Here is a 72,089-nt window from a genome sequence, read left to right as displayed (position 1 = left end):
ATATTTTTTACAATCTAAGGTCTATTGATTGATTCAATCAAACACTTATGATGATACCTTTGAAAAACCATTTCATGTGTTCAAATTGTATTTTGATATGTTTAATACTTCTTTTACAATCTAAGGTCTATTAACTGATTGAAGCACTTATGATATCTTTGAAAAACAATTCCATGTGTTAAAATGATACGTTTAATACTTCTTTCATTTACAACCTAAGGTTTTATAACCTAGGAAACTATAAGAAAGTGAATGTTATGTTCTGTATAATAATAATAGTTTAAAAGCATCTTAACTGCTGAAAACAATTACTTAGCTAAATGTTTGCAACTTGTTCTTTTCGCTATTAATTGATTGAAAAAAAACACTTGTGAATGAATATCTTTGAAAACCAATTTCATGTGTTAAAATTGTGTTTTGATATGTTTAATATCATCTCTTTTACAATCTTAGTCTATTAATTGATTGAAACACTTTTACGAATGAATATCTTTGAAAAACAATTTCAATTGTGTTTTCATATGTTTAACATATTTTTTACAATCTAAGGTCTATTGATTGATTCAATCAAACACTTATGATGATACCTTTGAAAAACCATTTCATGTGTTCAAATTGTATTTTGATATGTTTAATACTTCTTTTACAATCTAAGGTCTATTAACTGATTGAAGCACTTATGATATCTTTGAAAAACAATTCCATGTGTTAAAATGATACGTTTAATACTTCTTTCATTTACAACCTAAGGTTTTATAACCTAGGAAACTATAAGAAAGTGAATGTTATGTTCTGTATAATAATAATAGTTTAAAAGCATCTTAACTGCTGAAAACAATTACTTAGCTAAATGTTTGCAACTTGTTCTTTTCGCTATTAATTGATTGAAAAAAAACACTTGTGAATGAATATCTTTGAAAACCAATTTCATGTGTTAAAATTGTGTTTTGATATGTTTAATATCATCTCTTTTACAATCTTAGTCTATTAATTGATTGAAACACTTTTACGAATGAATATCTTTGAAAAACAATTTCAATTGTGTTTTCATATGTTTAACATATTTTTTACAATCTAAGGTCTATTGATTGATTCAATCAAACACTTATGATGATACCTTTGAAAAACCATTTCATGTGTTCAAATTGTATTTTGATATGTTTAATACTTCTTTTACAATCTAAGGTCTATTAACTGATTGAAGCACTTATGATATCTTTGAAAAACAATTCCATGTGTTAAAATGATACGTTTAATACTTCTTTCATTTACAACCTAAGGTTTTATAACCTAGGAAACTATAAGAAAGTGAATGTTATGTTCTGTATAATAATAATAGTTTAAAAGCATCTTAACTGCTGAAAACAATTACTTAGCTAAATGTTTGCAACTTGTTCTTTTCGCTATTAATTGATTGAAAAAAAACACTTGTGAATGAATATCTTTGAAAACCAATTTCATGTGTTAAAATTGTGTTTTGATATGTTTAATATCATCTCTTTTACAATCTTAGTCTATTAATTGATTGAAACACTTTTACGAATGAATATCTTTGAAAAACAATTTCAATTGTGTTTTCATATGTTTAACATATTTTTTACAATCTAAGGTCTATTGATTGATTCAATCAAACACTTATGATGATACCTTTGAAAAACCATTTCATGTGTTCAAATTGTATTTTGATATGTTTAATACTTCTTTTACAATCTAAGGTCTATTAACTGATTGAAGCACTTATGATATCTTTGAAAAACAATTCCATGTGTTAAAATGATACGTTTAATACTTCTTTCATTTACAACCTAAGGTTTTATAACCTAGGAAACTATAAGAAAGTGAATGTTATGTTCTGTATAATAATAATAGTTTAAAAGCATCTTAACTGCTGAAAACAATTACTTAGCTAAATGTTTGCAACTTGTTCTTTTCGCTATTAATTGATTGAAAAAAAACACTTGTGAATGAATATCTTTGAAAACCAATTTCATGTGTTAAAATTGTGTTTTGATATGTTTAATATCATCTCTTTTACAATCTTAGTCTATTAATTGATTGAAACACTTTTACGAATGAATATCTTTGAAAAACAATTTCAATTGTGTTTTCATATGTTTAACATATTTTTTACAATCTAAGGTCTATTGATTGATTCAATCAAACACTTATGATGATACCTTTGAAAAACCATTTCATGTGTTCAAATTGTATTTTGATATGTTTAATACTTCTTTTACAATCTAAGGTCTATTAACTGATTGAAGCACTTATGATATCTTTGAAAAACAATTCCATGTGTTAAAATGATACGTTTAATACTTCTTTCATTTACAACCTAAGGTTTTATAACCTAGGAAACTATAAGAAAGTGAATGTTATGTTCTGTATAATAATAATAGTTTAAAAGCATCTTAACTGCTGAAAACAATTACTTAGCTAAATGTTTGCAACTTGTTCTTTTCGCTATTAATTGATTGAAAAAAAAACACTTGTGAATGAATATCTTTGAAAACCAATTTCATGTGTTAAAATTGTGTTTTGATATGTTTAATATCATCTCTTTTACAATCTTAGTCTATTAATTGATTGAAACACTTTTACGAATGAATATCTTTGAAAAACAATTTCAATTGTGTTTTCATATGTTTAACATATTTTTTACAATCTAAGGTCTATTGATTGATTCAATCAAACACTTATGATGATACCTTTGAAAAACCATTTCATGTGTTCAAATTGTATTTTGATATGTTTAATACTTCTTTTACAATCTAAGGTCTATTAACTGATTGAAGCACTTATGATATCTTTGAAAAACAATTCCATGTGTTAAAATGATACGTTTAATACTTCTTTCATTTACAACCTAAGGTTTTATAACCTAGGAAACTATAAGAAAGTGAATGTTATGTTCTGTATAATAATAATAGTTTAAAAGCATCTTAACTGCTGAAAACAATTACTTAGCTAAATGTTTGCAACTTGTTCTTTTCGCTATTAATTGATTGAAAAAAAACACTTGTGAATGAATATCTTTGAAAACCAATTTCATGTGTTAAAATTGTGTTTTGATATGTTTAATATCATCTCTTTTACAATCTTAGTCTATTAATTGATTGAAACACTTTTACGAATGAATATCTTTGAAAAACAATTTCAATTGTGTTTTCATATGTTTAACATATTTTTTACAATCTAAGGTCTATTGATTGATTCAATCAAACACTTATGATGATACCTTTGAAAAACCATTTCATGTGTTCAAATTGTATTTTGATATGTTTAATACTTCTTTTACAATCTAAGGTCTATTAACTGATTGAAGCACTTATGATATCTTTGAAAAACAATTCCATGTGTTAAAATGATACGTTTAATACTTCTTTCATTTACAACCTAAGGTTTTATAACCTAGGAAACTATAAGAAAGTGAATGTTATGTTCTGTATAATAATAATAGTTTAAAAGCATCTTAACTGCTGAAAACAATTACTTAGCTAAATGTTTGCAACTTGTTCTTTTCGCTATTAATTGATTGAAAAAAAACACTTGTGAATGAATATCTTTGAAAACCAATTTCATGTGTTAAAATTGTGTTTTGATATGTTTAATATCATCTCTTTTACAATCTTAGTCTATTAATTGATTGAAACACTTTTACGAATGAATATCTTTGAAAAACAATTTCAATTGTGTTTTCATATGTTTAACATATTTTTTACAATCTAAGGTCTATTGATTGATTCAATCAAACACTTATGATGATACCTTTGAAAAACCATTTCATGTGTTCAAATTGTATTTTGATATGTTTAATACTTCTTTTACAATCTAAGGTCTATTAACTGATTGAAGCACTTATGATATCTTTGAAAAACAATTCCATGTGTTAAAATGATACGTTTAATACTTCTTTCATTTACAACCTAAGGTTTTATAACCTAGGAAACTATAAGAAAGTGAATGTTATGTTCTGTATAATAATAATAGTTTAAAAGCATCTTAACTGCTGAAAACAATTACTTAGCTAAATGTTTGCAACTTGTTCTTTTCGCTATTAATTGATTGAAAAAAAACACTTGTGAATGAATATCTTTGAAAACCAATTTCATGTGTTAAAATTGTGTTTTGATATGTTTAATATCATCTCTTTTACAATCTTAGTCTATTAATTGATTGAAACACTTTTACGAATGAATATCTTTGAAAAACAATTTCAATTGTGTTTTCATATGTTTAACATATTTTTTACAATCTAAGGTCTATTGATTGATTCAATCAAACACTTATGATGATACCTTTGAAAAACCATTTCATGTGTTCAAATTGTATTTTGATATGTTTAATACTTCTTTTACAATCTAAGGTCTATTAACTGATTGAAGCACTTATGATATCTTTGAAAAACAATTCCATGTGTTAAAATGATACGTTTAATACTTCTTTCATTTACAACCTAAGGTTTTATAACCTAGGAAACTATAAGAAAGTGAATGTTATGTTCTGTATAATAATAATAGTTTAAAAGCATCTTAACTGCTGAAAACAATTACTTAGCTAAATGTTTGCAACTTGTTCTTTTCGCTATTAATTGATTGAAAAAAAACACTTGTGAATGAATATCTTTGAAAACCAATTTCATGTGTTAAAATTGTGTTTTGATATGTTTAATATCATCTCTTTTACAATCTTAGTCTATTAATTGATTGAAACACTTTTACGAATGAATATCTTTGAAAAACAATTTCAATTGTGTTTTCATATGTTTAACATATTTTTTACAATCTAAGGTCTATTGATTGATTCAATCAAACACTTATGATGATACCTTTGAAAAACCATTTCATGTGTTCAAATTGTATTTTGATATGTTTAATACTTCTTTTACAATCTAAGGTCTATTAACTGATTGAAGCACTTATGATATCTTTGAAAAACAATTCCATGTGTTAAAATGATACGTTTAATACTTCTTTCATTTACAACCTAAGGTTTTATAACCTAGGAAACTATAAGAAAGTGAATGTTATGTTCTGTATAATAATAATAGTTTAAAAGCATCTTAACTGCTGAAAACAATTACTTAGCTAAATGTTTGCAACTTGTTCTTTTCGCTATTAATTGATTGAAAAAAAACACTTGTGAATGAATATCTTTGAAAACCAATTTCATGTGTTAAAATTGTGTTTTGATATGTTTAATATCATCTCTTTTACAATCTTAGTCTATTAATTGATTGAAACACTTTTACGAATGAATATCTTTGAAAAACAATTTCAATTGTGTTTTCATATGTTTAACATATTTTTTACAATCTAAGGTCTATTGATTGATTCAATCAAACACTTATGATGATACCTTTGAAAAACCATTTCATGTGTTCAAATTGTATTTTGATATGTTTAATACTTCTTTTACAATCTAAGGTCTATTAACTGATTGAAGCACTTATGATATCTTTGAAAAACAATTCCATGTGTTAAAATGATACGTTTAATACTTCTTTCATTTACAACCTAAGGTTTTATAACCTAGGAAACTATAAGAAAGTGAATGTTATGTTCTGTATAATAATAATAGTTTAAAAGCATCTTAACTGCTGAAAACAATTACTTAGCTAAATGTTTGCAACTTGTTCTTTTCGCTATTAATTGATTGAAAAAAAACACTTGTGAATGAATATCTTTGAAAACCAATTTCATGTGTTAAAATTGTGTTTTGATATGTTTAATATCATCTCTTTTACAATCTTAGTCTATTAATTGATTGAAACACTTTTACGAATGAATATCTTTGAAAAACAATTTCAATTGTGTTTTCATATGTTTAACATATTTTTTACAATCTAAGGTCTATTGATTGATTCAATCAAACACTTATGATGATACCTTTGAAAAACCATTTCATGTGTTCAAATTGTATTTTGATATGTTTAATACTTCTTTTACAATCTAAGGTCTATTAACTGATTGAAGCACTTATGATATCTTTGAAAAACAATTCCATGTGTTAAAATGATACGTTTAATACTTCTTTCATTTACAACCTAAGGTTTTATAACCTAGGAAACTATAAGAAAGTGAATGTTATGTTCTGTATAATAATAATAGTTTAAAAGCATCTTAACTGCTGAAAACAATTACTTAGCTAAATGTTTGCAACTTGTTCTTTTCGCTATTAATTGATTGAAAAAAAACACTTGTGAATGAATATCTTTGAAAACCAATTTCATGTGTTAAAATTGTGTTTTGATATGTTTAATATCATCTCTTTTACAATCTTAGTCTATTAATTGATTGAAACACTTTTACGAATGAATATCTTTGAAAAACAATTTCAATTGTGTTTTCATATGTTTAACATATTTTTTACAATCTAAGGTCTATTGATTGATTCAATCAAACACTTATGATGATACCTTTGAAAAACCATTTCATGTGTTCAAATTGTATTTTGATATGTTTAATACTTCTTTTACAATCTAAGGTCTATTAACTGATTGAAGCACTTATGATATCTTTGAAAAACAATTCCATGTGTTAAAATGATACGTTTAATACTTCTTTCATTTACAACCTAAGGTTTTATAACCTAGGAAACTATAAGAAAGTGAATGTTATGTTCTGTATAATAATAATAGTTTAAAAGCATCTTAACTGCTGAAAACAATTACTTAGCTAAATGTTTGCAACTTGTTCTTTTCGCTATTAATTGATTGAAAAAAAACACTTGTGAATGAATATCTTTGAAAACCAATTTCATGTGTTAAAATTGTGTTTTGATATGTTTAATATCATCTCTTTTACAATCTTAGTCTATTAATTGATTGAAACACTTTTACGAATGAATATCTTTGAAAAACAATTTCAATTGTGTTTTCATATGTTTAACATATTTTTTACAATCTAAGGTCTATTGATTGATTCAATCAAACACTTATGATGATACCTTTGAAAAACCATTTCATGTGTTCAAATTGTATTTTGATATGTTTAATACTTCTTTTACAATCTAAGGTCTATTAACTGATTGAAGCACTTATGATATCTTTGAAAAACAATTCCATGTGTTAAAATGATACGTTTAATACTTCTTTCATTTACAACCTAAGGTTTTATAACCTAGGAAACTATAAGAAAGTGAATGTTATGTTCTGTATAATAATAATAGTTTAAAAGCATCTTAACTGCTGAAAACAATTACTTAGCTAAATGTTTGCAACTTGTTCTTTTCGCTATTAATTGATTGAAAAAAAAACACTTGTGAATGAATATCTTTGAAAACCAATTTCATGTGTTAAAATTGTGTTTTGATATGTTTAATATCATCTCTTTTACAATCTTAGTCTATTAATTGATTGAAACACTTTTACGAATGAATATCTTTGAAAAACAATTTCAATTGTGTTTTCATATGTTTAACATATTTTTTACAATCTAAGGTCTATTGATTGATTCAATCAAACACTTATGATGATACCTTTGAAAAACCATTTCATGTGTTCAAATTGTATTTTGATATGTTTAATACTTCTTTTACAATCTAAGGTCTATTAACTGATTGAAGCACTTATGATATCTTTGAAAAACAATTCCATGTGTTAAAATGATACGTTTAATACTTCTTTCATTTACAACCTAAGGTTTTATAACCTAGGAAACTATAAGAAAGTGAATGTTATGTTCTGTATAATAATAATAGTTTAAAAGCATCTTAACTGCTGAAAACAATTACTTAGCTAAATGTTTGCAACTTGTTCTTTTCGCTATTAATTGATTGAAAAAAAACACTTGTGAATGAATATCTTTGAAAACCAATTTCATGTGTTAAAATTGTGTTTTGATATGTTTAATATCATCTCTTTTACAATCTTAGTCTATTAATTGATTGAAACACTTTTACGAATGAATATCTTTGAAAAACAATTTCAATTGTGTTTTCATATGTTTAACATATTTTTTACAATCTAAGGTCTATTGATTGATTCAATCAAACACTTATGATGATACCTTTGAAAAACCATTTCATGTGTTCAAATTGTATTTTGATATGTTTAATACTTCTTTTACAATCTAAGGTCTATTAACTGATTGAAGCACTTATGATATCTTTGAAAAACAATTCCATGTGTTAAAATGATACGTTTAATACTTCTTTCATTTACAACCTAAGGTTTTATAACCTAGGAAACTATAAGAAAGTGAATGTTATGTTCTGTATAATAATAATAGTTTAAAAGCATCTTAACTGCTGAAAACAATTACTTAGCTAAATGTTTGCAACTTGTTCTTTTCGCTATTAATTGATTGAAAAAAAAACACTTGTGAATGAATATCTTTGAAAACCAATTTCATGTGTTAAAATTGTGTTTTGATATGTTTAATATCATCTCTTTTACAATCTTAGTCTATTAATTGATTGAAACACTTTTACGAATGAATATCTTTGAAAAACAATTTCAATTGTGTTTTCATATGTTTAACATATTTTTTACAATCTAAGGTCTATTGATTGATTCAATCAAACACTTATGATGATACCTTTGAAAAACCATTTCATGTGTTCAAATTGTATTTTGATATGTTTAATACTTCTTTTACAATCTAAGGTCTATTAACTGATTGAAGCACTTATGATATCTTTGAAAAACAATTCCATGTGTTAAAATGATACGTTTAATACTTCTTTCATTTACAACCTAAGGTTTTATAACCTAGGAAACTATAAGAAAGTGAATGTTATGTTCTGTATAATAATAATAGTTTAAAAGCATCTTAACTGCTGAAAACAATTACTTAGCTAAATGTTTGCAACTTGTTCTTTTCGCTATTAATTGATTGAAAAAAAACACTTGTGAATGAATATCTTTGAAAACCAATTTCATGTGTTAAAATTGTGTTTTGATATGTTTAATATCATCTCTTTTACAATCTTAGTCTATTAATTGATTGAAACACTTTTACGAATGAATATCTTTGAAAAACAATTTCAATTGTGTTTTCATATGTTTAACATATTTTTTACAATCTAAGGTCTATTGATTGATTCAATCAAACACTTATGATGATACCTTTGAAAAACCATTTCATGTGTTCAAATTGTATTTTGATATGTTTAATACTTCTTTTACAATCTAAGGTCTATTAACTGATTGAAGCACTTATGATATCTTTGAAAAACAATTCCATGTGTTAAAATGATACGTTTAATACTTCTTTCATTTACAACCTAAGGTTTTATAACCTAGGAAACTATAAGAAAGTGAATGTTATGTTCTGTATAATAATAATAGTTTAAAAGCATCTTAACTGCTGAAAACAATTACTTAGCTAAATGTTTGCAACTTGTTCTTTTCGCTATTAATTGATTGAAAAAAAACACTTGTGAATGAATATCTTTGAAAACCAATTTCATGTGTTAAAATTGTGTTTTGATATGTTTAATATCATCTCTTTTACAATCTTAGTCTATTAATTGATTGAAACACTTTTACGAATGAATATCTTTGAAAAACAATTTCAATTGTGTTTTCATATGTTTAACATATTTTTTACAATCTAAGGTCTATTGATTGATTCAATCAAACACTTATGATGATACCTTTGAAAAACCATTTCATGTGTTCAAATTGTATTTTGATATGTTTAATACTTCTTTTACAATCTAAGGTCTATTAACTGATTGAAGCACTTATGATATCTTTGAAAAACAATTCCATGTGTTAAAATGATACGTTTAATACTTCTTTCATTTACAACCTAAGGTTTTATAACCTAGGAAACTATAAGAAAGTGAATGTTATGTTCTGTATAATAATAATAGTTTAAAAGCATCTTAACTGCTGAAAACAATTACTTAGCTAAATGTTTGCAACTTGTTCTTTTCGCTATTAATTGATTGAAAAAAAAACACTTGTGAATGAATATCTTTGAAAACCAATTTCATGTGTTAAAATTGTGTTTTGATATGTTTAATATCATCTCTTTTACAATCTTAGTCTATTAATTGATTGAAACACTTTTACGAATGAATATCTTTGAAAAACAATTTCAATTGTGTTTTCATATGTTTAACATATTTTTTACAATCTAAGGTCTATTGATTGATTCAATCAAACACTTATGATGATACCTTTGAAAAACCATTTCATGTGTTCAAATTGTATTTTGATATGTTTAATACTTCTTTTACAATCTAAGGTCTATTAACTGATTGAAGCACTTATGATATCTTTGAAAAACAATTCCATGTGTTAAAATGATACGTTTAATACTTCTTTCATTTACAACCTAAGGTTTTATAACCTAGGAAACTATAAGAAAGTGAATGTTATGTTCTGTATAATAATAATAGTTTAAAAGCATCTTAACTGCTGAAAACAATTACTTAGCTAAATGTTTGCAACTTGTTCTTTTCGCTATTAATTGATTGAAAAAAAAACACTTGTGAATGAATATCTTTGAAAACCAATTTCATGTGTTAAAATTGTGTTTTGATATGTTTAATATCATCTCTTTTACAATCTTAGTCTATTAATTGATTGAAACACTTTTACGAATGAATATCTTTGAAAAACAATTTCAATTGTGTTTTCATATGTTTAACATATTTTTTACAATCTAAGGTCTATTGATTGATTCAATCAAACACTTATGATGATACCTTTGAAAAACCATTTCATGTGTTCAAATTGTATTTTGATATGTTTAATACTTCTTTTACAATCTAAGGTCTATTAACTGATTGAAGCACTTATGATATCTTTGAAAAACAATTCCATGTGTTAAAATGATACGTTTAATACTTCTTTCATTTACAACCTAAGGTTTTATAACCTAGGAAACTATAAGAAAGTGAATGTTATGTTCTGTATAATAATAATAGTTTAAAAGCATCTTAACTGCTGAAAACAATTACTTAGCTAAATGTTTGCAACTTGTTCTTTTCGCTATTAATTGATTGAAAAAAAACACTTGTGAATGAATATCTTTGAAAACCAATTTCATGTGTTAAAATTGTGTTTTGATATGTTTAATATCATCTCTTTTACAATCTTAGTCTATTAATTGATTGAAACACTTTTACGAATGAATATCTTTGAAAAACAATTTCAATTGTGTTTTCATATGTTTAACATATTTTTTACAATCTAAGGTCTATTGATTGATTCAATCAAACACTTATGATGATACCTTTGAAAAACCATTTCATGTGTTCAAATTGTATTTTGATATGTTTAATACTTCTTTTACAATCTAAGGTCTATTAACTGATTGAAGCACTTATGATATCTTTGAAAAACAATTCCATGTGTTAAAATGATACGTTTAATACTTCTTTCATTTACAACCTAAGGTTTTATAACCTAGGAAACTATAAGAAAGTGAATGTTATGTTCTGTATAATAATAATAGTTTAAAAGCATCTTAACTGCTGAAAACAATTACTTAGCTAAATGTTTGCAACTTGTTCTTTTCGCTATTAATTGATTGAAAAAAAACACTTGTGAATGAATATCTTTGAAAACCAATTTCATGTGTTAAAATTGTGTTTTGATATGTTTAATATCATCTCTTTTACAATCTTAGTCTATTAATTGATTGAAACACTTTTACGAATGAATATCTTTGAAAAACAATTTCAATTGTGTTTTCATATGTTTAACATATTTTTTACAATCTAAGGTCTATTGATTGATTCAATCAAACACTTATGATGATACCTTTGAAAAACCATTTCATGTGTTCAAATTGTATTTTGATATGTTTAATACTTCTTTTACAATCTAAGGTCTATTAACTGATTGAAGCACTTATGATATCTTTGAAAAACAATTCCATGTGTTAAAATGATACGTTTAATACTTCTTTCATTTACAACCTAAGGTTTTTTATAACCTAGGAAACTATAAGAAAGTGAATGTTATGTTCTGTATAATAATAATAGTTTAAAAGCATCTTAACTGCTGAAAACAATTACTTAGCTAAATGTTTGCAACTTGTTCTTTTCGCTATTAATTGATTGAAAAAAAAACACTTGTGAATGAATATCTTTGAAAACCAATTTCATGTGTTAAAATTGTGTTTTGATATGTTTAATATCATCTCTTTTACAATCTTAGTCTATTAATTGATTGAAACACTTTTACGAATGAATATCTTTGAAAAACAATTTCAATTGTGTTTTCATATGTTTAACATATTTTTTACAATCTAAGGTCTATTGATTGATTCAATCAAACACTTATGATGATACCTTTGAAAAACCATTTCATGTGTTCAAATTGTATTTTGATATGTTTAATACTTCTTTTACAATCTAAGGTCTATTAACTGATTGAAGCACTTATGATATCTTTGAAAAACAATTCCATGTGTTAAAATGATACGTTTAATACTTCTTTCATTTACAACCTAAGGTTTTATAACCTAGGAAACTATAAGAAAGTGAATGTTATGTTCTGTATAATAATAATAGTTTAAAAGCATCTTAACTGCTGAAAACAATTACTTAGCTAAATGTTTGCAACTTGTTCTTTTCGCTATTAATTGATTGAAAAAAAACACTTGTGAATGAATATCTTTGAAAACCAATTTCATGTGTTAAAATTGTGTTTTGATATGTTTAATATCATCTCTTTTACAATCTTAGTCTATTAATTGATTGAAACACTTTTACGAATGAATATCTTTGAAAAACAATTTCAATTGTGTTTTCATATGTTTAACATATTTTTTACAATCTAAGGTCTATTGATTGATTCAATCAAACACTTATGATGATACCTTTGAAAAACCATTTCATGTGTTCAAATTGTATTTTGATATGTTTAATACTTCTTTTACAATCTAAGGTCTATTAACTGATTGAAGCACTTATGATATCTTTGAAAAACAATTCCATGTGTTAAAATGATACGTTTAATACTTCTTTCATTTACAACCTAAGGTTTTATAACCTAGGAAACTATAAGAAAGTGAATGTTATGTTCTGTATAATAATAATAGTTTAAAAGCATCTTAACTGCTGAAAACAATTACTTAGCTAAATGTTTGCAACTTGTTCTTTTCGCTATTAATTGATTGAAAAAAAACACTTGTGAATGAATATCTTTGAAAACCAATTTCATGTGTTAAAATTGTGTTTTGATATGTTTAATATCATCTCTTTTACAATCTTAGTCTATTAATTGATTGAAACACTTTTACGAATGAATATCTTTGAAAAACAATTTCAATTGTGTTTTCATATGTTTAACATATTTTTTACAATCTAAGGTCTATTGATTGATTCAATCAAACACTTATGATGATACCTTTGAAAAACCATTTCATGTGTTCAAATTGTATTTTGATATGTTTAATACTTCTTTTACAATCTAAGGTCTATTAACTGATTGAAGCACTTATGATATCTTTGAAAAACAATTCCATTGTGTTAAAATGATACGTTTAATACTTCTTTCATTTACAACCTAAGGTTTTATAACCTAGGAAACTATAAGAAAGTGAATGTTATGTTCTGTATAATAATAATAGTTTAAAAGCATCTTAACTGCTGAAAACAATTACTTAGCTAAATGTTTGCAACTTGTTCTTTTCGCTATTAATTGATTGAAAAAAAACACTTGTGAATGAATATCTTTGAAAACCAATTTCATGTGTTAAAATTGTGTTTTGATATGTTTAATATCATCTCTTTTACAATCTTAGTCTATTAATTGATTGAAACACTTTTACGAATGAATATCTTTGAAAAACAATTTCAATTGTGTTTTCATATGTTTAACATATTTTTTACAATCTAAGGTCTATTGATTGATTCAATCAAACACTTATGATGATACCTTTGAAAAACCATTTCATGTGTTCAAATTGTATTTTGATATGTTTAATACTTCTTTTACAATCTAAGGTCTATTAACTGATTGAAGCACTTATGATATCTTTGAAAAACAATTCCATGTGTTAAAATGATACGTTTAATACTTCTTTCATTTACAACCTAAGGTTTTATAACCTAGGAAACTATAAGAAAGTGAATGTTATGTTCTCATCTTAACTGCTGAAAAACAATTACTTAGCTAAATGTTTGCACAACTTGTTCTTTTCGCTATTAATTGATTGAAAAAACACTTGTGAATGAATATCTTTGAAAACCAATTTCATGTGTTAAAATTGTGTTTTGATATGTTTAATATCATCTTTTTACAATCTTAGTCTATTAATTGATTGAAACACTTTTACGAATGAATATCTTTGAAAAAACAATTTCAATTGTGTTTTTCATATGTTTAACATATTTTTTACAATCTAAGGTCTATTGATTGATTCAATCAAACACTTATGATGATACCTTTGAAAAACCATTTCATGTGTTCAAATTGTATTTTGATATGTTTAATACTTCTTTTACAATCTAAGGTCTATTAACTGATTGAAGCACTTATGATATCTTTGAAAAACAATTCCATGTGTTAAAATGATACGTTTAATACTTCTTTCATTTACAACCTAAGGTTTTATAACCTAGGAAACTATAAGAAAGTGAATGTTATGTTCTGTATAATAATAATAGTTTAAAAGCATCTTAACTGCTGAAAACAATTACTTAGCTAAATGTTTGCAACTTGTTCTTTTCGCTATTAATTGATTGAAAAAACACTTTGTTGAATGAATATCTTTGAAAACCAATTTCATGTGTTAAAATTGTGTTTTGATTATGTTTAATATCATCTCTTTACAATCTTAGTCTATTAATTGATTGAAACACTTTTACGAATGAATATCTTTGAAAAACAATTTCATTGTGTTTTCATATGTTTAACATATTTTTTACAATCTAAGGTCTATTGATTGATTCAATCAAAACACTTATGATGATACCTTTGAAAAACCATTTCATGTGTTCAAATTGTATTTTTGATATGTTTAATACTTCTTTTACAATCTAAGGTCTATTAACTGATTGAAGCACTTATGATATCTTTGAAAAACAATTCCATGTGTTAAAATGATACGTTTAAATACTTCTTTCATTTACAACCTAAGGTTTTATAACCTAGGAAACTATAAGAAAGTGAATGTTATGTTCTGTATAATAATAATAGTTTAAAGCATCTTAACTGCTGAAAACAATTACTTAGCTAAATGTTTGCAACTTGTTCTTTTCGCTATTAATTGATTGAAAAACACTTGTGAATGAATATCTTTGAAAACCAATCTTCATGTGTAAAATTGTGTTGATATGTTTAATATCATCTCTTTTACAATCTTAGTCTATTAATTGATAGAAAACACTTTTACGAATGAATATCTTTGAAAAAACAATTTCAATTGTGTTTTCATATGTTTAACATATTTTTTACAATCTAAGGTCTATTGATTGATTCAATCAAACACTTATGATGATACCTTTGAAAAACCATTCATGTGTTCAAATTGTATTTTGATATGTTTAATACTTCTTTTACAATCTAAGGTCTATTAACTGATTGAAGCACTTATGATATCTTTGAAAAACAATTCCATGTGTTAAAATGATACGTTTAATACTTCTTTCATTTACAACCTAAGGTTTTATAACCTAGGAAACTATAAGAAAGTGAATGTTATGTTCTGTATAATAATAATAGTTTTAAAGCATCTTAACTGCTGAAAAACAATTACTTAGCTAAATGTTTGCAACTTGGTTCTTTTCGCTATTAATTGATTGAAAAAACACTTGTGAATGAATATCTTTGAAAACCCAATTTCATGTGTTAAAATTGTGTTTTGATATGTTTAATATCATCTCTTTTACAATCTTAGTCTATTAATTGATTGAAACACTTTTACGAATGAATATCTTTGAAAAACAATTTCAATTGTGTTTTTCATATGTTTAACATATTTTTTACAATCTAAGGTCTATTGATTGATTCAATCAAACACTTATGATGATACCTTTGAAAAACCATTTCATGTGTTCAAATTGTATTTTGATATGTTTAATACTTCTTTTACAATCTAAGGTCTATTAACTGATTGAAGCACTTATGATATCTTTGAAAAACAATTCCATGTGTTTAAAATGATACGTTTAATACTTCTTTCATTTACAACCTAAGTTTTATAACCTAGAAACTATAAGAAAGTGAATGTTATGTTCTGTATAATAATAATAGTTTAAAAGCATCTTAACTGCTGAAAACAATTACTTAGCTAAATGTTTGCAACTTGTTCTTTTCGCTATTAATTGATTGAAAAAACACTTGTGAATGAATATCTTTGAAAACCAATTTCATGTGTTAAAATTGTGTTTTGATATGTTTAATATCATCTCTTTTACAATCTTAGTCTATTAATTGATTGAAACACTTTTACGAATGAATATCTTTGAAAAACAATTTTCAATTGGTTTTCATATGTTTAACATATTTTTTACAATCTAAGGTCTATTGATTGATTCAATCAAACACTTATGATGATACCTTTGAAAAACCATTTCATGTGTTCAAATTGTATTTTGATATGTTTAATACTTCTTTTACAATCTAAGGTCTATTAACTGATTGAAGCACTTATGATATCTTTGAAAAACAATTCCATGTGTTTAAAATGATACGTTTAATACTTCTTTCATTTACAACCTAAGGTTTTATAACCTAGGAAACTATAAGAAAGTGAATGTTTATGTTCTGTATGAATAATAATAGTTTTAAAAGCATCTTAACTGCTGAAAACAATTACTTAGCTAAATGTTTGCAACTTGTTCTTTTCCGCTATTAATTGATTGAAAACACTTGTGAATGAATATCTTTGAAAACCAATTTCATGTGTTAAAAATTGTGTTTTGATATGTTTAATATCATCTCTTTTACAATCTTAGTCTATTAATTGATTGAAACACTTTTACGAATGAATATCTTTGAAAAACAATTTCAATTGTGTTTTCATATGTTTAACATATTTTTTACAATCTAAGGTCTATTGATTGATTCAATCAAACACTTATGATGATACCTTTGAAAAACCATTTTCATGTGTTCAAATTGTATTTTGATATGTTTAATACTTCTTTTACAATCTAAGGTCTATTAACTGATTGAAGCACTTATGATATCTTGAAAAACAATTCCATGTGTTAAAACTGATACGTTTAATACTTCTTTCATTTACAACCTAAGGTGTTTATAACCTAGGAGAACTATAAGAAAGTGAATGTTATGTTCTGTATAATAATAATAGTTTAAAAGCATCTTAACTGCTGAAAACAATTACTTAGCTAAATGTTTGCAACTTGTTCTTTTCGCTATTAATTGATTGAAAAAACACTTGTGAATGAATATCTTTGGAAAACCATTTCATGTTGTTAAAATTGTGTTTTGATATGTTTAATATCATCTCTTTACAATCTTAGTCTATTAATTGATTGAAACACTTTTACGAATGAATATCTTTGAAAAACAATTTCAATTGTGTTTTCATATGTTTAACATATTTTTTACAATCTAAGGTCTATTGATTGATTCAATCAAACACTTATGATGATACCTTTGAAAAACCATTTCATGTGTTCAAATTGTATTTTGATATGTTTAATACTTCTTTTACAATCTAAGGTCTATTAACTGATTGAAGCACTTATGATATCTTTGAAAAACAATTCCATGTGTTAAAATGATACGTTTAATACTTCTTTCATTTACAACCTAAGGTTTTATAACCTAGGAAACTATAAGAAAGTGAATGTTATGTTCTGTATAATAATAATAGTTTAAAAGCATCTTAACTGCTGAAAACAATTACTTAGCTAAATGTTTGCAACTTGTTCTTTTCGCTATTAATTGATTGAAAAAAAACACTTGTGAATGAATATCTTTGAAAACCAATTTCATGTGTTAAAATTGTGTTTTGATATGTTTAATATCATCTCTTTTACAATCTTAGTCTATTAATTGATTGAAACACTTTTACGAATGAATATCTTTGAAAAAACAATTTCAATTGTGTTTTCATATGTTTAACATATTTTTTACAATCTAAGGTCTATTGATTGATTCAATCAAACACTTATGATGATACCTTTGAAAAAAAACCATTTCATGTGTTCAAATTGTATTTTGATATGTTTAATACTTCTTTTACAATCTAAGGTCTATTAACTGATTGAAGCACTTATGATATCTTTGAAAAACAATTCCATGTGTTAAAATGATACGTTTAATACTTCTTTCATTTACAACCTAAGGTTTTATAACCTAGGAAACTATAAGAAAGTGAATGTTATGTTCTGTATAATAATAATAGTTTAAAAAGCATCTTAACTGCTGAAAACAATTACTTAGCTAAATGTTTGCAACTTGTTCTTTTCGCTATTAATTGATTGAAAAAAAACACTTGTGAATGAATATCTTTGAAAACCAATTTCATGTGTTAAAATTGTGTTTTGATATGTTTAATATCATCTCTTTTACAATCTTAGTCTATTAATTGATTGAAACACTTTTACGAATGAATATCTTTGAAAAACAATTTCAATTGTGTTTTCATATGTTTAACATATTTTTTACAATCTAAGGTCTATTGATTGATTCAATCAAACACTTATGATGATACCTTTGAAAAACCATTTCATGTGTTCAAATTGTATTTTGATATGTTTAATACTTCTTTTACAATCTAAGGTCTATTAACTGATTGAAGCACTTATGATATCTTTGAAAAACAATTCCATGTGTTAAAATGATACGTTTAATACTTCTTTCATTTACAACCTAAGGTTTTATAACCTAGGAAACTATAAGAAAGTGAATGTTATGTTCTGTATAATAATAATAGTTTAAAAGCATCTTAACTGCTGAAAACAATTACTTAGCTAAATGTTTGCAACTTGTTCTTTTCGCTATTAATTGATTGAAAAAAAACACTTGTGAATGAATATCTTTGAAAACCAATTTCATGTGTTAAAATTGTGTTTTGATATGTTTAATATCATCTCTTTTACAATCTTAGTCTATTAATTGATTGAAACACTTTTACGAATGAATATCTTTGAAAAACAATTTCAATTGTGTTTTCATATGTTTAACATATTTTTTTTACAATCTAAGGTCTATTGATTGATTCAATCAAACACTTATGATGATACCTTTGAAAAACCATTTCATGTGTTCAAATTGTATTTTGATATGTTTAATACTTCTTTTACAATCTAAGGTCTATTAACTGATTGAAGCACTTATGATATCTTTGAAAAACAATTCCATGTGTTAAAATGATACGTTTAATACTTCTTTCATTTACAACCTAAGGTTTTATAACCTAGGAAACTATAAGAAAGTGAATGTTATGTTCTGTATAATAATAATAGTTTAAAAGCATCTTAACTGCTGAAAACAATTACTTAGCTAAATGTTTGCAACTTGTTCTTTTCGCTATTAATTGATTGAAAAAAAAAAAACACTTGTGAATGAATATCTTTGAAAACCAATTTCATGTGTTAAAATTGTGTTTTGATATGTTTAATATCATCTCTTTTACAATCTTAGTCTATTAATTGATTGAAACACTTTTACGAATGAATATCTTTGAAAAACAATTTCAATTGTGTTTTTCATATGTTTAACATATTTTTTACAATCTAAGGTCTATTGATTGATTCAATCAAACACTTATGATGATACCTTTGAAAAACCATTTCATGTGTTCAAATTGTATTTTGATATGTTTAATACTTCTTTTACAATCTAAGGTCTATTAACTGATTGAAGCACTTATGATATCTTTGAAAAACAATTCCATGTGTTAAAAATGATACGTTTAATACTTCTTTCATTTACAACCTAAGGTTTTATAACCTAGGAAACTATAAGAAAGTGAATGTTATGTTCTGTATAATAATAATAGTTTAAAAGCATCTTAACTGCTGAAAACAATTACTTAGCTAAATGTTTGCAACTTGTTCTTTTCGCTATTAATTGATTGAAAAAAAACACTTGTGAATGAATATCTTTGAAAACCAATTTCATGTGTTAAAATTGTGTTTTGATATGTTTAATATCATCTCTTTTACAATCTTAGTCTATTAATTGATTGAAACACTTTTACGAATGAATATCTTTGAAAAACAATTTCAATTGTGTTTTCATATGTTTAACATATTTTTTACAATCTAAGGTCTATTGATTGATTCAATCAAACACTTATGATGATACCTTTGAAAAAACCATTTCATGTGTTCAAATTGTATTTTGATATGTTTAATACTTCTTTTACAATCTAAGGTCTATTAACTGATTGAAGCACTTATGATATCTTTGAAAAACAATTCCATGTGTTAAAATGATACGTTTAATACTTCTTTCATTTACAACCTAAGGTTTTATATAACCTAGGAAACTATAAGAAAGTGAATGTTATGTTCTGTATAATAATAATAGTTTTAAAAGCATCTTAACTGCTGAAAACAATTACTTAGCTAAATGTTTGCAACTTGTTCTTTTCGCTATTAATTGATTGAAAAAAAAAACACTTGTGAATGAATATCTTTGAAAACCAATTTCATGTGTTAAAATTGTGTTTTGATATGTTTAATATCATCTCTTTTACAATCTTAGTCTATTAATTGATTGAAACACTTTTACGAATGAATATCTTTGAAAAACAATTTCAATTGTGTTTTCATATGTTTAACATATTTTTTACAATCTAAGGTCTATTGATTGATTCAATCAAACACTTATGATGATACCTTTGAAAAACCATTTCATGTGTTCAAATTGTATTTTGATATGTTTAATACTTCTTTTACAATCTAAGGTCTATTAACTGATTGAAGCACTTATGATATCTTTGAAAAACAATTCCATGTGTTAAAATGATACGTTTAATACTTCTTTCATTTACAACCTAAGGTTTTATAACCTAGGAAACTATAAGAAAGTGAATGTTATGTTCTGTATAATAATAATAGTTTAAAAGCATCTTAACTGCTGAAAACAATTACTTAGCTAAATGTTTGCAACTTGTTCTTTTCGCTATTAATTGATTGAAAAAAAACACTTGTGAATGAATATCTTTGAAAACCAATTTCATGTGTTAAAATTGTGTTTTGATATGTTTAATATCATCTCTTTTACAATCTTAGTCTATTAATTGATTGAAACACTTTTACGAATGAATATCTTTGAAAAACAATTTCAATTGTGTTTTTCATATGTTTAACATATTTTTTACAATCTAAGGTCTATTGATTGATTCAATCAAACACTTATGATGATACCTTTGAAAAACCATTTCATGTGTTCAAATTGTATTTTGATATGTTTAATACTTCTTTTACAATCTAAGGTCTATTAACTGATTGAAGCACTTATGATATCTTTGAAAAACAATTCCATGTGTTAAAATGATACGTTTAATACTTCTTTCATTTACAACCTAAGGTTTTATAACCTAGGAAACTATAAGAAAGTGAATGTTATGTTCTGTATAATAATAATAGTTTAAAAGCATCTTAACTGCTGAAAACAATTACTTAGCTAAATGTTTGCAACTTGTTCTTTTCGCTATTAATTGATTGAAAAAAAAACACTTGTGAATGAATATCTTTGAAAACCAATTTCATGTGTTAAAATTGTGTTTTGATATGTTTAATATCATCTCTTTTACAATCTTAGTCTATTAATTGATTGAAACACTTTTACGAATGAATATCTTTGAAAAACAATTTCAATTGTGTTTTCATATGTTTAACATATTTTTTACAATCTAAGGTCTATTGATTGATTCAATCAAACACTTATGATGATACCTTTGAAAAACCATTTCATGTGTTCAAATTGTATTTTGATATGTTTAATACTTCTTTTACAATCTAAGGTCTATTAACTGATTGAAGCACTTATGATATCTTTGAAAAAACAATTCCATGTGTTAAAATGATACGTTTAATACTTCTTTCATTTACAACCTAAGGTTTTATAACCTAGGAAACTATAAGAAAGTGAATGTTATGTTCTGTATAATAATAATAGTTTAAAAGCATCTTAACTGCTGAAAACAATTACTTAGCTAAATGTTTGCAACTTGTTCTTTTCGCTATTAATTGATTGAAAAAAAAAACACTTGTGAATGAATATCTTTGAAAACCAATTTCATGTGTTAAAATTGTGTTTTGATATGTTTAATATCATCTCTTTTACAATCTTAGTCTATTAATTGATTGAAAACACTTTTACGAATGAATATCTTTGAAAAACAATTTCAATTGTGTTTTCATATGTTTAACATATTTTTTTACAATCTAAGGTCTATTGATTGATTCAATCAAACACTTATGATGATACCTTTGAAAAACCATTTCATGTGTTCAAATTGTATTTTGATATGTTTAATACTTCTTTTACAATCTAAGGTCTATTAACTGATTGAAGCACTTATGATATCTTTGAAAAACAATTCCATGTGTTAAAATGATACGTTTAATACTTCTTTCATTTACAACCTAAGGTTTTATAACCTAGGAAACTATAAGAAAGTGAATGTTATGTTCTGTATAATAATAATAGTTTAAAAGCATCTTAACTGCTGAAAACAATTACTTAGCTAAATGTTTGCAACTTGTTCTTTTCGCTATTAATTGATTGAAAAAAAAAAACACTTGTGAATGAATATCTTTGAAAACCAATTTCATGTGTTAAAATTGTGTTTTGATATGTTTAATATCATCTCTTTTACAATCTTAGTCTATTAATTGATTGAAACACTTTTACGAATGAATATCTTTGAAAAACAATTTCAATTGTGTTTTCATATGTTTAACATATTTTTTACAATCTAAGGTCTATTGATTGATTCAATCAAACACTTATGATGATACCTTTGAAAAACCATTTCATGTGTTCAAATTGTATTTTGATATGTTTAATACTTCTTTTACAATCTAAGGTCTATTAACTGATTGAAGCACTTATGATATCTTTGAAAAACAATTCCATGTGTTAAAATGATACGTTTAATACTTCTTTCATTTACAATCTAAGGTTTTATAACCTAGGAAACTATAAGAAAGTGAATGTTATGTTCTGTATAATAATAATAGTTTAAAAGCATCTTAACTGCTGAAAACAATTACTTAGCTAAATGTTTGCAACTTGTTCTTTTCGCTATTAATTGATTGAAAAAAACACTTGTGAATGAATATCTTTGAAAACCAATTTCATGTGTTAAAATTGTGTTTTGAATATGTTTAATATCATCTCTTTTACAATCTTAGTCTATTAATTGATTGAAACACTTTTACGAATGAATATCTTTGAAAAACAATTTCAATTGTGTTTTCATATGTTTAACATATTTTTTACAATCTAAGGTCTATTGATTGATTCAATCAAACACTTATGATGATACCTTTGAAAAACCATTTCATGTGTTCAAATTGTATTTTGATATGTTTAATACTTCTTTTACAATCTAAGGTCTATTAACTGATTGAAGCACTTATGATATCTTTGAAAAACAATTCCATGTGTTAAAATGATACGTTTAATACTTCTTTCATTTACAATCTAAGGTTTTATAACCTAGGAAACTATAAGAAAGTGAATGTTATGTTCTGTATAATAATAATAGTTTAAAAGCATCTTAACTGCTGAAAACAATTACTTAGCTAAATGTTTGCAACTTGTTCTTTTCGCTATTAATTGATTGAAAAAAAACACTTGTGAATGAATATCTTTGAAAACCAATTTCATGTGTTAAAATTGTGTTTTGATATGTTTAATATCATCTCTTTTACAATCTTAGTCTATTAATTGATTGAAACACTTTTACGAATGAATATCTTTGAAAAACAATTTCAATTGTGTTTTCATATGTTTAACATATTTTTTACAATCTAAGGTCTATTGATTGATTCAATCAAACACTTATGATGATACCTTTGAAAAACCATTTCATGTGTTCAAATTGTATTTTGATATGTTTAATACTTCTTTTACAATCTAAGGTCTATTAACTGATTGAAGCACTTATGATATCTTTGAAAAACAATTCCATGTGTTAAAATGATACGTTTAATACTTCTTTCATTTACAATCTAAGGTTTTATAACCTAGGAAACTATAAGAAAGTGAATGTTATGTTCTGTATAATAATAATAGTTTAAAAGCATCTTAACTGCTGAAAACAATTACTTAGCTAAATGTTTGCAACTTGTTCTTTTCGCTATTAATTGATTGAAAAAAACACTTGTGAATGAATATCTTTGAAAACCAATTTCATGTGTTAAAATTGTGTTTTGATATGTTTAGTATCATCTCTTTTACAATCTTAGTCTATTAATTGATTGAAACACTTTTACGAATGAATATCTTTGAAAAACAATTTCAATTGTGTTTTCATATGTTTAACATATTTTTTACAATCTAAGGTCTATTGATTGATTCAATCAAACACTTATGATGATACCTTTGAAAAACCATTTCATGTGTTCAAATTGTATTTTGATATGTTTAATACTTCTTTTACAATCTAAGGTCTATTAACTGATTGAAGCACTTATGATATCTTTGAAAAACAATTCCATGTGTTAAAATGATACGTTTAATACTTCTTTCATTTACAATCTAAGGTTTTATAACCTAGGAAACTATAAGAAAGTGAATGTTATGTTCTGTATAATAATAATAGTTTAAAAGCATCTTAACTGCTGAAAACAATTACTTAGCTAAATGTTTGCAACTTGTTCTTTTCGCTATTAATTGATTGAAAAAAACACTTGTGAATGAATATCTTTGAAAACCAATTTCATGTGTTAAAATTGTGTTTTGATATGTTTAGTATCATCTCTTTTACAATCTTAGTCTATTAATTGATTGAAACACTTTTACGAATGAATATCTTTGAAAAACAATTTCAATTGTGTTTTCATATGTTTAACATATTTTTTACAATCTAAGGTCTATTGATTGATTCAATCAAACACTTATGATGATACCTTTGAAAAACCATTTCATGTGTTCAAATTGTATTTTGATATGTTTAATACTTCTTTTACAATCTAAGGTCTATTAACTGATTGAAGCACTTATGATATCTTTGAAAAACAATTCCATGTGTTAAAATGATACGTTTAATACTTCTTTCATTTACAATCTAAGGTTTTATAACCTAGGAAACTATAAGAAAGTGAATGTTATGTTCTGTATAATAATAATAGTTTAAAAGCATCTTAACTGCTGAAAACAATTACTTAGCTAAATGTTTGCAACTTGTTCTTTTCGCTATTAATTGATTGAAAAAAACACTTGTGAATGAATATCTTTGAAAACCAATTTCATGTGTTAAAATTGTGTTTTGATATGTTTAATATCATCTCTTTTACAATCTTAGTCTATTAATTGATTGAAACACTTTTACGAATGAATATCTTTGAAAAACAATTTCAATTGTGTTTTCATATGTTTAACATATTTTTTACAATCTAAGGTCTATTGATTGATTCAATCAAACACTTATGATGATACCTTTGAAAAACCATTTCATGTGTTCAAATTGTATTTTGATATGTTTAATACTTCTTTTACAATCTAAGGTCTATTAACTGATTGAAGCACTTATGATATCTTTGAAAAACAATTCCATGTGTTAAAATGATACGTTTAATACTTCTTTCATTTACAATCTAAGGTTTTATAACCTAGGAAACTATAAGAAAGTGAATGTTATGTTCTGTATAATAATAATAGTTTAAAAGCATCTTAACTGCTGAAAACAATTACTTAGCTAAATGTTTGCAACTTGTTCTTTTCGCTATTAATTGATTGAAAAAAACACTTGTGAATGAATATCTTTGAAAACCAATTTCATGTGTTAAAATTGTGTTTTGATATGTTTAATATCATCTCTTTTACAATCTTAGTCTATTAATTGATTGAAACACTTTTACGAATGAATATCTTTGAAAAACAATTTCAATTGTGTTTTCATATGTTTAACATATTTTTTACAATCTAAGGTCTATTGATTGATTCAATCAAACACTTATGATGATACCTTTGAAAAACCATTTCATGTGTTCAAATTGTATTTTGATATGTTTAATACTTCTTTTACAATCTAAGGTCTATTAACTGATTGAAGCACTTATGATATCTTTGAAAAACAATTCCATGTGTTAAAATGATACGTTTAATACTTCTTTCATTTACAATCTAAGGTTTTATAACCTAGGAAACTATAAGAAAGTGAATGTTATGTTCTGTATAATAATAATAGTTTAAAAGCATCTTAACTGCTGAAAACAATTACTTAGCTAAATGTTTGCAACTTGTTCTTTTCGCTATTAATTGATTGAAAAAAACACTTGTGAATGAATATCTTTGAAAACCAATTTCATGTGTTAAAATTGTGTTTTGATATGTTTAATATCATCTCTTTTACAATCTTAGTCTATTAATTGATTGAAACACTTTTACGAATGAATATCTTTGAAAAACAATTTCAATTGTGTTTTCATATGTTTAACATATTTTTTACAATCTAAGGTCTATTGATTGATTCAATCAAAACACTTATGATGATACCTTTGAAAAACCATTTCATGTGTTCAAATTGTATTTTGATATGTTTAATACTTCTTTTACAATCTAAGGTCTATTAACTGATTGAAGCACTTATGATATCTTTGAAAAACAATTCCATGTGTTAAAATGATACGTTTAATACTTCTTTCATTTACAATCTAAGGTTTTATAACCTAGGAAACTATAAGAAAGTGAATGTTATGTTCTGTATAATAATAATAGTTTAAAAGCATCTTAACTGCTGAAAACAATTACTTAGCTAAATGTTTGCAACTTGTTCTTTTCGCTATTAATTGATTGAAAAAAAACACTTGTGAATGAATATCTTTGAAAACCAATTTCATGTGTTAAAATTGTGTTTTGATATGTTTAATATCATCTCTTTTACAATCTTAGTCTATTAATTGATTGAAACACTTTTACGAATGAATATCTTTGAAAAACAATTTCAATTGTGTTTTCATATGTTTAACATATTTTTTACAATCTAAGGTCTATTGATTGATTCAATCAAACACTTATGATGATACCTTTGAAAAACCATTTCATGTGTTCAAATTGTATTTTGATATGTTTAATACTTCTTTTACAATCTAAGGTCTATTAACTGATTGAAGCACTTATGATATCTTTGAAAAACAATTCCATGTGTTAAAATGATACGTTTAATACTTCTTTCATTTACAATCTAAGGTTTTATAACCTAGGAAACTATAAGAAAGTGAATGTTATGTTCTGTATAATAATAATAGTTTAAAAGCATCTTAACTGCTGAAAACAATTACTTAGCTAAATGTTTGCAACTTGTTCTTTTCGCTATTAATTGATTGAAAAAAACACTTGTGAATGAATATCTTTGAAAACCAATTTCATGTGTTAAAATTGTGTTTTGATATGTTTAATATCATCTCTTTTACAATCTTAGTCTATTAATTGATTGAAACACTTTTACGAATGAATATCTTTGAAAAACAATTTCAATTGTGTTTTCATATGTTTAACATATTTTTTACAATCTAAGGTCTATTGATTGATTCAATCAAACACTTATGATGATACCTTTGAAAAACCATTTCATGTGTTCAAATTGTATTTTGATATGTTTAATACTTCTTTTACAATCTAAGGTCTATTAACTGATTGAAGCACTTATGATATCTTTGAAAAACAATTCCATGTGTTAAAATGATACGTTTAATACTTCTTTCATTTACAATCTAAGGTTTTATAACCTAGGAAACTATAAGAAAGTGAATGTTATGTTCTGTATAATAATAATAGTTTAAAAGCATCTTAACTGCTGAAAACAATTACTTAGCTAAATGTTTGCAACTTGTTCTTTTCGCTATTAATTGATTGAAAAAAACACTTGTGAATGAATATCTTTGAAAACCAATTTCATGTGTTAAAATTGTGTTTTGATATGTTTAATATCATCTCTTTTACAATCTTAGTCTATTAATTGATTGAAACACTTTTACGAATGAATATCTTTGAAAAACAATTTCAATTGTGTTTTCATATGTTTAACATATTTTTTACAATCTAAGGTCTATTGATTGATTCAATCAAACACTTATGATGATACCTTTGAAAAACCATTTCATGTGTTCAAATTGTATTTTGATATGTTTAATACTTCTTTTACAATCTAAGGTCTATTAACTGATTGAAGCACTTATGATATCTTTGAAAAACAATTCCATGTGTTAAAATGATACGTTTAATACTTCTTTCATTTACAATCTAAGGTTTTATAACCTAGGAAACTATAAGAAAGTGAATGTTATGTTCTGTATAATAATAATAGTTTAAAAGCATCTTAACTGCTGAAAACAATTACTTAGCTAAATGTTTGCAACTTGTTCTTTTCGCTATTAATTGATTGAAAAAAACACTTGTGAATGAATATCTTTGAAAACCAATTTCATGTGTTAAAATTGTGTTTTGATATGTTTAATATCATCTCTTTTACAATCTTAGTCTATTAATTGATTGAAACACTTTTACGAATGAATATCTTTGAAAAACAATTTCAATTGTGTTTTCATATGTTTAACATATTTTTTACAATCTAAGGTCTATTGATTGATTCAATCAAACACTTATGATGATACCTTTGAAAAACCATTTCATGTGTTCAAATTGTATTTTGATATGTTTAATACTTCTTTTACAATCTAAGGTCTATTAACTGATTGAAGCACTTATGATATCTTTGAAAAACAATTCCATGTGTTAAAATGATACGTTTAATACTTCTTTCATTTACAATCTAAGGTTTTATAACCTAGGAAACTATAAGAAAGTGAATGTTATGTTCTGTATAATAATAATAGTTTAAAAGCATCTTAACTGCTGAAAACAATTACTTAGCTAAATGTTTGCAACTTGTTCTTTTCGCTATTAATTGATTGAAAAAAACACTTGTGAATGAATATCTTTGAAAACCAATTTCATGTGTTAAAATTGTGTTTTGATATGTTTAATATCATCTCTTTTACAATCTTAGTCTATTAATTGATTGAAACACTTTTACGAATGAATATCTTTGAAAAACAATTTCAATTGTGTTTTCATATGTTTAACATATTTTTTACAATCTAACGTCTATTGATTGATTCAATCAAAACACTTATGATGATACCTTTGAAAAACCATTTCATGTGTTCAAATTGTATTTTGATATGTTTAATACTTCTTTTACAATCTAAGGTCTATTAACTGATTGAAGCACTTATGATATCTTTGAAAAACAATTCCATGTGTTAAAATGATACGTTTAATACTTCTTTCATTTACAATCTAAGGTTTTATAACCTAGGAAACTATAAGAAAGTGAATGTTATGTTCTGTATAATAATAATAGTTTAAAAGCATCTTAACTGCTGAAAACAATTACTTAGCTAAATGTTTGCAACTTGTTCTTTTCGCTATTAATTGATTGAAAAAAACACTTGTGAATGAATATCTTTGAAAACCAATTTCATGTGTTAAAATTGTGTTTTGATATGTTTAATATCATCTCTTTTACAATCTTAGTCTATTAATTGATTGAAACACTTTTACGAATGAATATCTTTGAAAACCAATTTCAATTGTGTTTTCATATGTTTAACATATTTTTTACAATCTAAGGTCTATTGATTGATTCAATCAAAACACTTATGATGATACCTTTGAAAAACCATTTCATGTGTTCAAATTGTATTTTGATATGTTTAATACTTCTTTTACAATCTAAGGTCTATTAACTGATTGAAGCACTTATGATATCTTTGAAAAACAATTCCATGTGTTAAAATGATACGTTTAATACTTCTTTCATTTACAATCTAAGGTTTTATAACCTAGGAAACTATAAGAAAGTGAATGTTATGTTCTGTATAATAATAATAGTTTAAAAGCATCTTAACTGCTGAAAACAATTACTTAGCTAAATGTTTGCAACTTGTTCTTTTCGCTATTAATTGATTGAAAAAAAACACTTGTGAATGAATATCTTTGAAAACCAATTTCATGTGTTAAAATTGTGTTTTGATATGTTTAATATCATCTCTTTTACAATCTTAGTCTATTAATTGATTGAAACACTTTTACGAATGAATATCTTTGAAAAACAATTTCAATTGTGTTTTCATATGTTTAACATATTTTTTACAATCTAAGGTCTATTGATTGATTCAATCAAACACTTATTATGATACCTTTGAAAAACCATTTCATGTGTTCAAATTGTATTTTGATATGTTTAATACTTCTTTTACAATCTAAGGTCTATTAACTGATTGAAGCACTTATGATATCTTTGAAAAACAATTCCATGTGTTAAAATGATACGTTTAATACTTCTTTCATTTACAATCTAAGGTTTTATAACCTAGGAAACTATAAGAAAGTGAATGTTATGTTCTGTATAATAATAATAGTTTAAAAGCATCTTAACTGCTGAAAACAATTACTTAGCTAAATGTTTGCAACTTGTTCTTTTTGCTATTAATTGATTGAAAAAAACACTTGTGAATGAATATCTTTGAAAACCAATTTCATGTGTTAAAATTGTGTTTTGATATGTTTAATATCATCTCTTTTACAATCTTAGTCTATTAATTGATTGAAACACTTTTACGAATGAATATCTTTGAAAAACAATTTCAATTGTGTTTTCATATGTTTAACATATTTTTTACAATCTAAGGTCTATTGATTGATTCAATCAAACACTTATGATGATACCTTTGAAAAACCATTTCATGTGTTCAAATTGTATTTTGATATGTTTAATACTTCTTTTACAATCTAAGGTCTATTAACTGATTGAAGCACTTATGATATCTTTGAAAAACAATTCCATGTGTTAAAATGATACGTTTAATACTTCTTTCATTTACAATCTAAGGTTTTATAACCTAGGAAACTATAAGAAAGTGAATGTTATGTTCTGTATAATAATAATAGTTTAAAAGCATCTTAACTGCTGAAAACAATTACTTAGCTAAATGTTTGCAACTTGTTCTTTTTGCTATTAATTGATTGAAAAAAACACTTGTGAATGAATATCTTTGAAAACCAATTTCATGTGTTAAAATTGTGTTTTGATATGTTTAATATCATCTCTTTTACAATCTTAGTCTATTAATTGATTGAAACACTTTTACGAATGAATATCTTTGAAAAACAATTTCAATTGTGTTTTCATATGTTTAACATATTTTTTACAATCTAAGGTCTATTGATTGATTCAATCAAACACTTATGATGATACCTTTGAAAAACCATTTCATGTGTTCAAATTGTATTTTGATATGTTTAATACTTCTTTTACAATCTAAGGTCTATTAACTGATTGAAGCACTTATGATATCTTTGAAAAACAATTCCATGTGTTAAAATGATACGTTTAATACTTCTTTCATTTACAATCTAAGGTTTTATAACCTAGGAAACTATAAGAAAGTGAATGTTATGTTCTGTATAATAATAATAGTTTAAAAGCATCTTAACTGCTGAAAACAATTACTTAGCTAAATGTTTGCAACTTGTTCTTTTCGCTATTAATTGATTGAAAAAAACACTTGTGAATGAATATCTTTGAAAACCAATTTCATGTGTTAAAATTGTGTTTTGATATGTTTAATATCATCTCTTTTACAATCTTAGTCTATTAATTGATTGAAACACTTTTACGAATGAATATCTTTGAAAAACAATTTCAATTGTGTTTTCATATGTTTAACATATTTTTTACAATCTAAGGTCTATTGATTGATTCAATCAAACACTTATGATGATACCTTTGAAAAACCATTTCATGTGTTCAAATTGTATTTTGATATGTTTAATACTTCTTTTACAATCTAAGGTCTATTAACTGATTGAAGCACTTATGATATCTTTGAAAAACAATTCCATGTGTTAAAATGATACGTTTAATACTTCTTTCATTTACAATCTAAGGTTTTATAACCTAGGAAACTATAAGAAAGTGAATGTTATGTTCTGTATAATAATAATAGTTTAAAAGCATCTTAACTGCTGAAAACAATTACTTACCTAAATGTTTGCAACTTGTTCTTTTCGCTATTAATTGATTGAAAACACTTGTTAATGAATATCTTTGAAAACCAATTTCATGTGTTAAAATTGTGTTTTGATATGTTTAATATCATCTCTTTTACAATCTTAGTCTATTAATTGATTGAAACACTTTTATGAATGAATATCTTTGAAAAACAATTTCAATTGTGTTTTCATATGTTTAACATATTTTTTACAATCTAACGTCTATTGATTGATTCAATCAAACACTTATGATGATACCTTTGAAAAACCATTTCATGTGTTCAAATTGTATTTTGATATGTTTAATACTTCTTTTACAATCTAAGGTCTATTAACTGATTGAAGCACTTATGATATCTTTGAAAAACAATTTCATGTGTTAAAATGATACGTTTAATACTTCTTTCATTTACAATCTAAGGTTTTATAACCTAGGAAACTATAAGAAAGTGAATGTTATGTTCTGTATAATAATAATAGTTTAAAAGCATCTTAACTGCTGAAAACAATTACTTAGCTAAATGTTTGCAACTTGTTCTTTTCGCTATTAATTGATTGAAAACACTTGTGAATGAATATCTTTGAAAACCAATTTCATGTGTTAAAATTGTGTTTTGATATGTTTAATATCATCTCTTTTACAATCTTAGTCTATTAATTGATTGAAACACTTTTATGAATGAATATCTTTGAAAAACAATTTCAATTGTGTTTTCATATGTTTAACATATTTTTTACAATCTAAGGTCTATTGATTGATTCAATCAAAACACTTATGATGATACCTTTGAAAAACCATTTCATGTGTTCAAATTGTATTTTGATATGTTTAATACTTCTTTTACAATCTAAGGTCTATTAACTGATTGAAGCACTTATGATATCTTTGAAAAACAATTCCATGTGTTAAAATGATACGTTTAATACTTCTTTCATTTACAATCTAAGGTTTTATAACCTAGGAAACTATAAGAAAGTGAATGTTATGTTCTGTATAATAATAATAGTTTAAAAGCATCTTAACTGCTGAAAACAATTACTTAACTAAATGTTTGCAACTTGTTCTTTTCGCTATTAATTGATTGAAAACACTTGTGAATGAATATCTTTGAAAACCAATTTCATGTGTTAAAATTGTGTTTTGATATGTTTAATATCATCTCTTTTACAATCTTAGTCTATTAATTGATTGAAACACTTTTATGAATTAATATCTTTGAAAAACAATTTCAATTGTGTTTTCATATGTTTAACATATTTTTTACAATCTAAGGTCTATTGATTGATTCAATCAAACACTTATGATGATACCTTTGAAAAACCATTTCATGTGTTCAAATTGTATTTTGATATGTTTAATACTTCTTTTACAATCTAAGGTCTATTAATTGATTGAAGCACTTATGATATCTTTGAAAAACAATTCCATGTGTTAAAATGATACGTTTAATACTTCTTTCATTTACAATCTTAAGTTTTATAACCTAGGAAACTATAAGAAAGTGAATGTTATGTTCTGTATAATAATAATAGTTTAAAAGCATCTTAACTGCTGAAAACAATTACTTAACTAAATGTTTGCAACTTGTTCTTTTCGCTATTAATTGATTGAAAACACTTGTGAATGAATATCTTTGAAAACCAATTTCATGTGTTAAAATTGTGTTTTGATATGTTTAATATCATCTCTTTTACAATCTTAGTCTATTAATTGATTGAAACACTTTTATGAATGAATATCTTTGAAAAACAATTTCAATTGTGTTTTCATATGTTTAACATATTTTTTACAATCTAAGGTCTATTGATTGATTCAAACACTTATGATGATACCTTTGAAAAACCATTTCATGTGTTCAAATTGTATTTTGATATGTTTAATACTTCTTTTACAATCTAAGGTCTATTAATTGATTGAAGCACTTATGATATCTTTGAAAAACAATTTCATGTGTTAAAATGATACGTTTAATACTTCTTTCATTTACAATCTAAGGTTTTATAACCTAGGAAACTATAAGAAAGTGAATGTTATGTTCTGTATAATAATAATAGTTTAAAAGCATCTTAACTGCTGAAAACAATTACTTAACTAAATGTTTGCAACTTGTTCTTTTCGCTATTAATTGATTGAAAACACTTGTGAATGAATATCTTTGAAAACCAATTTCATGTGTTAAAATTGTGTTTTGATATGTTTAATATCATCTCTTTTACAATCTTAGTCTATTAATTGATTGAAACACTTTTATGAATGAATATCTTTGAAAAACAATTTCAATTGTGTTTTCATATGTTTAACATATTTTTTACAATCTAAGGTCTATTGATTGATTCAAACACTTATGATGATACCTTTGAAAAACCATTTCATGTGTTCAAATTGTATTTTGATATGTTTAATACTTCTTTTACAATCTAAGGTCTATTAATTGATTGAAGCACTTATGATATCTTTGAAAAACAATTTCATGTGTTAAAATGATACGTTTAATACTTCTTTCATTTACAATCTAAGGTTTTATAACCTAGGAAACTATAAGAAAGTGAATGTTATGTTCTGTATAATAATAATAGTTTAAAAGCATCTTAACTGTTGAAAACAATTACTTAACTAAATGTTTGCAACTTGTTCTTTTCGCTATTAATTGATTGAAAACACTTGTGAATGAATATCTTTGAAAACCAATTTCTTGTGTTAAAATTGTGTTTTGATATGTTTAATATCATCTCTTTCACAATCTTAGTCTATTAATTGATTGAAACACTTTTATGAACGAATATCTTTGAAAAACAATTTCAATTGTGTTTTCATATGTTTAACATATTTTTTATTGATTGATTCAATCAAACACTTATGATGATACCTTTGAAAAACCATTTCATGTGTTCAAATTGTATTTTGATATGTTTAATACTTCTTTTACAATCTAAGGTCTATTAACTGATTGAAGCACTTATGATATCTTTGAAAAATAATTCCATGTGTTAAAATGATACGTTTAATACTTCTTTCATTTAAAATCTGAGGTTTTATAACCTAGGAAACTATAAGAAAGTGAATGTTATGTTCTGTATAATAATAATAGTTTAACAGCATCTTAACTGCTGAAAACAATTACTTAACTAAATGTTTGCAACTTGTTCTTTTCGCTATTAATTAATTGAAAACACTTGTGAATGAATATCTTTGAAAACCAATTTCATGTGTTAAAATTGTGTTTTGATATGTTTAATATCATCTCTTTTACAATCTTAGTCTATTAATTGATTGAAACACTTTTATGAATTAATATCTTTGAAAAACAATTTCAATTGTGTTTTCATATGTTTAACATATTTTTTACAATCTAAGGTCTATTGATTGATTCAATCAAACACTTATGATGATACCTTTGAAAAACCATTTCATGTGTTCAAATTGTATTTTGATATGTTTAATACTTCTTTTACAATCTAAGGTCTATTAATTGATTGAACCACTTATGATATCTTTGAAAAACAATTCCATGTGTTAAAATGATACGTTTAATACTTCTTTCATTTACAATCTAAGGTTTTATAACCTAGGAAACTATAAGAAAGTAAATGTTATGTTCTGTATAATAATAATAGTTTAAAAGCATCTTAACTGCTCTAAACAATTACTTAACTAAATGTTTGCAACTTGTTCTTTTCGCTATTAATTGATTGAAAACACTTGTTAATGAATATCTTTGAAAACCAATTTCATGTGTTAAAATTGTGTTTTGATATGTTTAATATCATCTCTTTTACAATCTTAGTCTATTAATTGATTGAAACACTTTTATGAATGAATATCTTTGAAAAACAATTTCAATTGTGTTTTCATATGTTTAACATATTTTTTACAATCTAAGGTCTATTTATTGATTCAATCAAACACTTATGATGATACCTTTGAAAAACCATTTTATGTGTTCAAATTGTATTTTGATATGTTTAATACTTCTTTTACAATCTAAGGTCTATTAACTGATTGAAGCACTTATGATATCTTTGAAAAACAATTTCATGTGTTAAAATGATACGTTTAATACTTCTTTCATTTACAATCTAAGGTTTTATAACCTAGGAAACTATAAGAAAGTGAATGTTATGTTCTCTATAATAATAATAGTTTAAAAGCATCTTAACTGCTGAAAACAATTACTTAGCTAAATGTTTGCAACTTGTTCTTTTCGCTATTAATTGATTGAAAACACTTGTGAATGAATATCTTTGAAAACCAATTTCATGTGTTAAAATTGTGTTTTGATATGTTTAATATCATCTCTTTTACAATCTTAGTCTATTAATTGATTGAAACACTTTTATGAGTGAATATCTTTGAAAAACAATTTCAATTGTGTTTTCATATGTTTAACATATTTTTTACAATCTAAGGTCTATTGATTGATTCAATCAAAACACTTATGATGATACCTTTGAAAAACCATTTCATGTGTTCAAATTGTATTTTGATATGTTTAATACTTCTTTTACAATCTAAGGTCTATTAACTGATTGAAGCACTTATGATATCTTTGAAAAACAATTCCATGTGTTAAAATGATACGTTTAATACTTCTTTCATTTACAATCTAAGGTTTTATAACCTAGGAAACTATAAGAAAGTGAATGTTATGTTCTGTATAATAATAATAGTTTAAAAGCATCTTAACTGCTGAAAACAATTACTTAGCTAAATGTTTGCAACTTGTTCTTTTCGCTATTAATTGATTGAAAACACTTGTGAATGAATATCTTTGAAAACCAATTTCATGTGTTAAAATTGTGTTTTGATATGTTTAATATCATCTCTTTTACAATCTTAGTCTATTAATTGATTGAAACACTTTTATGAATGAATATCTTTGAAAAACAATTTCAATTGTGTTTTCATATGTTTAACATATTTTTTACAATCTAAGGTCTATTGATTGATTCAATCAAACACTTATGATGATACCTTTGAAAAACCATTTCATGTGTTCAAATTGTATTTTGATATGTTTAATACTTCTTTTACAATCTAAGGTCTATTAACTGATTGAAGCACTTATGATATCTTTGAAAAACAATTCCATGTGTTAAAATGATACGTTTAATACTTCTTTCATTTACAATCTAAGGTTTTATAACCTAGGAAACTATAAGAAAGTGAATGTTATGTTCTGTATAATAATAATAGTTTAAAAGCATCTTAACTGCTGAAAACAATTACTTAACTAAATGTTTGCAACTTGTTCTTTTCGCTATTAATTGATTGAAAACACTTGTGAATGAATATCTTTGAAAACCAATTTCATGTGTTAAAATTGTGTTTTGATATACTTTTATGAATGAATATCTTTGCAAAACAATTTCAATTGTGTTTTCATATGTTTAACATATTTTTTACAATCTAAGGTCTATTGATTGATTCAATCAAACACTTATGATGATACCTTTGAAAAACCATTTCATGTGTTCAAATTGTATTTTGATATGTTTAATACTTCTTTTACAATCTAAGGTCTATTAACTGATTGAAGCACTTATGATATCTTTGAAAAACAATTCCATGTGTTAAAATGATACGTTTAATACTTCTTTCATTTACAATCTAAGGTTTTATAACCTAGGAAACTATAAGAAAGTGAATGTTATGTTCTGTATAATAATAATAGTTTAAAAGCATCTTAACTGCTGAAAACAATTACTTAACTAAATGTTTGCAACTTGTTCTTTTCGCTATTAATTGATTGAAAACACTTGTGAATGAATATCTTTGAAAACCAATTTCATGTGTTAAAATTGTGTTTTGATATGTTTAATATCATCTCTTTTACAATCTTAGTCTATTAATTGATTGAAACACTTTTATGAATGAATATCTTTGAAAAACAATTTCAATTGTGTTTTCATATGTTTAACATATTTTTTACAATCTAAGGTCTATTGATTGATTCAATCAAACACTTATGATGATACCTTTGAAAAACCATTTCATGTGTTCAAATTGTATTTTGATATGTTTAATACTTCTTTTACAATCTAATGTCTATTAACTGATTGAAGCACTTATGATATCTTTGAAAAACAATTTCATGTGTTAAAATGATACGTTTAATACTTCTTTCATTTTACAATCTAAGGTTTTATAACCTAGGAAACTATAAGAAAGTGAATGTTATGTTCTGTATAATAATAATAGTTTAAAAGCATCTTAACTGCTGAAAACAATTACTTAGCTAAATGTTTGCAACTTGTTCTTTTCGCTATTAATTGATTGAAAACACTTGTGAATGAATATCTTTGAAAACCAATTTCATGTGTTAAAATTGTGTTTTGATATGTTTAATATCATCTCTTTTACAATCTTAGTCTATTAATTGATTGAAACACTTTTATGAATGAATATCTTTGAAAAACAATTTCAATTGTGTTTTCATATGTTTAACATATTTTTTACAATCTAAGGTCTATTGATTGATTCAATCAAAACACTTATGATGATACCTTTGAAAAACCATTTCATGTGTTCAAATTGTATTTTGATATGTTTAATACTTCTTTTACAATCTAAGGTCTATTAACTGATTGAAGCACTTATGATATCTTTGAAAAACAATTCCATGTGTTAAAATGATACGTTTAATACTTCTTTCATTTACAATCTAAGGTTTTATAACCTAGGAAACTATAAGAAAGTGAATGTTATGTTCTGTATAATAATAATAGTTTAAAAGCATCTTAACTGCTGAAAACAATTACTTAACTAAATGTTTGCAACTTGTTCTTTTCGCTATTAATTGAATGAAAACACTTGTGAATGAATATCTTTGAAAACCAATTTCATGTGTTAAAATTGTGTTTTGATATGTTTAATATCATCTCTTTTACAATCTTAGTCTATTAATTGATTGAAACACTTTTATGAATGAATATCTTTGAAAAACAATTTCAATTGTGTTTTCATATGTTTAACATATTTTTTACAATCTAAGGTCTATTGATTGATTCAATCAAACACTTATGATGATACCTTTGAAAAACCATTTCATGTGTTCAAATTGTATTTTGATATGTTTAATACTTCTTTTACAATCTAAGGTCTATTAACTGATTGAAGCACTTATGATATCTTTGAAAAATAATTCCATGTGTTAAAATGATACGTTTAATACTTCTTTCATTTACAATCTGAGCTTTTATAACCTAGGAAACTATAAGAAAGTGAATGTTATGTTCTGTATAATAATAATAGTTTAAAAGCATCTTAACTGCTGAAAACAATTACTTAACTAAATGTTTGCAACTTGTTCTTTTCGTTATTAATTAATTGAAAACACTTGTGAATGAATATCTTTGAAAACCAATTTCATGTGTTAAAATTGTGTTTTGATATGTTTAATATCATCTCTTTTACAATCTTAGTCTATTAATTGATTGAAACACTTTTATGAATTAATATCTTTGAAAAACAATTTCAATTGTGTTTTCATATGTTTAACATATTTTTTACAATCTAAGGTCTATTGATTGATTCAATCAAACACTTATGATGATACCTTTGAAAAACCATTTCATGTGTTCAAATTGTATTTTGATATGTTTAATACTTCTTTTACAATCTAAGGTCTATTAATTGATTGAAGCACTTATGATATCTTTGAAAAACAATGCCATGTGTTAAAATGATACGTTTAATACTTCTTTCATTTACAATCTAAGGTTTTATAACCTAGGAAACTATAAGAAAGTGAATGTTATGTTCTGTATAATAATAATAGTTTAAAAGCATCTTAACTGCTGAAAACAATTACTTAACTAAATGTTTGCAACTTGTTCTTTTCGCTATTAATTGATTGAAAACACTTGTTAATGAATATCTTTGAAAACCAATTTCATGTGTTAAAATTGTGTTTTGATATGTTTAATATCATCTCTTTTACAATCTTAGTCTATTAATTGATTGAAACACTTTTATGAATGAATATCTTTGAAAAACAATTTCAATTGTGTTTTCATATGTTTAACATATTTTTTACAATCTAAGGTCTATTGATTGATTCAATCAAACACTTATGATGATACCTTTGAAAAACCATTTCATGTGTTCAAATTGTATTTTGATATGTTTAATACTTCTTTTACAATCTAAGGTCTATTAACTGATTGAAGCACTTATGATATCTTTGAAAAACAATTCCATGTGTTAAAATGATACGTTTAATACTTCTTTCATTTACAATCTAAGGTTTTATAACCTAGGAAACTATAAGAAAGTGAATGTTATGTTCTGTATAATAATAATAGTTTAAAAGCATCTTAACTGCTGAAAACAATTACTTAACTAAATGTTTGCAACTTGTTCTTTTCGCTATTAATTGATTGAAAACACTTGTGAATGAATATCTTTGAAAACCAATTTCATGTGTTAAAATTGTGTTTTGATATGTTTAATATCATCTCTTTTACAATCTTAGTCTATTAATTGATTGAAACACTTTTATGAATGAATATCTTTGCAAAACAATTTCAATTGTGTTTTCATATGTTTAACATATTTTTTACAATCTAAGGTCTATTGATTGATTCAATCAAACACTTATGATGATACCTTTGAAAAACCATTTCATGTGTTCAAATTGTATTTTGATATGTTTAATACTTCTTTTACAATCTAAGGTCTATTAACTGATTGAAGCACTTATGATATCTTTGAAAAACAATTCCATGTGTTAAAATGATACGTTTAATACTTCTTTCATTTACAATCTAAGGTTTTATAACCTAGGAAACTATAAGAAAGTGAATGTTATGTTCTGTATAATAATAATAGTTTAAAAGCATCTTAACTGCTGAAAACAATTAATTAACTAAATGTTTGCAACTTGTTCTTTTCGCTATTAATTGATTGAAAACACTTGTGAATGAATATCTTTGAAAACCAATTTCATGTGTTAAAATTGTGTTTTGATATGTTTAATATCATCTCTTTTACAATCTTAGTCTATTAATTGATTGAAACACTTTTATGAATTAATATCTTTGAAAAATAATTTCAATTGTGTTTTCATATGTTTAACATATTTTTTACAATCTAAGGTCTATTGATTGATTCAATCAAACACTTATGATGATACCTTTGAAAAACCATTTCATGTGTTCAAATTGTATTTTGATATGTTTAATACTTCTTTTACAATCTAAGGTCTATTAACTGATTGAAGCACTTATGATATCTTTGAAAAACAATTCCATGTGTTAAAATGATACGTTTAATACTTCTTTCATTTACAATCTAAGGTTTTATAACCTAGGAAACTATAAGAAAGTGAATGTTATGTTCTGTATAATAATAATAGTTTAAAAGCATCTTAACTGCTGAAAACAATTACTTAACTAAATGTTTGCAACTTGTTCTTTTCGCTATTAATTGATTGAAAACACTTGTGAATGAATATCTTTGAAAACCAATTTCATGTGTTAAAATTGTGTTTTGATATGTTTAATATCATCTCTTTTACAATCTTAGTCTATTAATTGATTGAAACACTTTTATGAATTAATATCTTTGAAAAACAATTTCAATTGTGTTTTCATATGTTTAACATATTTTTTACAATCTAAGGTCTATTGATTGATTCAATCAAACACTTATGATGATACCTTTGAAAAACAATTTCATGTGTTCAAATTGTATTTTGATATGTTTAATACTTCTTTTACAATCTAAGGTCTATTAACTGATTGAAGCACTTATGATATCTTTGAAAAACAATTCCATGTGTTAAAATGATACGTTTAATACTTCTTTCATTTACAATCTAAGGTTTTATAACCTAGGAAACTATAAGAAAGTGAATGTTATGTTCTGTATAATAATAATAGTTTAAAAGCATCTTAACTGCTGAAAACAATTACTTAACTAAATGTTTGCAACTTGTTCTTTTCGCTATTAATTGATTGAAAACACTTGTGAATGAATATCTTTGAAAACCAATTTCATGTGTTAAAATTGTGTTTTGATATGTTTAATATCATCTCTTTTACAATCTTAGTCTATTAATTGATTGAAACACTTTTATGAATTAATATCTTTGAAAAACAATTTCAATTGTGTTTTCATATGTTTAACATATTTTTTACAATCTAAGGTCTATTGATTGATTCAATCAAACACTTATGATGATACCTTTGAAAAACCATTTCATGTGTTCAAATTGTATTTTGATATGTTTAATACTTCTTTTACAATCTAAGGTCTATTAACTGATTGAAGCACTTATGATATCTTTGAAAAACAATTCCATGTGTTAAAATGATACGTTTAATACTTCTTTCATTTACAATCTAAGGTTTTATAACCTAGGAAACTATAAGAAAGTGAATGTTATGTTCTGTATAATAATAATAGTTTAAAAGCATCTTAACTGCTGAAAACAATTACTTAACTAAATGTTTGCAACTTGTTCTTTTCGCTATTAATTGATTGAAAACACTTGTGAATGAATATCTTTGAAAACCAATTTCATGTGTTAAAATTGTGTTTTGATATGTTTAATATCATCTCTTTTACAATCTTAGTCTATTAATTGATTGAAACACTTTTATGAATGAATATCTTTGCAAAACAATTTCAATTGTGTTTTCATATGTTTAACATATTTTTTACAATCTAAGGTCTATTGATTGATTCAATCAAACACTTATGATGATACCTTTGAAAAACCATTTCATGTGTTCAAATTGTATTTTGATATGTTTAATACTTCTTTTACAATCTAAGGTCTATTAACTGATTGAAGCACTTATGATATCTTTGAAAAACAATTTCATGTGTTAAAATGATACGTTTAATACTTCTTTCATTTACAATCTAAGGTTTTATAACCTAGGAAACTATAAGAAAGTGAATGTTATGTTCTGTATAATAATAATAGTTTAAAAGCATCTTAACTGCTGAAAACAATTACTTAACTAAATGTTTGCAACTTGTTCTTTTCGCTATTAATTGATTGAAAACACTTGTGAATGAATATCTTTGAAAACCAATTTCATGTGTTAAAATTGTGTTTTGATATGTTTAATATCATCTCTTTTACAATCTTAGTCTATTAATTGATTGAAACACTTTAATGAATGAATATGTTTGAAAAACAATTTCAATTGTGTTTTCATATGTTTAACATATTTTTTACAATCAAAGGTCTATTGCTTGATTCAATCAAACACTTATGATGATACCTTTGAAAAACCATTTCATGTGTTCAAATTGTATTTTGATATGTTTAATACTTCTTTTACAATCTAAGGTCTATTAACTAATTGAAGCACTTATGATATCTTTGAAAAACAATTCCATGTGTTAAAATGATACGTTTAATACTTCTTTCATTTACAATCTAAGGTTTTATAACCTAGGAAACTATAAGAAAGTGAATGTTATGTTCTGTATAATAATAATAGTTTAAAAGCATCTTAACTGCTGAAAACAATTACTTAACTAAATGTTTGCAACTTGTTCTTTTCGCTATTAATTGATTGAAAACACTTGTGAATGAATATCTTTGAAAACCAATTTCATGTGTTAAAATTGTGTTTTGATATGTTTAATATCATCTCTTTTACAATCTTAGTCTATTAATTGATTGAAACACTTTTATGAATGAATATGTTTGAAAAACAATTTCAATTGTGTTTTCATATGTTTAACATATTTTTTACAATCTAAGGTCCATTGATTGATTCAATCAAACACTTATGATGATACCTTTGAAAAACCATTTCATGTGTTCAAATTGTATTTTGATATGTTTAATACTTCTTTTACAATCTAAGGTCTATTAACTGATTGAAGCACTTATGATATCTTTGAAAAACAATTTCATGTGTTAAAATGATACGTTTAATACTTCTTTCATTTACAATCTAAGGTTTTATAACCTAGGAAACTATAAGAAAGTGAATGTTATGTTCTGTATAATAATAATAGTTTAAAAGCATCTTAACTGCTGAAAACAATTACTTAACTAAATGTTTGCAACTTGTTCTTTTCGCTATTAATTGATTGAAAACACTTGTGAATGAATATCTTTGAAAACCAATTTCATGTGTTAAAATTGTGTTTTGATATGTTTAATATCATCTCTTTTACAATCTTAGTCTATTAATTGATTGAAACACTTTTATGAATGAATATCTTTGAAAAACAATTTCAATTGTGTTTTCATATGTTTAACATATTTTTTACAATCTAAGGTCCATTGATTGATTCAATCAAACACTTATGATGATACCTTTGAAAAACCATTTCATGTGTTCAAATTGTATTTTGATATGTTTAATACTTCTTTTACAATCTAAGGTCTATTAACTGATTGAAGCACTTATGATATCTTTGAAAAACAATTTCATGTGTTAAAATGATACGTTTAATACTTCTTTCATTTACAATCTAAGGTTTTATAACCTAGGAAACTATAAGAAAGTGAATGTTATGTTCTGTATAATAATAATAGTTTAAAAGCATCTTAACTGCTGAAAACAATTACTTAACTAAATGTTTGCAACTTGTTCTTTTCGCTATTAATTGATTGAAAACACTTGTGAATGAATATCTTTGAAAACCAATTTCATGTGTTAAAATTGTGTTTTGATATGTTTAATATCATCTCTTTTACAATCTTAGTCTATTAATTGATTGAAACACTTTTATGTATGAATATCTTTGAAAAACAATTTCAATTGTGTTTTCATATGTTTAACATATTTTTTACAATCTAAGGTCTATTGATTGATTCAATCAAACACTTATGATGATACCTTTGAAAAACCATTTCATGTGTTCAAATTGTATTTTGATATGGTTTAATACTTCTTTTACAATCTAAGGTCTATTAACTGATTGAAGCACTTATGATATCTTTGAAAAACAATTCCATGTGTTAAAATGATACGTTTAATACTTCTTTCATTTACAATCTAAGGTTTTATAACCTAGGAAACTATAAGAAAGTGAATGTTATGTTCTGTATAATAATAATAGTTTAAAAGCATCTTAACTGCTGAAAACAATTACTTAACTAAATGTTTGCAACTTGTTCTTTTCGCTATTAATTGATTGAAAACACTTGTGAATGAATATCTTTGAAAACCAATTTCATGTGTTAAAATTGTGTTTTGATATGTTTAGTATCATCTCTTTTACAATCTTAGTCTATTAATTGATTGAAACACTTTTATGAATGAATATCTTTGAAAAACAATTTGAATTGTGTTTTCATATGTTTAACATATTTTTTACAATCTAAGGTCCATTGATTGATTCAATCAAACACTTATGATGATACCTTTGAAAAACCATTTCATGTGTTCAAATTGTATTTTGATATGTTTAATACTTCTTTTACAATCTAAGGTCTATTAATTGATTGAAGCACTTATGATATCTTTGAAAAACAATTTCATGTGTTAAAATGATACGTTTAATACTTCTTTCATTTACAATCTAAGGTTTTATAACCTAGGAAACTATAAGAAAGTGAATGTTATGTTCTGTATAATAATAATAGTTTAAAAGCATCTTAACTGCTGAAAACAATTACTTAACTAAATGTTTGCAACTTGTTCTTTTCGCTATTAATTGATTGAAAACACTTGTGAATGAATATCTTTGAAAACCAATTTCATGTGTTAAAATTGTGTTTTGATATGTTTAGTATCATCTCTTTTACAATCTTAGTCTATTAATTGATTGAAACACTTTTATGAATGAATATATTTGAAAAACAATTTCAATTGTGTTTTCATATGTTTAACATATTTTTTACAATCTAAGGTCCATTGATTGATTCAATCAAACACTTATGATGATACCTTTGAAAAACCATTTCATGTGTTCAAATTGTATTTTGATATGTTTAATACTTCTTTTACAATCTAAGGTCTATTAACTGATTGAAGCACTTATGATATCTTTGAAAAACAATTTCATGTGTTAAAATGATACGTTTAATACTTCTTTCATTTACAATCTAAGGTTTTATAACCTAGGAAACTATAAGAAAGTGAATGTTATGTTCTGTATAATAATAATAGTTTAAAAGCATCTTAACTGCTGAAAACAATTACTTAACTAAATGTTTGCAACTTGTTCTTTTCGCTATTAATTGATTGAAAACACTTGTGAATGAATATCTTTGAAAACCAATTTCATGTGTTAAAATTGTGTTTTGATATGTTTAGTATCATCTCTTTTACAATCTTACTCTATTAATTGATTGAAACACTTTTATGAATGAATATCTTTGAAAAACAATTTCAATTGTGTTTTCATATGTTTAACATATTTTTTACAATCTAAGGTCTATTGATTGATTCAATCAAACACTTATGATGATACCTTTGAAAAACCATTTCATGTGTTCAAATTGTATTTTGATATGTTTAATACTTCTTTTACAATCTAAGGTCTATTAACTGATTGAAGCACTTATGATATCTTTGAAAAACAATTTCATGTGTTAAAATGATACGTTTAATACTTCTTTCATTTACAATCTAAGGTTTTATAACCTAGGAAACTATAAGAAGGTGAATGTTATGTTCTGTATAATAATAATAGTTTAAAAGAATCTTAACTGCTGAAAACAATTACTTAACTAAATGTTTGCAACTTGTTCTTTTCGCTATTAATTGATTGAAAACACTTGTGAATGAATATCTTTGAAAACCAATTTCATGTGTTAAAATTGTGTTTTGATATGTTTAGTATCATCTCTTTTACAATCTTAGTCTATTAATTGATTGAAACACTTTTATGAATGAATATCTTTGAAAAACAATTTGAATTGTGTTTTCATATGTTTAACATATTTTTTACAATCTAAGGTCCATTGATTGATTCAATCAAACACTTATGATGATACCTTTGAAAAACCATTTCATGTGTTCAAATTGTATTTTGATATGTTTAATACTTCTTTTACAATCTAAGGTCTATTAATTGATTGAAGCACTTATGATATCTTTGAAAAACAATTTCATGTGTTAAAATGATACGTTTAATACTTCTTTCATTTACAATCTAAGGTTTTATAACCTAGGAAACTATAAGAAAGTGAATGTTATGTTCTGTATAATAATAATAGTTTAAAAGCATCTTAACTGCTGAAAACAATTACTTAACTAAATGTTTGCAACTTGTTCTTTTCGCTATTAATTGATTGAAAACACTTGTGAATGAATATCTTTGAAAACCAATTTCATGTGTTAAAATTGTGTTTTGATATGTTTAATATCATCTCTTTTACAATCTTAGTCTATTAATTGATTGAAACACTTTTATGAATGAATATCTTTGAAAAACAATTTCAATTGTGTTTTCATATGTTTAACATATTTTTTACAATCTAAGGTCTATTGATTGATTCAAACACTGATGATGATACCTTTGAAAAACCATTTCATGTGTTCAAATTGTATTTTGATATGTTTAATACTTCTTTTACAATCTAAGGTCTATTAATTGATTGAAGCACTTATGATATCTTTGAAAAACAATTTCATGTGTTAAAATGATACGTTTAATACTTCTTTCATTTACAATCTAAGGTTTTATAACCTAGGAAACTATAATAAAGTGAATGTTATGTTCTGTATAATAATAATAGTTTAAAAGCATCTTAACTGTTGAAAACAATTACTTAACTAAATGTTTGCAACTTGTTCTTTTCGCTATTAATTGATTGAAAACACTTGTGAATGAATATCTTTGAAAACCAATTTCATGTGTTAAAATTGTGTTTTGATATGTTTAATATCTCTTTTACAATCTTAGTCTATTAATTGATTGAAACACTTTTATGAATGAATATCTTTGAAAAACAATTTCAATTGTGTTTTCATATGTTTAACATATTTTTTACAATCTAAGGTCTATTGATTGATTCAAACACTTATGATGATACCTTTGAAAAACCATTTCATGTGTTCAAATTGTATTTTGATATGTTTAATACTTCTTTTACAATCTAAGGTCTATTAATTGATTGAAGCACTTATGATATCTTTGAAAAAATATTTCATGTGTTAAAATGATATGTTTAATACTTCTTTCATTTACAAGCTAAGGTTTTATAACCTAGGAAACTATAAGAAAGTGAATGTTATGTTCTGTATAATAATAATAGTTTAAAAGCATCTTAATTGCTGAAAACAATTATTTAACTAAATGTTTGCAACTTGTTCTTTTCGCTATTAATTGATTGAAAACACTTGTGAATGAATATCTTTGAAAACCAATTTCATGTGTTAAAATTGTGTTTTGATATGTTTAATATCTCTTTTACAATCTTAGTCTATTAATTGATTCAAACACTTTTATGAACGAATATCTTTGAAAAACAATTTCAATTGTGTTTTCATATGTTTAACATATTTTTTACAATCTAAGGTCTATTGATTGATTCAAACACTTATGATGATACCTTTGAAAAACCATTTCATGTGTTCAAATTGTATTTTGATATGTTTAATACTTCTTTTACAATCTAAGGTCTATTAATTGATTGAAGCACTTATGATATCTTTGAAAAAATATTTCATGTGTTAAAATGATACGTTTAATACTTCTTTCATTTACAAGCTAAGGTTTTATAACCTAGGAAACTATAAGAAAGTGAATGTTATGTTCTGTATAATAATAATAGTTTAAAAGCATCTTAATTGCTGAAAACAATTATTTAACTAAATGTTTGCAACTTGTTCTTTTCGCTATTAATTGATTGAAAACACTTGTGAATGAATATCTTTGAAAACCAATTTCATGTGTTAAAATTGTGTTTTGATATGTTTAATATCTCTTTTACAATCTTAGTCTATTAATTGATTCAAACACTTTTATGAACGAATATCTTTGAAAAACAATTTCAATTGTGTTTTCATATGTTTAACATATTTTTTACAATCTAAGGTCTATTGATTGATTCAATCAAACACTTATGATGATACCTTTGAAAAACCATTTCATGTGTTCAAATTGTATTTTGATATGTTTAATATTTCTTTTACAATCTAAGGTCTGTTAATTGATTGAAGCACTTATGATATCTTTGAAAAACAATTCCATGTGTTAAAATGATACGTTTAATACTTCTTTTTCATTTACAATCTAAGGTTTTATAACCTAGGAAACTATAAGAAAGTGAATGTTATGTTCTGTATAATAATAATAGTTTAAAAGCATCTTAACTGCTGAAAACAATTACTTAATTAAATGTTTGCAACTTGTTCTTTTCGCTATTAATTGATTGAAAACACTTGTGAATGAATATCTTTGAAAACCAATTTCATGTGTTAAAATTGTGTTTTGATATGTTTAATATCATCTCTTTTACAATCTTAGTCTATTAATTGATTGAAACACTTTTATGAATGAATATCTTTGAAAAACAATTTCAATTGTGTTTTCATATGTTTAACATATTTTTTACAATCTAAGGTCTATTGATTGATTCAAACACTTATGATGATACCTTTGAAAAACCATTTCATGTGTTCAAATTGTATTTTGATATGTTTAATACTTCTTTTACAATCTAAGGTCTATTAATTGATTGAAGCACTTATGATATCTTTGAAAAACAATTTCATGTGTTAAAATGATACGTTTAATACTTCTTTCATTTACAATCTAAGGTTTTATAACCTAGGAAACTATAAGAAAGTGAATGTTATGTTCTGTATAATAATAATAGTTTAACAGCATCTTAACTGCTGAAAACAATTACTTAACTAAATGTTTGCAACTTGTTCTTTTCGCTATTAATTGATTGAAAACACTTGTGAATGAATATATTTGAAAACCAATTTCATGTGTTAAAATTGTGTTTTGATATGTTTAATATCTCTTTTACAATCTTAGTCTATTAATTGATTCAAACACTTTTATGAATGAATATCTTTGAAAAACAATTTCAATTGTGTTTTCATATGTTTAACATATTTTTTACAATCTAAGGTCTATATTGATTGATTCAATCAAACACTTATGATGATACCTTTGAAAAACCATTTCATGTGTTCAAATTGTATTTTTATATGTTTAATACTTCTTTTACAATCTAAGGTCTATTAATTGATTGAAGAACTTATGATATCTTTGAAAAACAATTTCATGTGTTAAAATGATACGTTTAATACTTCTTTCATTTACAATCTAAGGTTTTATAACCTAGGAAACTATAAGAAAGTGAATATTATGTTCTGTATAATAATAATAGTTTAAAAGCATCTTAACTGTTGAAAACAATTACTTAACTAAATGTTTGCAACTTGTTCTTTTCGCTATTAATTGATTGAAAACACTTGTGAATGAATATCTTTGAAAACCAATTTCATGTGTTAAAATTGTGTTTTGATATGTTTAATATCTCTTTTACAATCTTAGTCTATTAATTGATTGAAACACTTTTATGAATGAATATCTTTGAAAAACAATTTCAATTGTGTTTTCATATGTTTAACATATTTTTTACAATCTAAGGTCTATTGATTGATTCAAACACTTATGATGATACCTTTGAAAAACCATTTCATGTGTTCAAATTGTATTTTGATATGTTTAATACTTCTATTACAATCTAAGGTCTATTAATTGATTGAAGCACTTATGATATCTTTGAAAAACAATTTCATGTGTTAAAATGATACGTTTAATACTTCTTTCATTTACAATCTAAGGTTTTATAACCTAGGAAACTATAAGAAAGTGAATGTTATGTTCTGTATAATAATAATAGTTTAAAAGCATCTTAATTGCTGAAAACAATTACTTAACTAAATGTTTGCAACTTGTTCTTTTCGCTATTAATTGATTGAAAACACTTGTGAATGAATATCTTTGAAAACCAATTTCATGTGTTAAAATTGTGTTTTGATATGTTTAATATCTCTTTTACAATCTTAGTCTATTAATTGATTGAAACACTTTTATGAATGAATATCTTTGAAAAACAATTTCAATTGTGTTTTCATATGTTTAACATATTTTTTACAATCTAAGGTCTATTGATTGATTCAAACACTTATGATGATACCTTTGAAAAACCATTTCATGTGTTCAAATTGTATTTTGATATGTTTAATACTTCTTTTACAATCTAAGGTCTATTAATTGATTGAAGCACTTATGATATCTTTGAAAAACAATTGCATGTGTTAAAATCATACGTTTAATACTTCTTTCATTTACAATCTAAGGTTTTATAACCTAGGAAACTATAAGAAAGTGAATGTTATGTTCTGTATAATAATAATAGTTTAAAAGCATCTTAATTGCTGAAAACAATTACTTAACTAAATGTTTGCAACTTGTTCTTTTCGCTATTAATTGATTGAAAACACTTGTGAATGAATATCTTTGAAAACCTATTTCATGTGTTAAAATTGTGTTTTGATATGTTTAATATCTCTTTTACAATCTTAGTCTATTAATTGATTCAAACACTTTTATGAATGAATATCTTTGAAAAACAATTTCAATTGTGTTTTCATATGTTTAACATATTTTTTACAATCTAAGGTCTATTGATTGATTCAAACACTTATGATGATACCTTTGAAAAACCATTTCATGTGTTCAAATTGTATTTTGATATGTTTAATACTTCTTTTACAATCTAAGGTCTATTAATTGATTGAAGCACTTATGATATCTTTGAAAAACAATTTCATGTGTTAAAATGATAAGTTTAATACTTCTTTCATTTACAATCTAAGGTTTTATAACCTAGGATAATGCAAGGGTCTCTGGAGGCTGGCCACGCGATGGGCCACGTGGCGCGTGATCAAGGGTAGCCCCAAAAGGTGTTATTATCATCATTTCAGAAGAGGTCCAATCAGTCAGTAAGAGCGCTCCTAGGGTTCAGAGAGCGTGACGTCAACAATTCGAGAATTGTTGAGTCAGCAGGGAATGACACGTCATCTGGATGGCACGTGGACGGCGTGGGCGAGGCTTCAGTCTTTGCGCTGAAGACAAGTCTTCGGCTTAAGACTGGGGGGCTTGTGTACCGTCCCGTATCCGGGCGTTGACTAAGTCAAGGTCAAAGTCAACGACTGGAGAGTCAAAGTCAACGCAAGGCGTCGCCTAGGTGGAGAGACGCCAAGTGCCAGCATCGCCAAGAGGAAGCGTCGCCAAGACAAGGCGTCGCCTAGGTGATGGCGTCGCCCAACCAGGGCGTCGCCAGATCAAAGAGTACTAAAGCAAGGCAATCACCGTGTGGTTCCCCGATACCCATGGGTAGGAAAGACCATGGAGGGAGCGACGTCGTGGGAAGGCCTCAGGTCCCGATAACCCGGGGGCAGTGATAAGGAGAAGGAAAAGGTGGCTTCAAGGCCATAGTGATAGCATCAGTGTAGGGCAGCCTGACTCGTGAAGTTCCCCTACCGCCCCAGAGACGCCTTTGGGACAGATACGACCCGAGAGGAAGGTCACGCCCAGGGTAACCGGGCGCAGGGTACGAGAGGAAGGCAGATACGCTCTCAGAGTAAGTGACTAGATGATTGGGGGCATGAGTTGGCACCCAAAAAGTCACCCCTAGCACAGTAGCACTCCCGAGCAGGAGGACTCATGCGTAGAAACGTCCCCAGATGGGCAGAAACGCCCCCAGATGGGGTCACGGCGTCGTGAGGCCCTCCACGTGTACAACAGCCATGTCAGAATGGAAACACCCTTTAGTCAGGTGCCAGGTAATTAAAGTCATTCAATGCAGTTTCCCTTTCGATCATTCAGGTACTATAATGGCTCCCAAGCGTTTCAACGTTTTAAATGCGCTACGTTTTCTAATTAAGTACGCTGATTGAGTGCGTTACATTTGTAATTAAAGGCGCTTTAATGCTTGGGTAGTTTAAATAGCGCGGAGAATGTTGGAGACAGGGTTCGAACTTTTGGCAAATTGACCAGAACTTTCTAGTTGCTTGCTCGTGCTTCAAGGTTACGAACAAGGGACTGGGGAATATTTTTGCCTGAGAGAGAGAACACAGACATAATACACAGTTATTTCTTACCACCTTCAGAGCGCCACACGCGGTGCTCAGAGACGGAGGTGAACAGTTTTGGTGTTTCTTGCTGGTTGACTTGAGCGTCGGAGTGCAAACGGCCGCTAGGGCGCCTCTTTGTCCTCTTTTTTGCAGGAATCCACAGGCAATCAGTGGGAGGAGTCCCTAGCTGACGGTTGAGGTCGCGCACGAAGACGTCCCGGTCAACCGGACGGAACATTTGGCGCCCACCGTGGGGCACGATATAAAACATTCGGTCCCATCACAAGTCCGAGAAAGTCTACTAAGTCGCAGTAACGTTGGAGGAGGTTGGAGTGACAATGGCCCCCACCAGACGAAGGACAGCACGCGCAGCCCCAACAGAACTATCCATGCAACAAGTCCTGGAGATAATGAGGGGGCTGCAGCAGGACATGGCGGAGTCGAAGATGGAGCAGGAGCGCATGCAGGCAGATCTCGATGCCTCGCATGAGAGGAATGAAGAGCTCCACCGCGTAAATGAGGAGTTGCGCTAGGGCCTGAGAAATGACTGGAGGCGGCCTGGACATGACGAGATGGAGAACCATTCCCCACCAAGGGAGTTTTCCACTCCCTTCTCGCAGGAAATCCTAGATGCAGTGATCCCGAACACGTTCGCAGGGCCCAAGGTGGTCTTCACTGGCATTTCACACACAGATGGTCCTGGTAGGCGGTTCTGACGCTGTCAAGTGCAAGCTCTTTATGAGCACCCTGACCGGGATGGCCATGGATTGGTTCATCAGCCTTCCAGATGGTCATATCACATCTTTCCGCAAACTGTCACGATTGTTCAGGGAACAATACTTAGCAAACAAGGCCCCGCCACCAGTGTCCTACGACTTGTTTGATGTGAAGCAATACCAAGGGGAGACCCTTAAGGAGTACATCAATCGGTTCGGGGCCCAGGTCGTGAAGGTCGGGACGACGGAGGAGCCTATGATCGTATACGCATTCGTGAAAGGCGTATGCCCCGGTCCTTTTGGAGAATCCATCATCCGCAACCGCCCTAGGACTTTCGTTGAACTACGGCGTAGGGCGGTAGAACATATTGCTTCTGAAGGGGAGGTGTGTGTGAAGCGCACCAGCGTCGTACCTTCACGCCCGAGAGGACCGGCACGAGCTCAACCCGTCAGGGTCAATGAGACCACGACGGGAAGAAAGAAGCCAGAGGCGAGACGCCCCTACGAAGCCAGAAAGCCCCAGCCACGGGGTCCAGCAGGAGGCGATCGCCCGGTCAGAGAAAGAGCGAGGCCGGCGAGGTACAACTTCGTGGTTGAGTTGAAGGATTTGATCGCCGTGCCTAACATAGCTGAGAGGCTGAGGCGACCGGCGAAGACCGACAAGGTGTTGAGGCCCCGTAAAGACTCTTGGTGTGAATTCCACGAGGCTTTCGGGCACCACATTAATAATTGCCTGTCGTTGGGCTACCAGCTAGATGAGCTGGTGAGGACTGGGTTTTTGAAGGATTATGTCGTGGAGCCCACGGCGACCACCACCTTGTCGCCGCCGCAGGCGGAAGAACCAGCACACGAGATGCCGGTGCTTGGCGAGGTCCACACCATTGCTGGAGGTTTTTCCGGCGGAGGACCCACCGCCTCCCAGCGGAAGAAATACGCGAGGGGGGTAAATTCAATCGAAGAGAGGCTCTCGGGGGAGCCATGGGAGTCGGATATCGTGTTCACGAGAAGAGACCTCCGAGATGTGGTACCCCACGACAACGACCCCGTTGTCATCTCAGTCGTCACAGCCGGAAGGAAGGTGCACAGAGTGCTTGTCGACCAAGGAAGTTCGGCAGACGTCATGTTTCTGTCGACCTTTAATAAGTTACGGCTGTCCCCCGATCTGTTGAGTCCCTATACGGGGTGCCTGTATGGGTTCGGGGATAACCAGGTGGAAGTCCGGGGATACCTGGAGTTGAGGACTACGTTCACAGACGGAGAGGCCTCCCGTACCGAAAGCATCCGGTACCTGGTCGTGAACGCCAACTCCGCCTACAATATTTTGCTGGGCAGGCCGGCGTTAAACCGTCTGAACGCGGTGTCCTCCACACGCCACATGAAGATGAAGCTGCCGGACCTCAATGGCCAGGTGATAGTCATCAGGTCAGACCAGGAGGAGGGAAGGAAATGCTATGAGAACAGCCTGAAAACGAAGAGAGGCGTGTTCATGGTGTATGAACGTCCGCCGAGCGCGGACACGGCGGACACGACGGACACGACGATGATTGAGGCGACGCCCGCTGGGATGACGCCTAAAGAGGCCATAGCGGAGAGGGCGATGCCCGAAGCAGATGCGCCTATGGAGGAAGGCCCCGACGACGCGGCGCCCGTGGAAGAGGCGGCGCCCGTCGAAGATGTCAGCAGGGAACAGCCCGCGTCTAACGCCGTAGAAAGGGAGATTGGCGGCAAGACTTTCAAGTTAGGAAGTTCGCTGAGCCCGGAAGAACAGGAAGGGGTGGCGGAAGTGATTTCACGCCACCTGGATGCCTTCGCATGGTCCGCCTCGGATATGCCAGGCATTGATCCAGATTTCCTGTGTCACCACCTCAGCATGGACGCCACGGTCCGCCCCGTGCGTCAGAGGAGGAGAAAATTCAATGAGGAACGATAGCAGGTGGTGAGAGACGAAACGCAGAAGCTGCTGAGTGCTGGCCACATCAGGGAGATTCAATACCCTGAGTGGCTCGCCAATGTCGTCTTGGTGAAAAAGGCGAACGGAAAGTGGAGGATGTGTGTTGACTTCACGGACCTAAACAAGGCATGCCCAAAGGACTCGTATCCGCTGCCCAGCATCGACGCCTTGGTAGACAGTGCGTCCGGAAGCAAGGTGCTGAGTTTCCTGGACGCCTTTTCAGGGTACAACCAAATCAAGATGCACCCAAGAGACGAGAGCAAGACTGCATTCATGACTGAGACCTGCAGTTACTACTATAAGGTGATGCCTTTTGGGCTGAAAAATGCGGGCGCCACGTACCAGAGGCTAATGGACAAGGTCCTGGCGCCAATGCTTGGGAGAAATGTGTACGCCTATGTAGATGACATGGTGGTGGCGTCGCAGAATAGGGCGCAGCACATGGCGGACCTGGAGGAGTTGTTCGTCACAATATCCAAGTACAGCCTCAAGTTAAACCCTGAGAAGTGTGTTTTCGGGGTAGAGGCCGGTAAGTTCTTGGGTTTTATGCTCACAGAGAGGGGGATAGAGGCGAACCCCAGCGCGGCGATTATCGCCATGCGGAGCCCGACGTCGGTAAAGGAGGTGCAACAGCTGACGGGGCGGATGGCGGCGCTCTCGAGGTTTGTTTCCGCCGGAGGAGAGAAGGGGCACCCGTATTTCCAGTGCCTCAAGAGAAACAGTCGCTTTGCATGGACTGAGGAATGCGAAGCGGCTTTCATTAAGCTGAAGGAGTACCTGGCGACGCCACCGGTCCTCTGCAAACCAGTAGCGGGCGTGCCCCTCCGGTTATATTTTACTGTAACGGAGCGGGCCATCAGTTCCGTGTTGGTCCAAGAGCAGGACCAGAGTCAGAAGCCCATCTATTTCGTAAGCAAGGCCTTACAGGGGCTGAGACGAGGTACCAAGCGCTAGAGAAGGCGGCGATGGCGGTAGTGTTTTCTGCTAGGAGGCTCCGTCATTACTTCCACAGCTTTACGGTGGTGGTGATGACCAACCTCCCTATACAGAAAGTGCTGCAGAAGCCGGATGTGGCGGGAAGAATGGTGCGCTGGGCGGTAGAACTGTCAGAATTCGACATCCAGTATGAGCCTAGAGGATCCATCAAAGGGCAGGTGTACGCAGATTTTATAGCGGAACTTTCGCCCGGAGGTGAGCAAGAGGTGGAGGTGAGTTCGCAGTGGCTGCTCTTGGTGGATGGCTCTTCCAACCAGCAAGGGAGCGGTGCGGGAATAGTCTTGGAGGGACCCGACGGCATACTGATCGAGCAGGCCCTGCGTTTCGCCTTCAAGGCAAGTAACAATCAGGCAGAATATGAAGCCCTGATAGCAGGAATGCTCCTGGCCAAGGAGATGGGCGCACAGAACCTCCTGGTGAAGAGCGACTCCCAGCTGATTACGGGGCAGGTGTCGGGTGAGTTCCAGGCGAAGGACCCACAGATGGCGGCGTATCTGAAATACGTCCAGTTGTTGAAGGGAGCATTCAACGCACTTGAGCTGATACATGTCCCGAGGGAGCAGAATGCCAGAGCTGACCTGCTTGCAAAGCTGGCCAGCTCAGGCAAGGGGGGTAGACAGAGGACAGTGATCCAGGAGACTCTCAAAGCTCCGCGTAGATTCGTGGAAGACAACAGGGTGGATGTCCTCCAGATTTATACATCAAGGGGAAGGCCGAGGAGTCATTGCTCTTTGACCCAAGATACGCAGAGGGCGCCCCGCATCAGCATGTACGCGGGTGTGCCTGAGGAAGAGCAGATGCAGGTATGCGTTCTGGCCAGGGGAGACACCTGGATGACGCCCTATAAGCGGTACCTGGCGAATGGGGCTCTCCCAGTGGACCCTGAAGAGGGTAAAAAAGTCAAAAGAAATGCCGTAAGATATACTTTGGTGGATGGGGTGTTGTTCAGGCACGGTTTCACTCACCCTATCCTAACATGCGTCAGTGGCGATGAGTGCACCAGGATAATGGCGGAGCTACACGAAGGCATCTGCGGGAGCCACGTAGGGGGAAGATCCTTAGCCTCCAAGGTAATACGTGCAGGTTTCTTCTGGCCAACAGTGAAAGAGGACTGCGCACGGCACACCCAGCGGTGTAAGCAATGCCAAAAGCACGCCGACTGGCACAAGGCGCCGCCAGAAGAATTGCGATCCATATACAGCCCGTGGCCTTTCCATACATGGGGAATCAACATCCTGGGCCCCTTCCCACTGGCGATCAGGCAGATGAAGTATTTGATCGTCGCCATCGAATACTTCACTAAGTGGATAGAGGCAGAGCCCGTTGCATAGATCACTGCGCACAAGGTACAGCATTTCGTGTGGAAGAATATTGTGTGCCGTTTTGGCGTACCTAGGCGCCTGATATCTGATAATGGGACCCAGTTTGCCAGTCAGCAATTGAGAAATCTGTGTGCTGAAAGTAGGAATCAAACAAGTGTTCGCATCGGTTGAACACCCCCAGACCAACGGACAAGTGGAGTCAGCAAACAGAGTCCTGCTGAGGGGGTTGAAAAGAAGGTTAGAGAAAGCCAAAGGGGCGTGGGCGGAAGAGGTTCCGAGAATTGTATGGGCATACCACACCACGCCCCAATCCTCTACTATGAAGACACCTTTCAGTTTGGTGTACGGGTCGGACGCGATGATTCCAGTAGAAATACATGAAAGCTCACCACGTTTTCAAAACTTTGTGGCGGAGGAATCCAATGAAGAGAGGCGGGTAAACCTGGATCTGCTAGACGAGGCCCGGGAAGAAGCTAGAATAAAAGCTGAAGCGACGAAGAGAAGAGTAGAGCGACAATATAGCTCTAAGGTAAAGCCGCGACAGTTTCAGGTCGGCGACCTAGTGATGAGGAAAGCTCACCCATACGAGTTGGAGAATAAGCTGTCTCCCAAGTGGACCGGACCCTTCAGAGTTACTGAGGCTAAGGGCAACGGTTCGTACAACCTGGAGACTTTAGATGGAGGTCCTATCCCGCGCAGTTGGAATGCAGCCAACCTAAAATTTTATTTCAGTTGATTTATGTAAGCAGTTATGTAACAATTTAGTTGAAGGGGACGCTCTTTTTCCCTCTCGGGGGTTTTTTAATGAGGTCACCCTAATAAAAGGTAAAACCAATTTGAGAAAAAAGAAGTGCCTTGGTTTTTAGCCTGTATCTTTCTCCGTTTGAAGTAAGGTAAGGCGTCGCCAAGAGAAGGCGTCGCCAAGAAAGAAGGCGTCGCCAAGAAAGAAGGCGTCGCCTGGATGGAGGCGGGCGCCGTTGATGAACAGGGCGAAGGAAAGCGCACAATATGCGAAATGTATACAGAGTAAAGTGACGTTACAAAAATCAATTGATATAGAAAAAGTTGGTGTTACAAGCAATGCTCAATACAATTGAAGTAGCCCAAATGGGGCGAATATTACAACTCATGCAAGTCACAAAAGAGCCACTTTTCAGTGGTCATCAGAATCAGCACTGGAGGAAGGCGAAGCCCCTTTCCCAGCCCGCAGAGCTCGAGTAAGTCGTGTCCTCCTTTCTTGGTTTATTTTCGAACCTGCACCAAGGGAGATAAATGTGTCAGAGATACCATGAGGCAAGACATGCATGTACAGAAAACAACAAAGGCCGGAGTTTCTAGGGCAGCGACTCTTACCTATGTACTTTTCGAGAGTCCCAGCGTTGAACTTCAGGCTGATCAAAGTGGCAGAGTCAAAACCTCCCACCTCAGCAAGAATTCGGCAAGCTATTTGATCACTTGGAGCCAGCTTCTTGAAGGGTTTGGTTTTGAGGGCCCTCGTCTCTCTCACCCAGTACAGCGGAAACCCATCCAAAGCGTCGGGAACAAGGTCAGTACGGCAGATCTTGAAGAACCGGCCTTTCCACCCGGAGAACGAGCTTTGGAAGGGTGTGAAGAGAACTCTCCCGGGTACATTACTGAGAGTTACCCAAAGGTTGTGTCTTTGCCTCTTCACCTCAAAGAAGTGAAGAAAGAGGTCAACCGAGGGTGCACAACCCAGAAACCCGAAGAGAATGTCGAAGGCTTTGACAAAGGCCCAGCTGTTTGGGTATAGCTGGGCCGGAGCAACGTTGATCTCCGACAGCAGTTCCTTCTCGAACCAGGAGAAGGGTAGGCGCACTCCGATGGTCTTGAACACCACCTGGTAAAAGTAAAAGAAAGGGACCCCTTCGTTGGCCCGTTCGTCTCCACATACTGGCTCCCCTAGAGTGCAAGGTAGCACAGCGATGTTGTCGTCATGCCTCCTCGCGAAGGCCCGGTGGTCATAAGAACACGAATCCCCTTTGTGCTCCCTTATGGCCCTGGTAGCGAGTAAGCATGAACACTCATCAAGAAGTTCACTCGAAGCCCAGGGGTACAGGTCCTTGGGACTGACCCTGGAGGAAGCAGCATGAGAAGACATTCTTTAACAATCAAGGATTGTCAAGGGTGTAGGGGCTGCCGGAAATGCAAGAGTCGAGCGAGGGGAGTGAATGCTGGAAAAACCCTTCGTGAGAAAAGAAAGGGTGCAAGAAGGAAGGGTGCAAGAAGAGAGAACGTAAGTAGGTTATGAAGAAGGGGAAAATGATGAGGATAGTTTCAGAGTTAAATAAAGCGGTTAGAGCGCCAAACGACGCGAATGGATGCACCGCACGATCGAGCCACGTGGCAGCAGATGGAAGGGTTGCCCTGGCACCCTTGGTTAAGCTCAGAACACGTCGTATCAATAGAATACCTGATGGTACGATGCGCCGTCGAAAGGGGATCAGGGGCATAGTAGGAGTCAGGATCAAATCGAATGACTGGATGTCCCATCAGCCATACAGAAAGCGCCACGTGGATCAAGTTGAACGACTGAACGTCTCATCAGCTATACAGGGAGCGCCTCGTGAAAGATGCGGGAGGGGCCTCGAGCTCTTCGCTGCCCCCAGGCATCGACCGAGCCCAAGGTCAAAGTCAATGTCAAGTTAGGGACGACGCCCAAGGCGACACTAGCATGAGATGCCCGAGGCGTCGTCTGGAATGACATAAAGGACGACGCCAGCATGAGACGTCGCGGGCGTCGCCAACCCATATATCAGCAGGGTCGCCTCCCCGATACCCACAGGTAGGAAAGACTGTGGAGGGAGACGAATTTGAAGGGGGCAGAGTTAGTTGCTGGCGTCATCTCCCCGATACCCACGGGTAGGAAAGACTGTGGAGGGAGATAAGACCGCCAAACGCCAGCGAATTGCTGGCAGGGTGTTCCCCGATACCTATGGGAAGGAAAGACCGTAGAGGGAACGACCCCCCCCCCCCCAAAGCACTCGACGTTTTAGACACCCGGGGACGATACGGCGCTGCTGTAGCAGGCCTCTCCTTAGGCGTGGGCGCTGGGGGCTAAGGATCAAGGAGAGAACCGTTTTGGTGTTAGAGACACCCCGTGGACGATACGGCGTCACTAGGTGAGCCTTTCCATGGGCGTGAGGGTTGGCACGCGACCTTTCCTGGTCATACAAGGCCGCCCAACGAAGCGAAAGAAACGAGTATAATACAAACAAAACAACCGAAGCACGCGAAGGCAAAGAACGATGATAAGATCACATAAGCAGAATTTTATACCGCGAAGGCACAAAAGCAATCATACGAACACCCAAATTTGTAGCAAGAGTACGAATGGTTCAAAGAATTGCAAGCTTAACAGAGAAAGTCAAAGGTAAAGGTAAAGTATAAAGGAATTAAGCTTGAAGGTGAAGGTGGCGGGTGAGAGACAGTGGTTCAGTCATCCAAGTCCATGGGCACGACCTTCCCGTCGACAACATGGTGTGTGGGGTCGCAGTTCGAAATATTGATGCCAGGCTTCTCGCAGAACGCCTGGGTCAGAGCCTCTTGGAACCCCTCCTCGAAAGTACCCGCCATCTCCTGGATGAGGGCCTTTTTGTCCTTCTCTAGCTCCTCAACGGCGGCATCCCAGAGGTCACCTGCTTCTCCAGAGCCTCCTTCTCCACGCGGAGCCGACTGACCTCGACCTGTAGTTTGTTGTAGTCAGCCTGGAGAAGGTCCATAGCTTTGGCCTGGGTGGCCATTTCCCCCTCCATCCGCTCCATCTTGTCAGCCTGCTCACGGCAACGGTCCTTCAGGTCCTTTTGAACTTCTGCATCAGTTTTGACCAATTCCTGAAGGCCCGTTACCTGGACTTGGAGGGCGACTTCCCGAGCATAAAAGCCAGCCTGGAGCTCCAATGCCTCTGCCAGTTGCCTCTCAGTTTCTGCTTTGGACTCTTGCGCTTGCTTCAGAGAGGTTTGGTAGGTTTCATTCTGGCGTCCCAGGGTCCTCATTTCCTCCTCCAGAGTCGTCGCCTTTGTTTCCAAGGCCTGGAGAGTTTGAGCTTGCAGGACCGCGTTCCTGACCAAGGCGCGCCATTCAAGGGCCACCGCCAAGAAGGACCCCAAGTAGAAAGACATGCCTTCCTTCCTATCGGTGCCCTCTGGCAGAGTCCCGCCACTGAAGCCCCTCATTAGATGCATAATCGGAGGAGGGATGGCGATGAAATCGGGGACGGCAGCGACGGAAGCAGGGGAAGCAATGGCTTCTGCCGGCGGCGGAGGCGGGGCAGATTCGGCGCCTTCGCCCCCTTCCTCTTGGAGTGTCATGGGAGGGAGTGAGGTTGCACTGGAGGGGTTGTCCATGAAGGGGTTCCCTCCCTGGGGCGACGCCTCTACCAAAAGAGGAACCCGCGCAGATTTTCTTCTCTTGAAGGGTGCCACGCCTTCTGAGTCCTCATCATCTGATAGAATCTCCAAGACCCGTTTCCCTTTGTCAAGGGGGGTTGGAGCCGGTGACGAGGCCGCGGCTAGGGGAACAGCGGCGATGGGTAGAGGAGAGCGGGGAGTCTGAAGTGCTGCGAGGCTGTGTGGAGATGACGGAGGTGAACTAAGGGGAGCTTCGGCGGTGATCGGAGGAGGTGGTGACAGAGCTGGTGGGGGAACTGGATCGGCAGCAGGGGCAACCGGATCCGATAGCAGGCTGTCCACAACAAGAAGGATGAGGGGAGAGCCCCCTTACCAAAGTAGGTGGTCAGGGCGTGAGCATTGTACTCGCTAGCGACAAGCTTCAAGGTATCAAAAACGATCCCCAACCCGGCCAAGGCTTTGCTTACCTCCCTGTCGGCGGGAGACAGCTCTTCCAGGGTTTCGGCCCTGAGCAGTTTAGGGCGCTCCGTCCAGTAAAGGGGGAAGCCATCCAAAGCTGTGGGATCGTGCTTGGCGCTGCACACCCTGAAGAACTTCCCTTTCCAGTTCTTGTAAGAATTTTGGAAGAGGGAGAGGAGGATCCTGCCCGCGATCCCGGAAAAGCTTACCCAGAAGCTTTTCCCCTGCTTTTTCACCTCAAAGAAATGCAGGAAGACATCTACAGAAGGGGGGATACCCAGGTGTCCGCAAAGAATTTGAAAACCCCTCACGAATGCCCAGCTGTTGGGATGGAGCTGGGCGGGGGCAGTATTGATGTCAGTGAGAAATTCCCGTTCAAAGGGGGTGAACGGGAGACGTACTCCTACGCGTTTGAACACGGTCTGGTACATGAAGAAGAAGGGTTTCCCATTTCTAGGTCTGTCGTCCAAACAAACAGGTTCTCCAGGCCTGCTGGGACGGACAGATATGTGGGCATCGTGTGTGCGGCAGAAGGCGTTAAAGTTGTACAAATGGGGGTCCCCACGATGAGCTTCCAGGTCCTGGAAGGAAGTCAGGCTGGTGCATTCGCTCAGGAGCTCGTCGGGGGCCCATGGGTAGAACGCTTTGTAGTTGGACTTGGGGGTCGTGGGGGAGGAATCAGGCTCCGCGTTCGCGCGCGTCATGGTGTAAATAAATAGCTGGAGAAAGAAGAGAGGAAAAAGGGTTTAGCAAGTGTAGCCATGGCAGGAAGGGGAGAGAGCCCCAGGAAACATCACCCACGCGAGAAAACCCAGAGGAGGAAGGAGAAGTGGAGAAACGCAGTAATGCATGAATAACAACAGTCCCAGGCAGTTCAATAAATCATATAATGCGACGAAAGGGAAGGGTCGTGAGTACTCGAAATCGTACCTTTGCTATCGGAGTGAAGGCAGTAGAAGAGCACAGGGAGGAGAGAATCGCAATTGCAGAGAAAAAGGGTTTGAAGGCGATGAAGAGTGCGGAGATGCAGAGAGAATGAATGTAACAGTAGGGTGAGCGCGGGGTTTGGAGTAACTTAAACGTTACATTTCGCAACTCAAGAGGCGCTAACTAAGAGCCGTGGGATCATGCCACGCGTCAAAGGATCAATTACCCAAGGGAAACGCAAGGGTCTCTGGAGGCTGGCCGCGCAATGGGCCACGTGGCGCGTGATCAAGGGTAGCCCCAAAAGGTGTTATTATCATCATTTCAGAAGAGGTCCAATCAGTCAGTAAGAGCGCTCCTAGGGTTCAGAGAGTGTCACGTCAACAATTCGAGAATTGTTGAGTCAGCAGGGAATGACACGTCATCTGGATGGCACATAGACGGCGTGGGCGAGGCTTCAGTCTTTGCGCTGAAGACAAGTCTTCGGCTTAAGACTGGGGGGCTTGTGTACCGTCCCGTATCCGGGCGTTGACTAAGTCAAGGTCAAAGTCAACGACTGGAGAGTCAAAGTCAACGCAAGGCGTCGCCTAGGTGGAGAGACGCCAAGTGCCAGCATCGCCAAGAGGAAGCGTCGCCAAGACAAGGCGTCGCCTAGGTGATGGCGTCGCCCAACCAGGGCGTCGCCAGATCAAACAGTACTAAAGCAAGGCAATCACCGTGTGGTTCCCCGATACCCATGGGTAGGAAAGACCATGGAGGGAGCGACGCCGTGGGAAGGCCTCAGGTCCCGATAACCCGGGGGCAGTGATAAGGAGAAGGAAAAGGTGGCTTCAAGGCCATAGTGATAGCATCAGTGTAGGGCAGCCTGACTCGTGAAGTACCCCTACCGCCCCAGAGACGCCTTTGGGACAGATACGACCCGAGAGGAAGGTCACGCCCAGGGTAACCGGGCGCAGGGTACGAGAGGAAGGCAGATACGCTCTCAGAGTAAGTGAATAGATGATTGGGGGCATGAGTTGGCACCCAAAAAGTCACCCCTAGCACAGTAGCACTCCCGAGCAGGAGGACTCATGCGTAGAAACGTCCCCAGATGGGCAGAAACGCCCCCAGATGGGATCACGGCGTCGTGAGGCCCTCCACGTGTACAACAGCCATGTCAGAATGGAAACACCCTTTAGTCAGGTGCCAGGTAATTAAAGTCATTCAATGCAGTTTCCCTTTCGAGCATTCAGGTACTATAATGGCTCCCAAGCGTTTCAACGTCTTAAATGCGCTACGTTTTCTAATTAAGTACGCTGATTGAGTGCGTTACATTTGTAATTAAAGGCGCTTTAAGGCGCTTTAATGCTTGGGTAGTTTAAATAGCGCGGAGAATGTTGGAAACAGGGTTCGAACTTTTGGCAAATTGACCAGAACTTTCTAGTTGCTTGCTCGTGCTTCAAGGTTACGAACAAAGGACTGGGGAATATTTTTGCCTGAGAGAGAGAACACAGACATAATACACAGTTATTTCTTACCACCTTCAGAGCGCCACACGCGGTGCTCAGAGACGGAGGTGAACAGTTTTGGTGTTTCTTGCTGGCTGACTTGAGCGTCGGAGTGCAAACGGCCGCTAGGGCGCCTATTTGTCCTCTTTTTTGCAGCAATCCACAGGCAATCAGTGGGAGGAGTCCCTAGCTGACGGTTGAGGTCGCGCACGAAGACGTCCCGGTCAACCGGACGGAACATTACTCTATTAATTGATTGAAACACTTTTATGAATGAATATCTTTGAAAAACAATTTCATGTGTTGAAATTGTGTTTTCATATGTTTAATATCTCTTTTACAATCTTAGTCTATTAATTGATTGAAACACTTTTATGAATGAATATCTTTGAAAAACAAATTCAATTGTGTTTTCATATGTTTAACATATTTTTTACAATCTAAGGTCTATTGATTGATTCAAACACTTATGATGATACCTTTGAAAAACCATTTCATGTGTTCAAATTGTATTTTGATATGCTTAATACTTCTTTTACAATCTAAGGTCTATTAATTGATTGAAGCACTTATGATATCTTTGAAAAACAATTTCATGTGTTAAAATGATACGTTTAATACTTCTTTCATTTACAATCTAAGGTTTTATAACCTAGGAAACTATAAGAAAGTGAATGTTCTGTATAATAATAGTTTAAAAGCATCTTAACTACCGAAAACAAGCGTATTATTACTTAACTAAATGTTTGCAACTTGTTCTTTTCGCTATTAATTGATTGAAAACACTTATGAATGAATATCTTTGAAAACCAATTTCATGTGTTAAAATTGTGTTTTGATATGTTTAATATCTCTTTTACAATCTTAGTCTATTAATTGATTGAAACCCTTATGAATGAATACCTTTGACAAACAATTTCATGTGTTGAAATTGTGTTTTCATATGTTTAACATATTTTTTACATTCTAAGGTCTATTGATTGATTCAAACACTTATGATGATACCTTTGAAAAACCATTTCATGTGTTCAAATTGTATTTTGATGATATGTTTAATACTTCTTTTACAATCTAAGGTCTATTAATTGATTGAAGCACTTATGATATCTTTGAAAAACAATTTCATGTGTTAAAATGATACGTTTAATACTTCTTTCATTTACAATCTAAGGTTTTATAACCTAGGAAACTATAAGAAAGTGAATGTTATGTTCTGTATAATAATAATAGTTTAAAAGCATCTTAACTGCTGAAAACAATTACTTAACTAAATGTTTGCAACTTGTTCTTTTCGCTATTAATTGATTGAAAACACTTGTGAATGAATATCTTTGAAAACCAATTTCATGTGTTAAAATTGTGTTTTGATATGTTTAATATCTCTTTTACAATCTTAGTCTATTAATTGATTGAAACACTTTTATGAATGAATATCTTTGAAAAACAATTTCAATTGTGTTTTCATATGTTTAACATATTTTTTACAATCTAAGGTCTATTGATTGATTCAAACACTTATGATGATACCTTTGAAAAACCATTTCATGTGTTCAAATTGTATTTTGATATGTTTAATACTTCTTTTACAATCTAAGGTCTATTAATTGATTGAAGTACTTATGATATCTTTGAAAAACAATTTCATGTGTTAAAATGATACGTTTAATACTTCTTTCATTTACAATCTAAGGTTTTATAACCTAGGAAACTATAAGAAAGTAAATGCTATGTTATGTATAATAATAATAGTTTAAAACAATCTTAACTGCTGAAAACAATTACTTTACTAAATGTTTGCAACTTGTTCTTTTCGCTATTAATTGATTGAAAACACTTATGAATGAATATCGTTGAAAACCAATTTCATGTGATAAAATTGTGTTTTGATATGTTTAATATCTCTTTTACAATCTTAGTGTATTAATTGATTGAAACACTTATGAATGAATATCTTTGAAAAACAATTTCATGTGTTGAAATTGTGTTTTCATATGTTTAACATATTTTTTACAATCTAAGGACTTTTGATTGATTCTAACAATTATGAAGATAACTTTGAAAACAACTTTATGTGTTCAAATTGTATTTTGATATGCTTAATACTTCTTTAACAATTTAAGGTCTATTAATTGATTGAAGCACTTATGATATCTTTGAAAAACAATTTCAGGTGTTAAAATGATACGTTTAATACTTCTTTCATTTACAATCTAAGGTTCTGTATTTACAACCTAGGAAACTATAAGAAAATGAATGTTCTGTATAATAATAGTTTAAAAGCATATTAACTACCGAAAACAAGCGTATTATTACTTATCTAAATTTTTCCAACTTGTTCTTATCGCTATAAATTGATTGAAAACAATTATGAATGAATATCTTTGAAAACCAATTATATGTGTCAAAATTGTGTTTTGATATGTTTAATATCTCTTTTACAATCTTAGTCTATTAACTGATATAAACACTTGTGAATGAATACCTTTGAAAAACAATTTCATGTGTTGAAATTGTGTTTTCATATGTTTAACATATTTTTTACAATCTTAGGACTATTGATTGATTCAAACACTTATGATGATACCTTTGAAAACCACTTCATGTGTTCAAATTGTATTTTGATATGCTTAATACTTCTTTAACAAGCTAAGGTCTATTAATTGATTGAAGCACTTATGATATCTTTGACAAACAAATTCATGTGTTAAAATGATACGTTTAATACTTCTTTCATTTACAATCTAAGGTTTTATAACCTAGGAAACTATGAGAAAGTGAATGTTCTGTATAATAATAGTTTAAAAGCATCTTAACTACCGAAAACAAGCGTATTATTACTTAACTAATTGTTTGCAACTTGTTCTTTTCGCTATTAATTGATTGAAACACATGTGAATCACCTTTGAAAAACAATTTCTTGTGTTGAAATTGTGTTTTCATATGTTTAACATATTTTTTACAATCTAAGGTCTATTGATTGATTCAAACACTTATGATGATACCTTTGAAAACCACTTCATGTGTTCAAATTGTATTTTGATATGCTTAATACTTCTTTAACAATCTAAGGTCTATTAATTGATTGAAACACTTATGATATCTTTGAAAAACAATTTCAGGTGTTAAAATGATACGTTTAATACTTCTTTCATTTACAATCTAAGGTTTTATAACCTAGGAAACTATAAGAAAATGAATGTTCTGTATAATAATAGTTTAAAAGCATATTAACTACCGAAAACAAGCGTATTATTACTTATATAAATTTTTGCAACTTGTTCTTCTCGCTATTAATTGATTGAAAACACTTATGAATGAATATCTTTGAAAACCAATTTCATGTGTCAAAATTGTGTTTTGATATGTTTAATATCTCTTTTACAATCTTAGTCTCTTAATTGATTGAAACACTTGTGAATGAATACCTTTGAAAAACAATTTCATGTGTTGAAATTGTGTTTTCATATGTTTAACATATTTTTTACAATCTTAGGACTGTTGATTGATTCAAACTCTTATGATGATACCTTTTTTAAAACCATTTCATGTGTTCAAATTGTGTTTTGATATGCTTAATACTTCTTTTACAATATAAGGTCTATTAATTGATTGAAGCACTTATGATATCTTTGAAAAACAATTTCATGTGTTAAAATGATACGTTTAATACTTCTTTCATTTACAATCTAAGGTTTTATTACCTAGGAAACTATAAGAAAGTGAATGTTCTGTATAATAATAGTTTAAAAGTATCTTAACTACCGAAAACAAGCGTATTATTACTTAACTAAATGTTTGCAACTTGTTCTTTTCGCTATTAATTGATTGAAAACACTTATGAATGAATATCTTTGAAAACCAATTTCATGTGTTAAAATTACGTTTTGATATGTTCAATATCTCTTTTACAATCTTAGTCTATTAATTGAATGAAACACTTGTGAATGAATACCTTTGAAAAACAATTTCATGTGTTGAAATTGTGTTTTCATATGTTGAAACATATTTTTTACAATCTAAGGTCTATTGATTGATTCAAACACTTATGATGATACCTTTGAAAAACCATTTCATGTGTTCAAATTGTATTTTGATATGCTTAATACTTCTTTTAGAATCTAAGGTCTATTAATTGATTGAAGCACTTATGATATCTTTCAAAAACAATTTCATGTGTTAAAATGATACGTTTAATACTTCTTTCATTTACAATCTAAGGTTTTATAACCTAGGAAACTATAAGAAAGTGAATGTTCTGTATAATAATAGTTTAAAAGCATCTTAACTACCGAAAACAAGCGTATTATTACTTAACTAAATGTTTGCAACATGTTCTTTTCGCTATTTATTGATTGAAAACACTTATGAATGAATATCTTTGAAAACCAATTTCATGTGTTAAAATTGTGTTTTGATATGTTTAATATCTCTTTTACAATATTAGTCTATTAATTGATTGAAACACTTGTGAATGAATACCTTTGAAAAACAATTTCATGTGTTGAAATTGTGTTTTCATATGTTTAACGTATTTTTTACAATCTAAGGTCTGTTGATTGATTCAAATACTTATGATAATACCTTTGAAAAACCATTTCATGTGTTCAAATTGTATTTTCATATGCTTAATACTTCTTTTACAATCTAAGGTCTATTAATTGATTGAAGCACTTATGATATCTTTGAAAAACAATTTCATGTGTTAAAATGATACGTTTAATACTTCTTTCATTTACAATCTAAGGTTTTATAACCTAGGAAACTATAAGAAAGTGAATGTTCTGTATAATAATAGTTTAAAAGCATCTTAACTACCGAAAACAAGCGTATTATTACTTAACTAAATGTTTGCAACTTGTTCTTTTCGCTATTAATTGATTGAAAACACTTATGAATGAATATCTTTGAAAACCAATTTCATGTGTTAAAATTACGTTTTGATATGTTCAATATCTCTTTTACAATCTTAGTCTATTAATTGAATGAAACACTTGTGAATGAATACCTTTGAAAAACAATTTCATGTGTTGATATTGTGTTTTCATATGTTGAAACATATTTTTTACAATCTAAGGTCTGTTGATTGATTGAAACACTTATGATGATACCTTTGAAAAACCATTTCATGTGTTCAAATTGTATTTTGATATGCTTAATACTTCTTTTACAATCTAAGGTCTATTAATTGATTGAAGCACTTATGATATCTTTGAAAAACAATTTCATGTGTTAAAATGATACGTTTAATACTTCTTTCAGTTACAATCTAAGGTTTTATAACCTAGGAAACTATAAGAAAGTGAATGTTCTGTATAATAATAGTTTAAAAGCATCTTAACTACCGAAAACAAGCGTATTATTACTTAACTAAATGTTTGCAACTTGTTCTTTTCGCTATTAATTAATTGAAAACACTTATGAATGAATATCTTTGAAAACCAATTTCATGTGTTAAAATTGTGTTTTGATATGTTTAATATCTCTTTTACAATCTGAGTCTATTAATTGATTGAAACACTTATGAATGAATACCTTTGAAAAACAATTTCATGTGTTGATATTGTGTTTTCATATGTTTAACATATTTTTTACAATCTAAGGTCTATTGATTGATTCAAACACTTATGATGATACCTTTTTTAAAACCATTTCATGTGTTCAAATTGTGTTTTGATATGCTTAATATTTCTTTTACAATCTAAGGTCTGTTAATTGATTGAAGCACTTATGATATCTTTGAAAAACAATTTCATGTGTTAAAATGATACGTTTAATACTTCTTTCATTTACAATCTAAGGTTTTATTACCTAGGAAACTATAAGAAAGTGAATGTTCTGTATAATAATAGTTTAAAAGTATCTTAACTACCGAAAACAAGCGTATTATTACTTAACTAAATGTTTGCAACTTGTTCTTTTCGCTATTAATTGATTGAAAACACTTATGAATGAATATCTTTGAAAACCAATTTCATGTGTTAAAATTACGTTTTGATATGTTCAATATCTCTTTTACAATCTTAGTCTATTAATTGAATGAAACACTTGTGAATGAATACCTTTGAAAAACAATTTCATGTGTTGAAATTGTGTTTTCATATGTTGAAACATATTTTTTACAATCTAAGGTCTATTGATTGATTCAAACACTTATGATGATACCTTTGAAAAACCATTTCATGTGTTCAAATTGTATTTTGATATGCTTAATACTTCTTTTAGAATCTAAGGTCTATTAATTGATTGAAGCACTTATGATATCTTTGAAAAACAATTTCATGTGTTAAAATGATACGTTTAATACTTCTTTCATTTACAATCTAAGGTTTTATAACCTAGGAAACTATAAGAAAGTGAATGTTCTGTATAATAATAGTTTAAAAGCATCTTAACTACCGAAAACAAGCGTATTATTACTTAACTAAATGTTTGCAACATGTTCTTTTCGCTATTTATTGATTGAAAACACTTATGAATGAATATCTTTGAAAACCAATTTCATGTGTTAAAATTGTGTTTTGATATGTTTAATATCTCTTTTACAATATTAGTCTATTAATTGATTGAAACACTTGTGAATGAATACCTTTGAAAAACAATTTCATGTGTTGAAATTGTGTTTTCATATGTTTAACGTATTTTTTACAATCTAAGGTCTGTTGATTGATTCAAATACTTATGATAATACCTTTGAAAAACCATT

The sequence above is a fragment of the Phaseolus vulgaris genome, chromosome 1 (genome assembly GCF_051622355.1).
Source record: "Phaseolus vulgaris cultivar YP4 chromosome 1, ASM5162235v1, whole genome shotgun sequence".
NCBI classification, from domain to species: Eukaryota; Viridiplantae; Streptophyta; class Magnoliopsida; order Fabales; family Fabaceae; genus Phaseolus; species Phaseolus vulgaris.
This window is presented reverse-complemented; position numbering follows the sequence as displayed.